At 48.3% G+C, this 59681-nt stretch overlaps 1 protein-coding gene across 3 annotated transcripts; it reads right to left on the minus strand.

Moving 5' to 3' along the window:
- Nucleotides 1-2287: 2287 nt before the first annotated feature.
- GPR55 (G protein-coupled receptor 55) lies at nt 2288-57739 on the minus strand. 3 transcript variants are annotated; one of them, XM_037849669.1, is made up of 2 exons: nt 57674-57739; nt 2288-4530 (listed from the first exon to the last, which is right to left on the minus strand). In XM_037849669.1, exon 2 carries the CDS (start codon nt 4520-4522, stop codon nt 3563-3565), a length of 960 nt encoding a protein of 319 aa, XP_037705597.1. In that variant the 5' UTR covers nt 4523-4530; nt 57674-57739; the 3' UTR covers nt 2288-3562. The 3 variants fall into 3 exon arrangements, with proteins under 3 accessions (XP_037705597.1, XP_037705595.1, XP_037705594.1); XM_037849667.1 differs by lacking the exon at nt 57674-57739 and adding an exon at nt 16733-16770; XM_037849666.1 differs by lacking the exon at nt 57674-57739 and adding an exon at nt 16384-16584.
- Nucleotides 57740-59681: the final 1942 nt, after the last annotated feature.

Here is a 59681-nt window from a genome sequence, read left to right on the forward strand (position 1 = left end):
TTCTTTCCTCACTGATCTATTAACAAAATGCTTTTTAAGTTCTGTTAGTCTTCATAATTGCCTACCAGGTCTCTGTCACTTCATGCTTCTTTGCAATTACTATTTGTGGCCACTTGCTCCAGAGGTGCTGTCTTACATTCCAGATCTCATCAGTACCCCATAGCACCACCCAGCATTGACGTAACGACACCGTCTCCCTAGGGTCTCTAGAGAGGTGATTAGAGAGGAATACAGTTGAATAAAGCGGCTCATTGGACGGCCTTTCCCAAGCCAAATCCTCCTCAAGGGCCAATACCCTGAGGGTGGGTCTGATCACGGCTCCAAGGTGACGTGGCTCCTGGTCAGTAGGAGATGGCCATCAGAGCACAAGGGTGTCCACGGTCAGCCTGTGGCATCCAGGGCAAGACTGGGCTGAGCTCAGGATTGTGGGGAACTCAGGAGAAAGGGGTGGCCCAGGCCCAACCTAGCAGTTCACGCACTCTGGGAGCTCTTGACTGGTTGGCAGGATTCACGGGTAAGGAACCGAGAAGAAGTCAGATCCAACCTGGGTGAGTTGGATTCGCTCTGCAGGTGGTCAGGGCAGGACTGGGTCACTAGGTGGTGACTTCTGGAGAACAGTGGTCAGCGGATCCCTTGTGCTGGGCCACAGCAGTGGACCCCGAGGCACCAGGGCCTTTGGAAGCAGCTCTGGTGGTCACAGTGGTGGAGGGACAAGATGGCGGGAGTGGGGAGGGGAGGATGAAGTTGGTGCTGGAGGGACCCTGGGGGGCATGTGGGCACATGTGGCCCAGTTTTTACCAGTTTCTACAAGGGGAAGTGGGGACCCTCCAGGGTTCTGGCTCTGGCTTTCTTGGGGCAGGCCCCAGCCAGGCTTCTAGACAAGCCCAGGGCTGGCTCCCTGGATTGGGTGTGGGGCTCTCAGAGGCCCAGCTCTTCCCTGGAACCAGGATGTGTAATTCAAGGTAAGATCACAACCATTGTATGAATCCATTTATTTGGTAAATCAGAGTAATCAAATTATTTATTGCAATTCACAAATGGACATGCAATAGGTTTTTCCAGACTGGAGGTACAAATAAGGTCAAGTTTCTGCCTAAATAATGTGTTCGAGCCCCCGCTAGCTTTAGTAGCAGAACTTCAGCCTGTTCTTCAAGTAAGTCCAGGGTTCCCTAACTCCCTGGCTGCCACCTGCTGGAGGAGCAGGTACCTGGGTGCATCGTCTCCCCACCTGCACGCCGGACGGCTCTTTGTCCCCTTCTGTACCTGCCGGGCCCAATTGCTGATCACAGCCGGGGTTCAGCGCTGCAGCTACTTGGGCCCAAGGAGGACCCTCGAGCTGAGCAGAACCCGGACCGGCAGCACCTGGCCTGCCCCTCGCTAGCTGCGGTCACACCCACTTCCACCGACTGACGAATCCTCTGTGATTCGCAGGCCAGAGCGGGTCCCCAAGGTGACAGAGGGGAAGACCCCCTTCTCCCCTCGTGTACGTTGGTAACAACGGCATGGTCCCAGGCCCCTCCCCTGACCCTGACTCTTGGGGATCTGGAGCCCTTGTCACCTGGCTGAGGAGGAGCCAAACTGACTTTATGTTTGAGCATCACTGAGGGGGCTGGGTAGCCAGCTCCCCGTTGTCCCCATTCTCTTGGGGAGCCCCTCCGGCCCTAAGAACAGTGATGGACACAAGTGAGACAGGAAGGACATCACTCATCTCCCCTAGGTGAGCTCCAGGTCCCAAATGCAAAGACAGAAGCTGGAGCAGGGGTGGTCCTGACTCCACCCAGCCCCAGACTCTGGGTCCTGCACCCCAGTCCCAGTCACATTCCAATCCCAGCCAAAATGTCCTGCTGTGTGTATGGGCCTGAGTGTCTGAGAGCAGCATTCGTGGCATTTCTGCCAGGACGGGTGGGACAGTGCAGCCCAAAGGGCTGGGGGCAGCCGGGCAGGACTCTGCCTTGTCCCTGGGTACCCAGAGTCCCTGCCCCTGTGGCTGCCCAGTCCCCGAGGCCCAGGCTGAGGGCTGGGACAGTTACACAGCTCTCCAGTTTCCCATCTCCCTGGGGGAAATGAGAGTCCCAGGCAGGAAGCAGGCCTGCCCTCAGTGCTTCCTGCCCCACCCACCGCCCCCTCCCCACACCGGCTTCCCAGAGCCCCAGGGCTTCAAGCCTCGGGCAAGCAATGGCTCAGCCTCCTCTGCCAAAGGTCCTGGGGCTAAATCACTCTCCTGCCATCCCCCACCTCCACCCCACCTCCCTCCCACCCCCCAGGCCTTAGCAGTCAAAGCCTCCTATCTTACAGGTAGAATGGGGTTGCTAGTCTTCCCGAAGACCTTCCCCCTGTTCCCATTAAGGGTCCTCTGTTACTTCTCTTCCCTCCACTCTGTCTTGCAGTGCATCCCCACCATGCTTCCCCATCTACATTGTACTCTCTGGGAGAGCTGAGTCATCTGAGGCCCTTGGCTGTCACAGCAGGCTGCTTCTTCCCGAACCTTAGAGAAGCCCAATCAGGCCAAGTTGATCGATTGTCTGCAGTTTCCAGCCAAGCCCTGCCAAGGACCCTGCTGCTATCTTTCTCTCTCCAGGCCAGGCCTCCACACTGGAGCAGGTGATCTCCAATTCCTGGCCGACTCATTTCTTCCCTTTGATTCTGGAGAAGGTCAGCTCCATGGGCATTGCCTCGGGCAGCCGTGGCTCAGGTGAGCAAGGCAAATAGTCCTTCTTTGCTCTTCTCGGGCTGAACCGAATCAGCCTGGTTCTTCCTAATCTTTTTCAAGGGAAACTAAGATGAATGACCAGTTTCTCAGTCTGTTCAACATAGAAAGCTGGTCACATTCAGGAATGTCCCCTCTCTCAGGGTCTTCTCCCTCTCCTCCTCCTTCCAACCTGGGCTAACACCAAAACTCCATGCAGGAAACATCCTGGTGGCACTGGGGAGGGGCTGTCCACTTCAAGCCCTTGGCCTGTCTCCATCCTCACCTGGCTTCCCTCCCCAGGTGTATCCTGTCCCCTCATGGCTCTCAGGTACCGCTAACGTTTCTCCTTTCTGTCCCCACGGTTTCCACAAAGTCTCCAGTTCGACCATGGCCTGGTCCACACCAACCCGCCTCAGTCCCTCTGCATCCTTCTCGTGGGCTGGGAAGGAGCGCCATGGCTGACTCTCTTGATTCTGTCTCCAAACTCCTCTCTCTCTTTTTTCTCCTCCTTCCCAGAATTTTCTAGTCTAATAGAAGAACAGGGGAGAGTTGGGAAACAGAGTTGTTCAGATGGTCTCGTTCTCTTTCTCAACTCCTCTGCCTCATACCTTTTGGACCTAGAAATCAAGAATTCACCCAGTACTCAGGTTCTTTGGAGACCCCCAGACACTGGGTGATTTGTGCTGAGCTGTCTGGATTTGGGAGCAAGGTCTTTGGGGTCCAATGAGCAAAGATGGCATTCAGTGAGCATCAGAAGGGAAATACACAATGACTGCTCCACATACCATCCCACGGCATCAAAACCCTTAGGACAGGACAGCTGCTCCTGACTGGGGATGGGTTTTCCTTCCTCTGAGAAGGGCATCGCTTCCCTTAGTCCCTGGTGGTCATGGTGTCCTGCAGGACCAGCTGGGCCCTGGAAGGCCGGTGTGCCATGATGTCCATGCGGAATTCTTTGATGACAAAGTAGTAGCAGAAAACATCCAGGCAGCAGTTGATGTTGGAGAAGCACAGGGACAATTGCAAGAACAAGCTGATGTTCTGCTTTGTTCTGCACTCCGTGATAAAGCCATTCCTCACCAAGAACTGCAGGAAAAAACCCAGGTGGACCGGGAGAAAGGAGACCACAAAGACAGCCAGACTGGCTGCAAGAGACCAGATGCAAGCCCTCTGCTGGCCCCAGTCCTGGATGTGGGCCCGCCGGGCAAGGAGGATGGAAATGCTCCTGGAAGAGCAGAAAGTGATGACGCCCATGGGAAGCAGGAATCCAAACACCTCGAAAGGAAAGAAGACCTGGGCACTCCAGGTGCCGTCAGACATGTTGTGGAAGCACTTGTACTCTTCCACTTTCCCATGGAAGCTGTAGATAGGGATGCTCCCAGCCCATACCAGGACCCAGATGGCGCAGCACATCATGAAGATCTTCCTGGGGGACCGCAGGTGGCTGACCAGGAGTGGGTACTGGATGGCCAAGAACCGGTCCAGGCTGATGAAGCAGATGGTGAAGATGCTACCGTACATGCTGATGAAGTAGAGGCACTCCACCAGGGTGCACAGAGAAGGCAAGGGGGTCCGCACATAGGACAGGACCAGCTTGAATGGGAGGGAGAGCACCAGCAGCAGGTCAAAGACCGCCAGGTTGATCATGTAGATGGAGGTGGCGGCATAATCCGACCACCTCTTCTTCAGGAAGGTGTGGAAGCCCCGAATGGCCAGCAGGTTGAGGAGGAGGCCCAGGAAGAAGGTGGGGCTGTGGACAGCCAGCTGCAGGGTCTTCACCAGCTCGTCCACATCATGGAAGGAACAGTCCACACTTGCATTCCGGGGGCTCATGTTCTCTCCTACAACATCAATGACAGATTAGAAGAGGTTCTCCTCATTCTTCTGAAATGAGGGATGCAAATGACTTTGTCAGGAAGAGTAAATATGTCTCCTTTATCACCCAGCAATGCATGCTCATGAAGTGATGATTAGAAAGTACACAAAGGAAAAAGAAAATTACAGCTTCCTCTGAGCCTGCTACCACTACCCAGATATAACCACTCATGCATTTTTGTGTGTAGTACTCCAGACATTACACACACACACACACACACACACACACACACGTCACATAACTGAAAACATGAAAACTAGTGTAGAGCTGACTTCAGGTGCAGCTTGATCAGAGATTCAAATGCTATTACCAGGACCCAGCTCTGCTTTATATATTGCCCGCCCTGCTCTCCCTCATTCCCCGACGTTGGACAGACTTGACCCTGCCCCTGACTCAGGTAGTCACATAGCCAAGGCCTTGGCAGTTAGCACACCACACTGCCCAGATCATGGTGATTGGCTCACTCATTGTTCAGGGAGGTACATTTGACCCACCCAGAGGCAGTGAAAAGCCATGAAACTCTGGCTTAGGGTTCTAGCAAGGAGTTAGGGAACCCCTTTCTGTAGATTTGAAGTTGGGAAGATGCATGGTTTGGACCTGCTGCACCCCCTTGCTACCCCAAGGCGAAAACCATATGGAGAATGGAGAAACATGGGAGGGAGGCCACCCCCAGAGAGGGGCCTGTGGTCTCTACAGGGCAGAGAAGGGCCCTTAGACAGAGAGAAACAACTTGGGACTGGCCTCAGGGACAACAGGAACAAGGCCATAGGTGTGGCTGTCCCAGGGCTGCCGTGATGGCAGACGCAGGCAAGGAGGAGGTCAAAACTCAGGGCTTCTGGTCAGGCCAAAGTCCAGGGCCAGAGACAGGCCTGGCCAGGTCTTGCTTTGCTTATGGCCTGGCCAACTGGTGGGGGTGGGGTGTGTTCATGGCATTGTGGGGGTTCTGTATCAAGGTAGGTAGCCCTGGAGCAGGTCAAAATCAGGGGCTGTTCAACCTGAACACCCGGAACCAGAAAAGCTGACGAGTGTTTGGTTAGAGGGTGGCCCTGCCCTGTCCTCACCCTCGTGTGAGCATCCACATCATCACAATTCTTCCCCCAAAATGTGACTCAGCACCCATCCTCTGCCCGCTCATCCACACCTGCCCACCTCCTCCTTTCCCACCCCCACTTCCCCAAGCCAGGGGAGGCTGCTGCCCTGATGGGTCCTCGTGGGCCCTGTGCACTCCTGGTCAAGGTCGCTGCAGCTGAGAGGTCACACTCAGTGCCTTCACACTCAGCCTCTTCCTTGACCACCTGCTCAGCACAGGCAGCCGGTGAGCATGTTCCACTACGGCCCACTCTGCAGGCCCAGCCTACCTGTGCCTCTCCCACCTGCCATCATTTCCTGGCCGGCCGGGACCAAGACCCCAAGGTTCAGACATGGCCGCGAGGAGACTCCAACATTGCCTTTTACCAATCTTGCACTGGTGACCAGTGCAGCTATTTTTTAAGCTAATGTTATCATACTGGTTTCTTTATTTTTAATTGAAAAGTGTGCCAGTTTAAATCTATTATGCTCCCCCACAAAAGCCATATTCCTTAATGCACTCTTGTGGGGGGGCAGATTGATTGTTGATTAGGGTGGAATCTTTGACTGAATTATTTCCATGGAGATGTGGACCCTGCCCATTCAAGGTGGGTCTTAATTAGATCACTGGAGTCATTTAAAGAGGGTTCACCCAGACAGCAGAGAGGACAAAACACCCCAGACGCTTGGGAGCAGACAGAGATGCTGAGAGATGCTTGGAGACGTTTAGAGATGCTAGCCCAGAGTTTGCTCCGGAGAAGCTGAGAGGACCCCAGATGCCTAGATGCACAAGAGGTGATAAGCTAAGAGAGAAAAGCCCAGAGACATTTTGGAGAAAGCCATTTTGAAACCAGAACCCAGGAGCAAAGGATCAGCAGACATCAGCCACGTGCCTTCCCAGCTGACAGAGGTGTCCCGGACGCCATCAGCCGTTCTTCAGTGAAGGTATCCTCTCGTTGATGCCTCAGTTTGGACACTTTTATGACCTTAGGACTGTAAATTTGTAGCCAAATAACCCCCCTTATAAAACCAATCCATTTCTGGTATTTTGCATAACAGCAGCATTAGCAAACTGGAACAAAAAGGTATTCCATGCACTCAGTAAGATATTCAAACAGTACAAAAGAACATACAAAGGAAAGTAAGCATATTGACATGCATATGCATTATGATGTGTGTCCGATGTGTGATGCCCGCCTCTACTATAAAATGTGTTAAATATACCTACAGCTCTGCCCCTTGCTCTTTCACTTAACAATGATTCTTGGGAATTATTCCTCATCAACATATAGAAATGTACTTTTCTTTTAAGGGCATCCTTGCATTCTGTTGTATGTATGTTCCATAATTCATTTAGTCAATAGCCTCTGATGGACACTGATGTTTCCTGGTGTTTCTCTGCTAAATAGCTCTCACTAAGGGAATTCCCATTCTGTTATTGTTTCTCATTAATGCAGCTCTCTTAGGGGGCTGTGGGAAGAAAGGATGGGCATTTTTATGACCCTATCTGGAATGCCATCCAATAGTACCCACACCCTCTCTAACCCCTAACAAAAAAAGAAATATAAATATATGTACATATTATATATATAAAAGCACCATGTCCTAAAATACTTGGCACACATTATCCGATTTGGCTTTCCCAAATAAAGATCCTGTGCCTTTCTATGTGTTAGCTTTTTGAATGGATTTATGTCTTAAGAGATCTGGGAAAACATGTTTCCTCGTGTTTAAAGCTTTAGACTCTTGTGTTCTGTGTGAATGGGACACCCTGGAGTTGTGCAACGCAGAACTTCTGCTGAGGCCAGGCCGGGACCTGGGTCCCCAGGTGTAATCGCTGCCACCCTGAGAGGCTTGAATAAACCCCTCTGGCAGACTGCCCCCTCCTGACTAGACATTCCAAAATAGCCACAGGCCTGTCTCAAAATAACTGAATACCTAGAATAACTGAAACCAACAATATAAATCTCAAAAATGATGAGAAAAGCAGTCAAAGACCCAATTTGGATCTTACTGGAAAGTGTTGCAACACCAAAGAGGAAGACTTAATTGGCTTAGAGAAGTTACCTTTAAGGGCAGAGACAACAGAAAACCAAGAACCACAGAGATAAGAGTAAATAGAAGTTTACGTTTAAAGAGATCCAGCAAGACTGCAAAAAAGGAACTTGAGGCATCCACTTGGGGCTGACTCACACTCGGGCAAACTCCACAGATGAACTCAACATGTAGCTGGTGCGTCAGTAGAACTAAATGGCCAAGAAAAAAAAAAAAAAAACAGTGACGCTGAAAGACCAAACCAAACTCAAAACCAACATATGGTTAAAAAATGCTCCCACCTAATCGTAGAGCATGTGGAGGCTGAAAAATTAATCTTCAGATTAAAGATAGTCCTAGGAAACTATCTTTAAAAAAGGTTTTGTTTCTTTCAAAGTGAGGAACTTCACTGGAATAAGATAAAAAGGTGTAAACACACTTGAGCTTGCATCAAGGATTAAATCAACCATCCTTCTGGAAGATGGGCAGCGGGTAGAAAGCAGTCGCCGGCAGAGTGCAGACATGGCTGTCAGCACGCTCGCCTGGGTGGGTGCATGGGAGGCCGAATCGGTCCGAGCCCTCTGAGAAGCAGGAGGCAGGGAGGGCCTCAGAGCGCACGGCAGCCGTGACACCTGCAGAAGGAGAGAGGGAAGGGAGAACCGGGGAGGCAGCGCTTCAGACCACAGCATGGCCCTGGGGGAGTCTTGGCCAGGTCAGGGGGGACTCTGAGCAAAGGCTGCTCTTGTGCTCTTGGAGGAGCCCCACGCTGGGCAGGAATCGCCCAGGATGGGTGATTGACTGGCAGCAGCACAAGGTCCCTGTGGATCTGAAGGGGCAGAGCTGGGCCACCAGCCAACAGTGCTCCGCAGCAACTATCTAGAAGGGAGGCCTTCCCAAAGCTGCCATTTATACCATGCTCTGGTTAGTGTCCCCGCAGCAGGGTGGCGTTCCCAATCACCATCCCCAGCAGGGCCATGTGTCCTGTGTGACCTTTGAATTCAACTGGGGGGTGGGTCCCTTTGCCTCCCTGAAGAATTTACAAGGGGCCTAGTCCCAGCAGCCTCATACCATGGGGGACAGGGAACTGAATGGGGAAAGGTCATGGGTCAAGCAAATAGGGTCTGTGCATAGGGCTGAAAGGCCCAAAGATGACATTTGTCAGTTGCCAGCAGCAGGTGTGCCTGGGAGGTGGGGCTGAATTCGACAGTGGAGAAAATGAGAAATACGATTAGAGGAGATGCCTGGTTTCATACAGCATTGATGGAAAGCCACACCCAGATGTACCACTGTCAGTCATAAATGTCATTAATATAGAGCCTTGCAAACATCCCTGAGTAAGCAAGCCAAGTGCCTTGGAAACTCTTCTGAAAAAAGTAAACACCCAACAAGGTTTCTGGGAGAGAACTTGGACGTGAGAGTTCTGTACCCAACCAGGCTGTTTTTCAGGTGTGAAGACATAGAGAGCCACACTCAGGTAGCTGTGGTCTCCTGGAAAAAAAAAATATTGCCTCAAAGTTTTAGGCGTCTAAGAGATAATAACAATGAAGAATGCAAGAATGAAGAAAAGGTAGAAAAGCTTGGGACTGAGCATTGCAGGCAGGAAACTATGGGAAAAGATTTAAAAGAGACTTAAATTATAATGAATAGAGTTATAAATTTAAAACTCAGAAAAAAAAAAAGGAAAAGAAATCATCTGTATGCTTAAAAGAACATAGGATTTAATACTCAGGTAAGTCAGAGAAGAAAGAATGTTCTTGAAGGGTGGGGGATAGACAGAGTGGAGAGTAACAGCATATGGGGAAAGCAAAGACTTCTGTTACAATACTCCACAAAGGGGAATCAAAAGTTATTGTTTTGTTTTTAAAATTTTGATAGAGAAATAGAAGTGTAAGAGATTTGGAAACCTTAAAGTAACCAGTAACTATTAAAAACAGGATGTCTAGTTTCAAAAGTACTGAAGAAGATAAAAAGAAACAAACAAAGTCAGACTACATAGAAAAGGAGTAAATAAAATGCAAAAAGCAACTAAGGATCGAAATTGGAACAAAGGTAAAAAATTCAAACTTCCCTTTACTAACTAGCAAAGATTCTCAGTTCAATTAAGAAATAAAAAACATCTGTTTGCTGCTTATAAAGGGAACACTTCAATGGCACAGAAATGTCAACAATAAAAGTCAGTCACACAATGATGGAGCAGACAAACATAAATGAGAAAAAAGCCAGAATGACAATATTCATAACTAGCATTATAGAAGTTAAAAATAAAGCCACTCATCAGGGTGAAGCAGATCACATTATATTAATAAAAGAAAAACACGGTTGTGAAGGCAAAGATAATAATCTTTTATGCACTGAAAAATATAGTATAAAAATACATAATATAAAATGGTTAAAATTCAAATAGATATTGGCAAAGACAAATCATAGTGACAAACTTTAACATACTATAGGGTAAGACAGATTGAGTAGGTAAAATACAAATGAGAACACAGAATTATATGAATAATATACTTAGTAGAGTTTAATTAATAGCACTTGGATTTGGTTTTAAACAAATAGGTGATCCACTTTTTTCTCAACTATCCCATAAACAGTCACCCAAATGAATTATCTACCTAGCAAGAACAGAACCTTCCATAAATTAAAAAAGCAAAAATTATATTGGCTGTATTCTCTAACCACAATACACAAAAACCCAGTAAATAAAAAATATAGTTGGTTACTTAAAAGTAAAGTGAGATCTACAAAACAAAATGCATGGGATGTAATCAAGAAAGATGAAGACTTTTTAGAATAATTGTCCAAAAAAAGCAAAAAATTCACAGGATGCAGCCAAAACTATTCTCAGAGATAAACACTCACCCAAACTGCTTTAATTTAATAAAAAGGGAAACTAAATAAATGAACTAAGCACTCAACTTGAGCATTTAAAAAAAAAAAGAACAAAGAAATCCTAGAGATATCAGGAAAAAGAAATTTATAAACATAAAAGCAGAAACCAATGAATTAGAAAAGAGGAAGATACCAGAACCAGTAAATTTGAAAGCCAGTTATTTGGGGGAGGTAAATAGTAAATTAAACAAGACATATGTCTCTGACAACTGTGACCAAGAAAAAAGACTCAGATGAGCATAATTAGAAAGAGGAAAGAAGATATTAAAGTTAGAGGAGAGCAAACAGGATGAAACTGCTGTATCACTTTTGTGTTAATCCATCTAAAAACTCTGATATAGTTGATGCTTTTTGGGCAAAACATAATTTACAACAATTGATACAAGAGTTGACACAAGAAGTAGAAGTGTTGATTAGCTCAGTTACCGTGGAAGAAACTAAGGATATTATCAAAGAATTACCCTTAAAACAGGCTCCAGCTTATTTCAAATTTACAAGGAACAGTTAATTCCTATTCTATAAACTATTTCAAAACATAAGAGAATATTAATTTCTTTTATTACTTTAACTTACCCAAATACCAAAACTCAGCAAACGTAGCACATGAGAGAAAAGTTATGGCTCAAGTGCATTCATGAATGTAAATACAAACATCCTATTTAAAACATTATCAGGTAGAATATGGAATATTAAAATTATAGTTCATTATGACAGATCAGATTTACACAGGACTTACAGAGTAATGCAAGACTGGTTCAATTTAGGAAATCCATTTAGACTGTACATCACTTTATTAAAGCAAAAAGGGAAAGCCATCTGTATTAATAGTTTTTCATAAAAGTCATTTAAATGAAGGACTAGAAAGGTACTTCTTAAAAGTAATAATGAGTAACCTGCTCACATCTATGGCCAATGCTGTATTTCATGGTAAAATAATAAAGACTTTCTTCTTGTTGAAACAGACACTTGCTAACACCCAGAATTCCCAGACGGTGCAATAAGACAGTTAACAGAAATAAGGAGGCAGTCCCCAAAATCAATAATGCAAAGGGAAGATTTTGCCACTAAATGATGTTGAAACTATCAGTTAGCAAGTTGGGGTTAAAATTCAACTTAGATCCTCATCTCATACTGTACAGCAAAGGAAATTCCAAATTCATTAAGAAATTAAAATTTTAAAATATCAAACCATAGAAAAACAAGGTGAACGTTCAATAGACATCCCTTCCCCTCCCCCCATAAAAGCCATGGGAGGGAAAAAGCTCCTTTTCAACTCAGAATGATTGAAAAGCAAAACAAACAGAAAATAAACAAGACAGGTTTGACTGCACAAAAATGGAAAGGAATTTTAACATCAAATGATGTATTGGAGCAAACAAAATGCAACCGATACGATAGACAAATGATTTTCTTTCTCTATGAGGAGCATATAAAAATGGGTAATACCCAGTCCCACAACAAAAACAGGCAAAGGACACTAACAGACAGTTCCTAGAAGAAGAATTACAGAAAGGTAAAAACTTTTGCTTATCAAAATGATCAAAGAAGCTGGCAAGGGCTCATCTTGACAATCGTCTGACATTCTGACGAGCATACAAGTTAATGCACAACCTTTGGGATTTGACAACTTAAATCACGAACTATAAAAATCTTATTAGTCTTTCCTCCAGTGATTCTGAGAATTTACCTTACGTAAATTATGCAAAGAAGGAAAAATTGTGTAGAGAAGTCTGTTCATCTTGGCATTTTTTTCTAATAGCAAAAAATATACACCGAGACACATTTAAATGAGGTTAACTTCACTATGTTAAAACTACTCAATGGAAAATTTTTCTGTCATTAGAGATTATGTTTACGCTATGTTAAATAAAAAAAAAAACCACAAACTCTTGAACTATACATACAGATGATTTCAAGTATGATTAAAAAAGCCCACACAGGGGAAGGAAAAAAAACCTAGAAAAAATTTCCATATGCCAAATAATAGTTGCATTCTAGCAGTTAGATGTTGGGTGATTTTAAAAAAATCTTTTATCTTTTTTCTTTCTTATTTTTAGAATTAATTAATAACAAGGTGAAAACAACTTAAAAAAATTTTTTAATTATATTTAATGCTGGGAAAAAAAGAGAAAAAGTAAGAATAGCTTTTGGCTTTCTCTTATATATCAGGTAAGAAAAATTTGGGGCATGGTGGGGTAGAGGAGTTTACACAAAATGAAAAGAAATGCTTTGAACTAACGAATTCTCAGCTGATGAGGCTTAAATCTTCAGACATCAAAGATGGACATTTGAAGATGTAGCATCTGAGGGACAAAGCATGAAGTGATGGAGAGACCTGGAAATGACAGGAGAGAAAGGAGATCTCACCTAAGAGATGAGAGAGCAGCAGCGAGAAACCAATCCATGATAAAAAGTCTTGCCTGTTCACAGGAGTAAATAACAATATAGAAGAGGCTCAAAATGCAGCGTAACAAAGAAGATTGGGTAAAATCAGGGAAGATATTGAAAACATAAAATTCCCCCAAAGCTTGGTGAACTATGAATAGAAACAACCGTGGAAGACAAAACTTAAATATTTTCTAAATTGTAAATGTAGGTTCATTGATCTTGTCTATTTCAAAGGAACAAAAGAAGAGAAAATTCACAAGAGAAAATGAAAATGAAAAAAAACTGCAGTGTCTCCATATAGAAAGCCTGGGCAACCCAGTGGACATTACATAGAAATACAACAGTTACAATATAAAAACCGCTATAAAAAGGCGTATGCATTAAAAAAAATCCAATAATCTTTTGCTGACGAGAAACACAGAGAAAACAAGAAAATACAGACAGCATAAAACGACAGGACAATCTACGGTTTTGTCAAGCACAGAGAATATTAGGAAAGAAGAGCATCTGACAAAGGAGTTTTTGTTTCTTTTTAATAAAAAGAATTGAGAGAGTAGCATGAAGACTCTATAATGCTAAAAGTTACAATAAATAATTGAAACATAAAATGCTCAATTTTATATTCTAAAGAGAAGAGCAAAAAATGGGAAGCTGCCAGAAATGCAAGAAGAAATAAATAGAAATGAAAATATAATTATAGTTGGAGACCTTAATGCACCTCTCTTAGACTATCATTGATCAAGTAGACAGGGAAATTAGAGCTCTCAACAGCCCAATTAATAAGGTAGAATTAGCAGATATGCGAGGGGAACTAGGTTGTAAATTAAGGGAATGTACTGTCTTTAGGAGGGAACAAGCATCTTTTCACAAAATTTATCCCCTGCCCAGGCTTTGGCATGTCCTTTAGAGGCCAATCTACACTCCTTGTTCTCAGACCACGGAGGAGACACAACTATTCGCCGATCCTAACCTCTACTGCAACTTCATGATATTAATAATATATAATAGACAGTTCAATCAAGGCTAAAATCAGAAGTGTGTTATTGAACTATTAGAAATATGTATACACAAAATAGCTTACACAAAAGTGGGAATTCCCAAGTGTCCTTGTGGGAAAAGAAGCAAGAAATGAGGTGAACCAAGACTACATTAGAAAATCCAGAAGAGGAACATGTTTGTGCACTGCCCTGATTTCCTAAGACCAAGAGGAAGGGGCCACGTAGAGGAGTAAAGGGGCCACAACACAGCAGAATGGGCAGAGAGGACTAGAATTGCACATAATCCAGGGGAGAGGTACTTAAAAGGCATCTCCCCATGGTCAAGATACGCCCCACTTTATGACTTCAAGGGGCAGGAGCAGGAATGGGCTACAGGCAACCCCTCAGACAGCCAATCTTACAACCAGAGTGTCCAAGAGACAGAGCAGCCTGGCGAGGCAGTGAGCTCTCTGTCACCAGAGGTATGTAAGCAAAGGCAGGAGAGCCGTTTAGCCAGAATGCTGTCAAAGGAATTCAGACATATGGCAGTGTCTTACTGGAGGGCTTTTTTTTTTTTAAATAACCCTGAAATGGAATTTTCTTTTAATGTGTTAGTGCTTTTTAATATTTAATGAAGATAGGAAAGAATATCCCGTGCATAAAAAGGGTCTGGAGCGGGAATCCAGAGGCCTCAGTTCTCCTCCTGGCTCTGTCTGATGGTGGGGCCTCCACTCTACCATCTGGGAACCCCCCTGTTCAGCGTGACCCTCGAGCCTTGGCCTCACCATGCTGCCTCTCTCCCTGCAGCTGTCTGTGCCCCTCTGGAACCCCAAGTCTGCCCACTCGGGACAGCCCTGAGGCGGTGTCTGCACAGCTCAGGCTTCCAAACCGGGTTACATGCCTCAACGCCAAACCCAGCCTTCCTTCCCTCAGCGGACTGGGCTTTCCAGGGAGCGCCATGAACAGGAAGAGAACAACCTTAAGACAATTGGCAGGCTAAGAAGGTGTCCCCCACCCCACCCCAGCCAAAGCGCCATCCACACAGAGCTGTAGTGTGAGCCACCTCAGAGACGCTAAGGCCAGCCCCTGGGTGGGCAGAGTGGGTGGCCGCCTGGAGGATGCAGCTTGAAGAGGCCCAGAAAGCTCCCCCAGGACCAGGTCAACCCACCCAGTTTCCTCGCCTGAAATCTGTTTCCTCTGGGTTGAGTTGCTGGTGCCACAATTGGGACACAAACATTCACCTGGATGCAGTTTCAGCCACCAGCGCCGCGGGGGGATTACAGCCATCGGTCTGCACCTGACCTGGGCGCCACGATACGAGGGGGACGGAGCACGTGGACAGAACCTCCCTGGCCCCAGAACTGTGCAGTCGCTGAACCCTGAGCTCGGTGGGGTTGGAGTGGGGCTGGGGGGTGGAGCAGGGGCAGCTCAGGGACTGCAGATGCGGCCGGCGCATGCCGAGATCCTGGGAGGGTCTGCCCACGGTCCAGCAGGTGGTGAGGGACTCAGCTGGGGCTCACCTCCGGAGTGTCCCTGTCACCTTCCCCCCATCCCAGAGGCCACCAGCACCCCCTGCCAGAGCGCCTAGGGTTCCCAGGAGCTTCCAGCCTCGCTCTTTGCCCACCTGGCTCCACCTGGCACCTGCCCTGGGTCCTTCAAGGTCCCCTTCCTTGGTGCTGCCTCCCTTGATCCACTTGCATCACCCAAGGTGACGGCCCCTGTGGGGGTCACCAATGGTCCTCTGTGTACCATAGGGACAAGTGTCCCCGTGGTCCCACGAGTCACCCCAGGCTGAGAACTAGGTTTCCTTGCCTCTATGTCACTGCCTCATGTGCAATTGGCCCTCAGGAGAGTCCTATTGAATGAGAGGGAATGAATGAATGAATGAATGAATGAATGAATGAATGAATGAATCTACTGCTTCGCCAGAGTGGCTCAAGGGGCTGGGCCAACAGGCAGGACCCATGGAGAACGGAGACTTCCACGGAGCTCCAGACAGCTTCCCCCCACATCCCATCACAAGGCCCCGGCCAGGCCAGTCCAGCGAGGGGGTCTCCTGTCCTGCCATCTGCACCCCTCACTCTCAGGAAGAATCTAGAATTCCCAGCGTTCTAAATGCCCAGCCTCTCTGGGAGACCCTGAGGACACTTAGCAACAACCCAGTTATGATATACACCAGCAGCCGAGGCTCACCGGGTGCACACCAGATGCCGAGCCCCGCACACCACTCCTGCTCTCGAGAGCCCCTGAGGAAGCAACCATCATTGACCCTATTTCCCTGCAAGGCAAACTGAGGCTGGGGAGCCATACAGCCGGCAGGCGGCTGGACCCAGGCTTCCAGCCCCACCTCTGGCCTGCCGTAAGCACCGTGCCCAGGGGTTGGGTGGCGATTCCCGAGGGTGCGTGATCTCGGGCGCTTGGTGGTTTCCCCAAAGATTCTGGGGGAGCCGGCAGCTGACCTGGGGAGGGCAGTGGCACGCAAGCCAAGCCAGTGCTGAGAAAGGCTCCCGGGCCACCCACGGGGAGTCTTCACCAGCCTGACTCAAATCAGGAGGAAGTCAGGTTCGCAGAGAAATGTCACCGACGTCCAGGGATGAACCTGCCCTCCGCCTGCTGCCACTGCTGTCACGGAAGCTGCCTCTGCGCCGCCACGGCCCCCAGGATGGCAAGTGTGGGCACAGGTGTGGACAGAGGGAGGCTGAGCCACGGAAGCCCTGGGACCTCAGGGAGGTGGCCTGCCGTCCTCCAGAGCAAGGCCGGGTCAGCAGCTGCGAGCCTCCGTCCTCCGAGGGCCCCGGGGACCGTTACCTGTCGGTGGTGCCGAGCGGCTCAGTGAGCCGGGAGAGGTCCTGTTCCCCTGCCGCTCGGCCCCGGCCCGCGCTGGGGAGAGTCACTTCCCCTCTCTGGGGCGCCGCTTCCTTGTCTGTGAAATGAGGGGGTGGGACCAGACACTCGTCAAGAGGCTCCAGCATCAGTCTTATCCGACGGAGGGGCTCTTCCTCCGGGGGCTAGAATCGGGCTGCAGACGGTCCACACCCCTCCATGGGCCTGGAAGTTCGGGCACAGGAGACAGGGGCTCCAGAAGTAGGGTTTACACCCTCTGCCCTTTCAGAGGACCCGCATGCTCCCTGAGCTTCCAAATAAAATAATAAAGCCAAGAACCCCTGTGGGTGTCAAGGCCTTGGGAAACCTTTGGCCCAGGCTCCCCAGCGATTTGAACCAGACTTGAGCAGCCCCAGAGGTCCCTGAGAGCAGAGGTTTTCCCCAGGTTTGGGAGAGCTGAGACTCACCCATGGCCCCCCAGGTGACTGTCAGCAGGGAATCCTCACAGACGGCCACAAATCAGAAAAGGCTGGGCCCAAATCCAGCCCAGCAGACCCAGCACCCCGATGCCAGGGGGTGTGGGGTGGTGGGATCAGAGCACGGAAGCCTGGGCTATTTTTGACAGACGTGCATGCTATGACTTTCAGGTATCTGCAGGAATAGAAACTCCCCTGGGTGGGTAGAGATGATTCACCCAGCACATGAGGTGCCCCTGTGTAAATAAGGAGCCTTGTGCAACTGCAGGGAAGGCACCTGCCCTCCAGAGCTGATCTCCTGTCATGTGGGACCGTGACCGTCCTCTGGGCTCTCACCGTCTGTCTCTGGCTCTGTGAGCAGATTGGTGCTTGTGGGGTTGGCTGGTGCCTGGGAGTGCCAACCTGGCCTGGGTGCCAACCACAGGCGCCGGAAAGGCCTTCCTCACGCCAGGCCGAATCTAAGCCTCCGCTGGTTACCGGGCAGGGGTGGGCGGCTGGGCCAGGGTGTCCCGGGTGCAGGAGAGAGCTGGGCCAGGAGGCGGGAGCCTGAAGTGAGGCAGGAAAGCAGCAGGGAGGAGACAGCAGGTGTGGGTGCCCACCTTGTTGCCAGCGGCCTGTGGGGTGGATGCCGGGAGGGGGCAGCGCTGAGGCCCCATTGAGAGGGGTGTCGCCACTCAGCCTCTCCTCAAAAGGTGCCTTGCCCACCCCCCATTCTGGCTACCCTCTTCTTTAAGGGGATACTTCTGTTTCTTGCTGTTGCTTTTTATTTAAATTCTTGAATGCATGCACACGATTCAAATGAGTATATAAAGGCATAGAGTAAAATGCCTGTGTCCCATCACAGACCCACAGACCCTTCTGGGTGCCACTGTTAACCGCCGGGAATCCTTCAGAGTCTCTGTACGAGCACAATGTGCATATATATTCTTATTCTCTCTCTCTTTTAACCAAAGATGGAGAACTATCTGTGCTGCTCAGCAGCATGCTGTTTTGATGTAGCAAGTCACCCTCCGCCCCTGGGTCTTGAGGGCTTTGCTCTCTGCTGTGGTTTGCTGTGACCCTCACAGGGGAGTAAGGGCGGAGCACTTGCAGGGGAGCATGGGGTCTACAGAGTCCCAAAGGGTCTAGCTGGTGAGGGGTAGGCAGGCCCACCCCGCGGCTCAGGCCTCCCCACCCAGCCTCTGTCCTCCCCGCTCCCCACATCCCCGCCACAGCTCCACAGAGTGTCACAAATATGAACTTTCTTTCTCAGAAGATTTCCCTTAAACCACCCAGAACCAGCCACCCTGGCCCTGTGCCACCCCCTCATCACCCAAAACAGATCAGAAGCTCCAGGAGCCTGGGTGGGGAGCCCAGGCTGAGGGGTCACCGGGGCATGTCCCTCGATTTCACCAAGTGGGGCAGCGACCGAGCCCCAGGCACCAGCACACCTGGGGACTCACCACATCCTTTTCTTCTGAAGCTGCGTCCCGCCTCGCTGCTTTAGCGAGTCAAGTCCGCCCCTTCCCTTGTGGGGCACGAAGACTTGCCCTCCAGGTCAGGCAGGGTGACAGCACCGGGCCAGAGCTGTGCACGGAGGCCCCAACCCTGCCCCAGAGCTGGTCAAGGAACAAGGCAGGGACCTGAGGTGAAACTCCAGGGACAGGATGAGGGGGGCAGACGCTGGGGGGCAGAGAACAGCCTAAGTGCTGGCAGGAGGGGAGAGGAGGTGATGTCTGGGGGGGCCTGGGGGAGCCAAAGGCCAGCATGGAGGAATGGCAAGAGCTGAGGCTGGGGGGCAGGATGGACAAGGAACAGGGGGCAAGAGGCACGAGGAGGTGAGGGGTCCCAGTGAACACATGGTCACTGCACAGGAACATTGCATGAGAAGCTATTCCCTGAAAGAGAAACCTCTGGCATTTGTGCATCGCGTCTCTGCTAACACTTATCCAATTCAGAGTCAGCTAAGGTGGGAAGGGGCAACTGAGGGACTGGACACTGGACAGGCCCCCAGGGTTGCAGGGGTTAATGTGAGGTAAGGGCAGGGGCGAGCTTCCTAGCAGCCATGGCAAGAAGGAATCAGGACAGGACAGGGGGGCGTCGAGGTATCTGAGAGAAGGGCTAGCCAAGGCAGCCCGATGCCAACCGAAAGCCTCAGGCGGTCTTGCCCCAGTTGAGTCAACCACCAGCACGCAGCAGCTCCTAAACTTAGACCTGGTACCTCGCTCCTCTGAGCCCACTTCCTCATCTGTAAACGGGGGCCCATCTGTTCATTCATTCGCTCAACAAATGTTTGCCCATCATCTGCAGAGACGGACAATGTCCAGCCTGCTCCAAAGTGAGCACATGTGCTGCTGACTTGCTTTCAGGCCAGCAGAACTGAATATCAAGGCAAGATGAAGGAAAACCTGCAAGGCAGCAGCAGGGTTCTAGAATTTACCCTTCCCCTGCATTCACACTCTGGCTCTCACTGGGAATGTAATAGTCCACTGAAGGCAGAAAGTTCTGGATGCTCAGACATTGGCCTGTGGATTTGCCTTCTTCCTTTCACAACTAATTGTTATAGAACCTCCCTGTCCTTCCCCTGGTCTCCTGCGTGGCTGTGTGTGGCCCCAGCCGGGCCTTGGGGCCCCTGAGGTGTGCAGAACTTGGACAAAGTCTTCATCTTGGCACAGATGGTGCAGATCACCCAGAGAGGGGCACGTTACCACAACTGTTAAGAAGCCCATGAGGTTCTGGAAAAGATGGGCGTCCGAAGCTTTCCTGCCCTGCTGAGCACGGGGAGGGGGGATTCTGTGATTGACATAATCAGGGCTCCCACTTTGCAGTAAGCAGACAGGGTCATTCCACTCCCACCTGCGTCTAAATAAGCGCGGCCTTCGCCTGTCCGGGCTGTCATGAGGCATTTGTGAGGTCTGACCCTCAGGGCCCTCACCCAGGCCACTCTGTCCTCTTCCTTTGGCCACGTCTCCCTCAGGGGCTTAAAATTCTTGCTTATACTTTATTAACTCTCTAGCCTTCAGGTGTGACATGAGTGTTTTCTCTCCATGCCATCCCTCCCCCAGATATGCACTTCTCAAATCTCTGTTTTCCTGGGGGAGTTTTAGATTTGGGGTAAGAGTGTTCCCTTTTCCCCGTGGAATGTCTTGTAGCCCTTTAATAATGAGCTTTTCTTCACCCCTCCTCTAGAGTTCGAATGGGGATGGTATTCGTCTCCTCCCTGGAAATCTTTGATTTAATTTTTCCTTTTTTATAAATCCTGGGGTGGAGGATGAAAATGCTCAGAGGTCCCCAGCCTGCCTGCCACCCACCCTGTTCTCACAGGAAACCCTTTCTCCAAGGGTCTCTGCTCCCCACATACACACTCCTGCACACCTGCTCGTCATCATCATCCAATTTCCCAGGTCACCCCGCAACCAACTCCTGCCCCAGGCTGCCTCTCACCCCTAGACCCCTAGCAGCTCAAGGAGACCTCATTCCCCACCGTTTATATTGGGGGCCCTAAGGGCAGGCCCTGTGCCATGCACTTTACAAATAAAATCAGCTGGTCCTCTCGCACCCCACGAGGCATACGCTAAAACCAGCCCCATTTACAGAGGAGGAAACTGAAGACGGAGACGTCGAGTCATGCGCCCAAATGCACACGGCCTGCAAGAAGCAGAGCTGGGATTTGAACGCTGGCAGTGTCCACACCGGGTTGGGGGTAAACGCGGCCCCTACCCCAGCCCCCTCTTCACCGACTCCTTGCAGAGCCCGGGGGACAGGGCCTGGGGTCGCGCCATGTTGTAGGTGTGAAGACTGAGCTGCAGACACCGTGACCCAGTTATTAAAGGCTGAGCAGCCGCCCAAACCACAGCCTCTGCCTGATCCAGAGCCCACAGCCCCAACTGCTGCCTGCCTTGGTTTCCTGGGGCACATGGTGAAGCCCCCCAAATGGGCCGGCTTCACACAACCGAAATTTATTTCCTCGCAGCTCTGCAGGCCAGAGATCCACGCTCGACGGTCCGGCAGGGCTGCACCCCCTCTGAAACCTGCTGGGGAGGGCCCTTCCTCGTCTCCCCTGGCGGCTGGTGCTTGTCCACGGCCTGTGGATGTACCTGCCCCCGTCTTCACGTGGCCTTCTCCCTGGGGTCCCCTGTTTATGTCCATTTCTCCCCTTCTTAGAAGGACACGAGTCATTTGGCAGTGAAGGCCATCCTGCTCCCGAATGACCTCATCTCCTCCAATTCCGTCTGCAGTGACCCAAATAAGCTCCTACTTGAATGAGGTCACATTCTGAAGTCCTGGAAGTTAGGACTTCTATGTTCTCTTTGGAGGACACAGTTCAACCCAGAACACTGGTAGAAGCCTTTGTACTTCCAGCAGGCTCCTCCCACCACATTCAGGCCCCTTGGTTTGGCCTCCCCTCCCCTTCCCATCTTTCCTGCAGCTCTCCTGCCAAGGTCCCATCTCCTCCCAGCTCACTCGCCACACTGTTGGTGGGGCCAGGACCCTCCATCCCTGCCTCTCCACTGCCTGCTTCACCCCCAGCCAGGAGCCAGGCCCCCCACGCCTTCTCCTCTCCATCACCCAGCTGCCAGGCAGTGGAAGTCACTTCAACCGGAGATGGAGACACTCAGCATGACGGCCGGCACCGACTGGCTCCTTGGGGCTCCAGCACCCCCTGTCCTGGTTCCAGGCCAGCCCTGGCCCACCTCAAGGGCCCTCCCCAGCTCCCCATCAACCACAGACAACTTTGTCTCCTACCGCAATGAGAAAATAAGGATTGTCAAGCACGAACTCCTGGCTGCTCGTCCTGCAAACAGGTCACTACCTGCACCCAACCCGACAAGCCCAGGTGTCACCCTCCCACCTCCAGCTCACCCCTCCTGTCCCCTCCGAGAACCTGCCCCCACAACAGCCCATCACTGCTGCTTATGGCTGTGTCCTTTGAGCAGAGAAAATGCTAAAGGATGTTACATTAAGAAAAATTCCTTCCCTGCCTTGCTGGTTTTGAATGAAGAAAATTACTTATGAATTTGATGGACACTTGTTCTATAATCTAAAGTGACCAGAAGCCCTAATTTATATATTATATAATTTTTAGATTACAGAGACTTCAATAAAGGTACACAAAATTCTGTTACATAATACACACAGTGTTATTTCAGGGGGAGCTGTTATGTAAAGGGAAGTCTTCAGTGTTCATTAAAATAATCGGATCTACACCTCTTCTAAGTGAAGACAGCATGGCGATGAATATTTATGAGAAGAAAGGCACAGATGCCTCTTGCCTAAACAAAACACCCGATGTTCTAAATTGATGATAGCGTTAAGTACAAGGACAGTCACATGAGGCTGCTGTGGCTCCGGCCACTGCTGTTTCTTCCAGCCGGCCAGTGGGATGTGCGTGAGGCCCCAGCTCTCTTGCTTAGTCCCCAACCTTCATCCTGAGCCAGGTCTCTTCATCCCATTGCCTGATCCCATTGCTTCCTGGCCTCTCACGACAACACACACCTGGTTCCAGGACAAACAAGCCCCTGATGGCCTCCTGATGGCCTTGGTTTTCTCGTTTCTGCAGTGGGCACAAACGTGCTGCACAAGGCACTAGGTGGGAAAGAAGGCAGATTCCAGACCCCAGGGTCCCAGCTCTCGCTCTGCTCGCGGGCAGCCATGAAGGAAGGGCAGCTCTGCTAGTCCCCTGGTGCCCTACGCCAGCTGCCCTCCCCTCCGCCTTCCCTCACCTCTTCCTCCTTCCCTGCCCCCTCCACCCTGCCTTCTGCAGGCCCCACTCTGGGCCCCCAGCCTGACCATCCCCCTGCTTGCTCACCGCCCCTTCTGAGGACGGCCTGGGCCCCATGTGCCCCGTCCCCTCCCTGTAGGAGCAGCCCCTGCTCCTTCCCTGCCCCTGAAAGAGTCCCTCCCAGCTGCCGTGGCCACACAGCCCAGAGCAGGGTGCAGGCACGGCGTCCCTGGGGGCTTGAGGGTGAGCTCTAGGGAGCAGGGCTGACGGGTCTTTCAGCCTCTGTCCTGCCCCGCTCTGCTCCTCCCACAGTCCTGAGATCTTCTGGCCCTGGAGAATGAGCAGGAGGGGGTGACCTCCGAGAGCCAGTTCCAGATATGTCCTGCCTGGGGCACGTGTCTGGCCACATCACTCCCACACACTCACATTAAACAAAAACCAGCTCTAGGCAACACGAGCCACAGTAGCAGGTAACCTTGAGTTCCCCCTTAGACCCCGCCAGTCTCCCCAGTTTTCCTCACGCCATGGGTGCTGATACAGGCAAAAGTGGGGGGTCTGCCCAGGGGCCTGCAGGTATACGGAGGCCCCTTGCCAGGGGGTAATTTGGGCTCCATGGACACCAGCCATTTGTGCAGCCTCCTTCCCTCTCCCCTGGCCTGTGGCCCTGTCCCCTCCGGGGTGTTAGGGCCCTCGTGCAGCCCCACTCTTGCTCCAGGGTCCTTTAGGGGAGGCAATACCAGGCCCCAGAAGCCCCCCACCTAGAAGTCCAAAGTCACACCTACAGCCAGCTCAGAGGTCACCGGGTCACCCCGTCTCGCCCCCGCCCACCTTGCTGCTTCCCGTCCGCCTCCTGAACTGTCGGAGCTAATGGATGCGGTGGCCGTGGTTCCCAAGCTGCTGTTTGCGGGGACCCCTTGGCCTGGCTACTGCTCCTCTTGCTCCCTTTAAATCAAAAGGCCGTCACCTCCCTCCCCAACCACTGAACCCGGTGGGCTAACCAAACCCACCTGCTCTCGGTCCCTTTGCACAGGCCACGGAAAACTCTGCAGCTCTCACCGAGATCAGAGCCCCGGCTCAGATGCCATGTATGTGGGTCCCCAGCAACCTGCTCGGTCCTCTGGTTCTGTCAGCGTTTCCTGCCCCAGGACCTCTGGGGGCAGGTCTGGAGACCAAACATGAGCTGACCAACAGCCGTGAACAACGTGAGTCCCCGATGGCTCCCAGGCCCAAGCTTGGTGCCAGGGGCAGGTGGGCCAAGGCAACCCACAGACCCCCTCCGTCGGCAGACGGGACCACGGCCCGGTCCCTCCCCCAACAAACACACAGCACACCAGGCCTGGGGTCACTTCCTGGCTAGTCAGCTTCCCTTCAGCAGGCTCAGAGGTGGGGCTCCCCTCAATGGACACCCCAGTTGCTTCCAGTGGGGTTAGAGTGACCAACTGTCCCAGTTTGCCCAGGACTGGGGGGACTCCTGGGACAGTGGACATTCAGTGCTAAAACCAAGCCCGTCCTGGACACACGGGGATGGACCCCTGGCAGGGGTGCAGGGCAGCCTTGGGGACTGTCCCTTCTCTTGGCCCTGACTCAACCCCCAGGGAAGGACACTGCCCTGTTGGGTGTTGCCCCCACACCCAGGGTCCCTGCCTCCAGCTGCCTGTGCTGCTCTCTCCTCTTCCCACGCACTGTCCCCACGGGCCCCAGACCTCTTCGTCTCCCGCTTTTGTCTCCGTGGCCCTCGGCCCCGGGATGCACACTGGCTCCTTCCCACCACCTGGACGAGTGGGCACACACAGCCCCCTTTGTGGCCAGAGACCTGGGGTTTCAGGGCAATGCCTAGGCATGGGGGTCCTACGTCTCCTCTCTCCCTCCCAGGAGGCTGGCAAGCACCCCATTTTCAGCACCATGGTGATGTTTCCAAGGAAACGTTCCCAGTGCCACAGTCGGACAAAGGGCTGTGTGTTTTTTGGGGCTGTGGTCGGCTGCCAGCGTGTAGGAATGTCTGGAATACATCTGAGAAAGGGCTTCGGATTACACGAAGGTGGACCGGCTCCTCTTGGGGACCTAGTGTGGGGTCCCAGGCCCCGGTGGCCTCCCCTGCCCCAGCCCAGACTCCGGCGGGGAAGGGGCCCAAGGAGCCAAAGATGTGGCTTGTTACTTTTTCCATCAGGAATTCCTTCTTCAAAGCCGGATCCTGGGGCCCCAAGAAGGAAATGGGCAACAGACCACCACGGCCATAAGGGGGCTTTGCCCAGTGGTTCAGGGCCCGGGGCCTGGAAGGCTCATGCTGCGTGGTGGGGTCTCCCCCGTGACCTTCGTGAGCCTGTGGGCAGAATCACCCCCCTCACCCAGAGATGACTCACACCCAGACATCACACACACACACACAGACACTCACACACAGGGGCAGGCACACACATGCACCCAGGGACCCACAGATACGTGCATGTGCACCCAGACACACACACGTACACACCCAAAGACATAATAACACACATTCAGAGCTACACATATGCACCCACTCACACACAAGCTCATGTATCCAGACACGCACACACGCACATGCACATCCAAATACACACAGAGGCCCATGTGCATGCACACACACTACGTGCACCCAGAGACACACAGATGCATGCATGTACCAAGGAGCGTGTACCCATCCAGGAACTATCCTAACCCAGAGACATACATTCAGAACCACACACATGCACCCAAAGACACACAACACAGCCACACACACACTAACCCAGAGACACATACTCGCCGACACACACAAGGACACCCACACATGCTTACATTCCCAAAGGCAGGCACCACACAAATGCACAAGGACATCTAAAGTCAAAAAATACAAATGCACTCAGAAACACACAGCGACTTCCTCTCAGAAGGGTGCAGCCCTGAAGCACCCACAGAGCCCACGTGGCTCCATTGCTTTATTCCTGGGCTTTATTCGGGTCATGATCACCTGACCCTCCCCACTGCCCAGGAGCTCCTCAGCCAGGGCTCTCGGCAGGGAGGCCGGCTGACCTGGGGAGGATGGAGTCGGGGTGCTGCACACGTGGCCTGAGCCTGTGACCGTGACCTGCCACGGAGGCACCTGTCTTCCTCCACGGGAACCTCGCACTCATGGCCGACCCCTTCAGGACGCAGTCTGAGAAGAGCTTGAAAATCTTCTTGCAGCCTGCACTTGCAGAGCCATTAACCCAAGAGGCTTTCCAAGGAGTCCAAGCCCAGCACAACAGTAAAACTCTTCTCAGAAAGTCCCAAACTCAATAAAAACAACTCTAAGGCTTTGTTCTAAGGAATGATGGAAGATTCTTTGTTCTATGGAAAATGATGTATGAGGAAGCAAAAGCTTACTGCTTACAAAAGTGAAGCATTTGGTTAATTATGGTGCATCCTATCTGAAAGAATTTTATTGTATTGTTAGCAATGTGGAATAATATATAAGCTGTAATATAATTTTAAGAAAATAAATTGGGATTACAACTATGAAAATAAACAAGCATTTAACAAATAAATGGGGAAATATACAAGAAAGAAAATGCTGGTGGTGATAGGAAGATGAGATTGTGGGAAATTCATTTTCTTTTCCGATAATTGTATAAAACAGACAAATAAAGTTTAAATATAACCACATAAGTGTATTGTAATGGAAATCCATCTAGCCTCAGAGCATAAAGTTACCACCTCAAGTGTTTAATGATATTTTCTTCGTAGAAGCAGAATGGAGTTTTGCAGCAGCAGAATGAGTCAGGTTTATTAAAATTTGACATTGAGGACATGATCTTGCTAATTTGCCATTTTAGAAAAGTCAACTTTAAGAATTAGGTTTCAGTTCACAAATAAAAGACATTTATTGAAGACCTACTATGTGCATAGCATTTGGGATGCAAAGATGAATCAAACATTCTTTAGACTCTAAGGTTTCTTGGCGGAAACGCTGCCTGAGCCGCGGGTGGAGAAGTACAGAAGGAAGCAAGGGCTCCAGGAGAGACTGGGAGGGGGAATGACAGGCCAGGGGACAACTGCAGCCGGCATTGACAATGACTCCTAGGTTTCCGACACTGGGACGAGATAGATCACAGGGCATTCAAAGGTAGATGCAGCAAGGGGCTCCCAGCTTTTGCTAAGAGGAAAGTGACTTGATCTTGGACCAGAGGGTTTGGAGTTACCCAAAGAAGATGCCCCACAGCGGTTAGACACAGGGGGCTAGAGAGAGAGATTTGGGACTCATCAGCGTGAGGGTTGTAGAGGAAGCTTGAGCATTTGTGGGAAATTATGTGTCGTGTGAGAAAATGAAAAGCAAGGACCTATATCTGGGTGAGGACAATATTAAAAGGGTTGGCACAGAGATAGGAACCCGTGAGGATGGAAAGGGGTTGCTCAGAGGTGGAAGGAGTACAAGTCACAAAAGCCAAGGGAGAGTGATGTCAGCAGAATGGCGGGACAGTAACTCAAAGCTGAATGAAGAAATAAAGATCTCCGGTAAAGGTGATTATACTAGTAAATACAAAGCCAATGTTATCGAATTTTTGACTTGTAACTCCACTTTTTGCTTCCTACATGATTTAAAAGTCAAATGCATAAAAAATAATTGTAAATCTATGCTACTGGGCATGCATGTATACAGACGTAATTTGCGAAAACAATATGAAGGGAGGGTGGTGGAGCTGTACAGGTGCAGAGTTTTTGTATGCTATTGAAGCTAACTTGGTATCACATCAAACCAGATTGTCGTAAATTTAGGATGTTGATTGTAATCCCTGTGGTAACCACTATAAAATATCTAAAAATACATACATGCAGCTAAGGGAGGAGGAAGGCCCAAGACAAAGAGTTGGCCAATAAGTAAAGTATCCTTGAAGGTGAGTCAGTGGTCAGTACTGAATTTTGGGAGGGGAGATTAAGATCATCTTTTTGGCCTACAGGTGAACTCACTGCCCTCCACCCTACGTGGGACCTGACTCCCAGGGGTGTAAATCTCCTGGCAACGCAGGATATGACTCCCAGGGATTAATCTGGACCTGGCATTATGGGATTGAGAACATCTTCTTGACCAAAAGAGGGATGCGAAATGAAACAAAATTAAGTTTCAGTGGCTGAGAGATTCCAAATGGAGTCGAGAGGTCACTCTGGTGGACATTCTTACGCATTATATAGATAACCCTTTTTAGGTTTTAATGTATTGGAATAGCTAGAAGGAAATTCCTGAAACTATCAAACTGCAACCCAGTAGCCTTAACTGTTGAAGACGATTGTATAACAATGTAGCTTACAAGGGGAGACAGTGTGACTGTAAAAACCTTATGGATCGCACTCCCTTTATCCAGTATATGGATGGATGAGTAGAAAAATGGGGACAAAAATTGAAAAATATGGTGGGAGGGGGAAGATTTGGGTGTTCATTTTTACTTTTATTTTTTGTTCTTATTTTTACTTTTTTGTAAGGAAAATGTTCAAAAAATAGATTGGGGTGATGAATGCACAACTATATGATGGTAACATGAACAGTTGATTGTACACCATGGACGATTGCATGATATGTGAATATATCTCAATAAAACTGAGTCTTAAAAAAAAAGATCTTGTTTGGACCCAGCAAGGCCTGCCGAGTTACTACTGTCAGGAGTGATTTGACAAGGACGACGCAGAGCCGCAAATACTTAGATTTCAGCTCACAGAGATCAGTTATATATCAAAGATCCTTGAGTCCAGGATCACCCCAAAGAGAAGTTTGTTAAAGATTGTCATAATACAAAACTGAATTACTAGAATTCCACATTTGAGTCATCACTCAAATTATCATAGGTTTGTTAAAGTTGTTTGGCCTGAGGTTAAGTAGAAAGTTCTCTTTCTGATGATCCCTCGTATGCCTATATATAAAGGAATGTAAGTAGTGACTCTTTAGGTCTAAATTGCTACGCCAAAAATGGTTTCTAGTCTTGCCTCTTTAGTCTCCCAAATTCATTAATAAATTTTAAAACACAATCGGTTTCATCAAATAAGATGGTCCTGATTTTAAGTTGGGCCTTGTTATACACTGGAAACATTAAATTAAAATGAGCTATAAAATAATCTGTGATTTTTGTGTGTGGATTCTTAGAAAAAACATAAGTCATTGAAAAAAAATTTTTGGTGTGGTTCATCCAAAAAAGACATCAGGTGGCAATGGTCTCATCTACAAGGATATTCATGCTAACTTTTCATATACTGTAAATATGAGATCACAGATGCTGTTGGTATCTCCAAATACAATAGGAAAAAATTACCAAGTAGAACAAGATGTTAGAATCCTTTCAAATTTGGCTTAGGTGTGTTCTCGTAGTAATAATTGGGGGGGTCTGTAAAATGCTACATAAAAAGAAGTGGACCTGGCAAGGACCCTTTAACTGCCATGCTCTCAGGATGGATTTCACATGAAACAGTGATCTTTATAAAAACCACGTAATGCTTTTTACTCCTATGATATATATATATAGAGAGAGAGATGAAGTACAGTCAAAGTTCTCTTTCTATAACAAAATCCAGGGCAGTCTTGGGACCTTGCCTTTTACTTCTTTTTCATTCCCCTCGGGCCTTTGGGGTGGGAGCAAAGAAAACTGCTAACTCCAACAACTTGTTCCTGAGAGGCTTGGCTTCAGCGCCTTCTCTTCCGGGTCTCAAAAAACTCCCAGTTGGCTTAGGAGGGCTGGGCCTTTCTCAGAGGTCCTTAAAAATTGCCCCCAAGTTGTTCCCGGGAGGTGGTGGCATCCAGCACTGCAGGCAAGTTTGCAAGATGGAGAGCACTGGGCACTGGCCAAGAGAGATCAAGCCGGTGACTGGCCTGGACCTTTCTCTCACCCCTGCAGCCTGGGGGCCGGGGCTGAGCCTCGGAGAACTCAGTGCTTATATTTGCCCCCCAGGGAACCCTGGGGGAGGAGGGCTCCTCTCCAAAGGCTCAAGGAGCTGGGGCATTGGTTTCCTTACTAGGGTGGACACTGCTCAGCTCCGCCCTCGGTCAGCCCTTTCCGAGATGCTGGTGCCCGGAAGGCTGGAAGGTGACGGGGTCATAGAGAAAAGATAGGGTCCTCGATGACCTGAGCCTGGGAATGGCCAGCCCTAAAGGTTCCCCAGAGAGGTTTCCAAACCAAAAGGAAACTGGGGTGTTGATGCAAGTGGTCCACTTCCCTTGCCCCAGAAGACTGTCCCCAGGCTGTCCAGCTCCCCAGTTGCAGAAGTCCAGACCTCAGGCCACTAGCTCCAGAGACCTTCACAGGGGCTACCTTCTAGGGCAGCTGAACAGGGGGCTGGAGGGCTCGTGACCCCAAAGGGAAGTGGTCTGTGGGCTTCTGTAGTGGGAGGGGCCCAAATGTGCCCATTTGCCCCATGGAGAGTGGGGAGAGACCAGAGAGCCCCCCTCTTTGATTTGGAGAAGCTTCTGTGAAGTCAGAGAATGGACAAGGGTCTTAAGGGCTCTAGGGTCAGCTGAGCAGTGAGTATGAAGACCCAGCTCGACCCACATGGAGGGTCTCCTGGGCACAGTGGGCAGGGGAGGTCCTTGTTCTGAAGGAGAGCTGGCTCCCCACCCCCACCCCCCACCCAGACAGCACACAGGCCTCAGCCCAGAGGCCCCTGGAGGGTGGGGGGTGTCTGGGGAGGGTCTGCCCCCTCCACCCCAACCAGACATCTCCCTGCCACCCTCCCCTGCCCTACCCCAGCAGCTCTGGGAGCAACAGCCAGCAGGCCCAGGACCACAGCGTCCTTCCCAGCTCCACAAAGAGCCAGCCAGACGCCCTGACTTGAAGGATGCCCCCTAGACTCTGGTGAGCTGGCCTGGGAGAGACCCAGTCAACCCAGGGTAGGTTCTACCCAGTTCTTTGGCCTGTGCCTGGAGCAGGGCCCAGTCACAAGCACCCTGCGTAGGCCTGCCTCTAGGCAGATGGAGGGAGAGAGAAAGGGGGCTAACTGCTCGGTAGGGGTCGTGGGGGGAGTTCCCCACACCCTCCCACCTGGCACCAGCCTCGGCATTAGAATTCAGGGCTCAAGGTCAGGGTTCCCTGGCAGGCTGCATTCATTTCATAACCCTCTGCAAACCCGGTGCCTTCAGTGGGAGGGATCCAGGGCCCCTTGCCTGCAAATGCTGGGGATTTGGGCAAGAAGGCAGCAGGAGTCCAGAGGGTAGTTGTCAGAGCATGAAATCATCCCACGGGAAGGCGGTTTCCAGGACTGAGAAGCATTTCGGGGCTGAAGAAAGCAGAATTCTGGGCCCTGACATGCATCAGGCTGCTAGTGTCCAGGAAGAAGCCAGGCCAGGGTGTCCCCCCTTGGAGGGGACAGGGAGCCACACCCTGTGAGTGAACTCTCAGGGGAACCCCAGCCCAGAAGCCTCCAGACTCAGAGGGGCCCCTCCAGACAGCCTCATCCCACCTGGAAGTCTCCCCGGCACCCCCAGGGGCCTGAAGCTGGCTCCAGGGAGGCCACAGCACTTCCGTCCTGACTCGGCTGGATGCTGATGGCCACAGCTGCAGAGCTCAGCACTGCCCTCTGAGTGCCCAGGACACACCACCCCACCCCGGAGTACCAGGAGCCCCCAGCCGGGGTCAGTGAGACAGCACTGAGGCCATGAGCCCAGGGTGGGCATCAGGAGGATCTGCTCAAGCCCCCAGACCCTGGATGCCCTCAGCCCACGTCCACACACGCTTCCGGCCGCTTGTGCCATCGTGAGCGCCGACTGCGTGCCACCACTCCCTGCTCTCTCAGCATTCCCTCACTGGCACCAGGAATTGTGTACCTGGTGACGCTCCCTGTCTGTGACTGTCTCACTGAACAGAGCTGGGGCCTGGCTGGGGGCGGCTCGGGGACAAATGTGGTCCCAGCCCGGGTCACTGCCGAGCCCCTCGGGATGCCCATGGGCTCCAGGTCACCTGCCTAGGGCCTCCTTGCCCTTCAGGCCCCATGATGAGTATCCCAGAGAGGGTTTCCCCCATCTCCCATCTTCGCTTTCCTACGAAAGTCACAATTTCTAAATATTTTAAACATTGGTATATTTGTTTGGTACCTGAATCTCGATAGAAGCTCTAAGAACGCAGGGATCTCATCAGCTCCATTCACCAATCTCTCATCACCAAAGAAAGACAATAGTAGATGTTCAATAAACACTTAGAAGAGTTACTGATTGATTGGCAGGGGACAGCCTGTTGGCCTCCAGTCCAGGGATCCTGGACTTTCTGGGGTCCAGAGGGCAGGGAGTCAGAGGCCCAGTGGTAGGGCCCCCTTCTGAGCAGCCCTTGCAGCAAGGGGGTCCCTGGGGCCTCTCCTTTTCTGGGCAGTTCCAGATGGGCCCCTGAGATCAAAGCAAATGTCCCATGACACAGAGCAGAAGGGGCTGGAAGGAGCCCGTCAGGGGCTCAGAAGGGCCGGGCTCTGCTCTGAGGGTCACCCCACCAGCCCACACTCCAGGGCCAGGCAGTTCCCGAGGGTGCTGGAGAGTCAGAGAAAGGGAGTGCAAGACAGAGGGGCTGGTCTGCACCCTTCTCCGGTCTCACTCTGGCCTCCCGGCCCTGCCTTCAGGGCTTCCAGTCCAGCTGGGCCCAGAGGATGGTCGGTGAGAAGGCCTAGCCTCCCAGTGACACCATCTGAGCTTTGCTCTGTGCTCTGGGGATACAGCAGCGGAGAGCAAATCCCTGAATCCTCCGGAGCCCCCAGAGGGCACCCAGAGCTCCCCAAACCTCCACCCACCATACCTGACAGCAGGACATCTGCCCTCCAGGGCCCTCTGCCCCACCTCCTCACTCTGCTGCCACAGAGCCCCCATCCACACAGCCTTTGCTCTCTCCTGGGGAGGCTGGTTTGGGGAGGGGGCATACACCAGGGACACCGCACCATCCTGCCTTCCAAATGAGGGGGTGGTGCTTGGCCATGGGGAGGGGAGACTGCAGAGAAAGACACACTGAGTCCACGCGGCCCAGCCTCCCCCATTCAGTGGGGGCTCCGAGGATCCTGGAGGGGCCCGACTAAGGACAAACTGTCCAGGGAAAGCAGTTTGTTCCATTTTCTTTGGCCTCCAGAACAATCCTGAGGAGGGGACACCCACCCAATGATGCAGGTCAGGCACCCAGTTGGCTGAGAACACACTATGGAGGGTGGGATGGCTCCTGGAGCCCTGGAGGGCCCTCCAGGCTCGTGGCACCCCCTGCTGCACCCTGCACCCACCAGGGTCCCGATTCCCGAAGCACCGAGAGGTCCAGGTACACATTGGCAGGAGCGCCAGGCCCCTGGTCGGTTTGCAGGAGGCCCGAGGGTGCAAAGATGGGGGAGCGGATGGCTGGGTGGAGGGGTGGGGGCCCAGGAGCCATCTGCCTGGGTGACTGGAGGGCAGAGAAGGGCCAGAGGAGGGCAAGAGCCAAGGAAGAGAGAGAAGCAGAGAGGGGCACCAGGTAAGGGACAGGGGTGAGGAGGGGAAGGGGGTGAGCAGGGCCAGGGTGGGGAGCCAGGGCCGGGGGAACTGCTGAGGCTGCAGGCCTTCCAGGCTCAAAATGTAAGATGGGAGAGGGGAGCTTGGCTGGGCAGGGAGCAAGCAGGAGGGTCAGGTTGGGGGCCCAGAGTGGGGGCCTGCAGAAGGCAGGGTGGAGGGGGGTAGGGAAGGGGGAGGAGGTAAGGGAAGGCGGAGGGGAGGGCAGCTGGTGGGGGCGCCAGGGGACTAGCAGAGCTGCCCTTCCTTCATGGCTGCCCGCAAGCAGAGGGAGAGCCGGGACCCTGGGGTCTGGAATCTGCTTTCTTTCCCACCTAGTGCCTTGTGATTTGTCTGATACTGGGTGCCTGGTGCAGCACAGCTGTGCCCACTGCAGAGATGAGAAAACCGAGGCCCAGACGGCAGCCATTGGGGCAGAGCTTGTCCCAGGGTCCCTCTCCAACCTGAGTCGGGGAAGCCCCCTGGCCGGCTCCCTGCCCAGTGACGGTCGGAGAGAACCTGGCTGGCTGGGCCCTCCGGAGTGGCTCACCCTCCCCTCTCCCAGGATCCGCTCCATGCAGTTACTTTCCAGGAATGCACTGGGGTGTCATGTCAGGCTTTGGGAATGTGGGATGTAGGTCAAAAAGCTTGAGCCCAGAGAGCTAAGCTGAAGGTGTCTAGGCTAGGAAGGGACGGGCCAGGCCTGGGGTCCCCGGGCCACCCGTGTCCCCCCACACTCCCTCTCTCCTGGCTGAGGAGTCAGGACCAGGTGGAGCAGTCAGGTAAGGAATCTCTCCACAAAGTCACCTTCATCCTCATTACTTGGTCTGGATCCAGGAAGGGCCTCAAGGAGATGTCACAGGATCCTTACAGAAGTGACTTAAGGCTGGACACCAGACTGGGGCGAACCTCGGCTGTGGAGAGGGGCATCCGCCCCGGGGCCCTCCACGTCCCTCCCATGTGGGATGCAACCATTTTTCCCGGGGCTTCCATCAGCTTAACCACCAGGGCTGGGGGCTCGGGTCTCTGGGGACCTGGTGGACACCCCTTGCAAGTCCAGCAAGGACTCACATCTTCCCTGGATGCTTTCATTGCCTCCAAGCAAATCCCAAAGAAACCCTGAACCTCAGCGACGACTCACCCACCCGCCATATCCAATCACACCCTCCCAGCTCCACCCTCCCACTGTTGCCTCCGGTGCCCTGATCCCAACAGCTCTCCCAGCCCCAAGACCACCATCCATCTGCTCCACTGGCCTTTCCCCTCCTGTACTCCCCTCAGGCCCTCACTTGCCCCCTTCCCAGCTTGGATTCCCCTGTAATCACTCCTTTGCAAAAGCCCCCAGTGCGGGACACTGATTACGTGCTTCAACTTGGCGGGCCTGGGCTGGGGGACCTGATCAGCCCCTGGGGAGGGTGGTGGGCACGGGCGACAGCGCCCTCCGCAGCCCCCCGGGCCTGGGAAAGTGAGGCCGGAGGCAGGCCCCATTTCCTCACCCAAAATAACACTGTTAGGGGAGGCTTGCCGGAGGGAACCGCCTTTTCCCCACCCCCTTATCTTGCCCGGACACTCCCCGTTGCCAGTGCAACTCCCATCACCACCAGTGCGCATACATTGTTGCCAGACACCGTTACCGGAGCAACTCTCGCCCCTTTTCAATCAACCTCCGCGCCCTCTCAGAACCAATCCAAGCCTTTAACCTCTACAGCTACCCCGCCCTCTAAACGCCCGATATAAGCTTGTACTCTCCCCTAATAAAGCTCTCTCTCTCTCTTGGTTTCTTCACCCTAAAAGAACCGTGTCCCGCCTGTTCCTTTCTCGCCGCCCTCCATACTTTGCACGCCACCCCGCCGGGGACCTGGCCAAGTCCCCCGCCTCGCCCTCGCCTCCGGGAAAGAGCCCCCGCCGCCGGTACCCTCCGAGCAATCCTGGGAGCCTGGGATTTAGCAACCGGCCGCCACCCCCCCCCCCAGACGAATCAACTGCAACCGCACCCCAGCTCCCCTACCCCTGTATCTTTTTCACCTGGATAAATGCAACTCTCTGCCCACTCCATGCCTGCAGCTGCCCAGATGAACATGGTTGGAGAACAGGACACAGCCTTAGGGACTGGTCTTGCTTTTAAAATAATGACCCCAGACCTCCGGGGCCCTGCGGTGGCCTGTCATTTCTACTCAACTCCTCCTCCGGTTCATTGATCCCCCGACCTTCCTCTCCTCTCCAACACCCCGCCCTGCGCACTCACTCACCTTGCCTCTTTCCCCTGAGAAGCCAGAAGTTCTTCTACGTGTGTTTACCACCACAGGCACCTGCATCTCTGCCTGCCCACCCTGCTCCTTCCACGGGTGCACTAGGTCCTCTCCCTGCTGCCTAATCCAGGACAACACCCCAGCAATTGCCCCGATTCCCCATGCATCACCATTGCTCCTCTATTCTGCACACACACATCATAAGACATCCTTTAAAAAAAGAAAAAAACTCTGGACCCCATATCCCTCTCCATCTGCCAGCTGGTGAACCTGCTCGCCTCGACATCAAAATTCCTGAAGAAATTGTCTATACTTGCTGCCCCCAATTCCTCACCTCTCCTTTTTTTTTTTTTTTTTCAAATTTTAGAATATTTTAAATATATTTTAATTAGTTGTAAAAGATATAAACTTTTAGGGAATAATCATGTAATATGTATTCCTCTTCTGCGCAGAAATATTTGAAAACGTAAATATGGATACAAGCTGAATCTTAAGTAGAAAAGTTCTTATAAGAAATAACTTTATCATAAATTTTCCATTCAATTTTGGGATTCTACTTTGATTAGTGAATTATGTTAAAAATATTTTTATAACTGCATGTGTAATAACATTGTTTTAAACACCAGATGCAAAAATAAATAACAAATATGAGCAAGCACACATTCGTGTCTGTGTATTATCATCAATCTCCTTTCTTGAACCAGTATCAGTTAGGATTTCACTCCCAATTCTCCACCAAAGCAGCCCCATCCCCAGCACCCAATCTAAGCATTAGGAGCTCATCATATTCTACCTGTGCACAGGATTGGACATGGAGGTTTTCTCTCTCTCCCTCTAACTTAATAGGTTGTGAAGAGGTACAATTGACGCACCCTTTTTAGATACACAATTCATGAATTTTGGCAAAGGTACGCCCCGCCACAATCAAGACGTGGAACATTTCCATCACTTCGAAAAGTTACTCTGTTCACTTAATTGCAGTCAGTCCCCACCCCCAGCTGGCCCAGACAGCTATCCACTTTCTGTCACTCTAGATTAATCCTGCCTTTCTAGCGTTTCACATAAACGGAATCCTGTGGTATATACTCTTGTGTAATCAGCATAATGTTTTTGAGATGCATCATGTTGTTGCATGTGTCAGTGGTTTGCTCCTTTTTATATCCATTTTTTGCATGAATAAACCATATTTTGTTCATACAATTGATCTATTGAGGAACATTTGGGTTGCTACCAGTTTTCTGCTACTATGAATAAAGCTGCTATAAACATTCATGTACAAGCCTTTGTGTGGACAAATGTTTTGATTTCTCTTGGATGAGCATTTAGGAGTGAAATTGCTAAGCTGTTTGGTAAGTACATGTTTAACTTTAAAAGAAACTGTCAAACTGTTCTCCAAAGTGGCTGAACCATTTTACATTCCCACTAGCAATGTTTGAGACTTCCATTTGCTCCAGATCCTAAGCCACTGGGTGTGCAGTGGTATCTCGTTGTAGTTTTAATTTGTACTTCCTTGATGATTAATGATGTTAAGCAGCTTTTCATAAGCTTATTGGCTATTCTTATATCCTCTTTTGTGAAGTGACTGTTAAAGTCTTTAACCCATTTTCTTTTATTGGGTTCCTTATCTTCTTTTTATTACGTTGGAAGAGTTTTTAATTTATACATTTAAGATACAAGCTCTTTGTCAGATATACGTAATATAAATATTTTATCCCAGTCTGTAGCTTGCCTTTTCATTTTCTTAATAGAAGAACAGAAGTTATAAATTTTGAAGTCCAATATATGGATTTGTGCTTTTAGGGCCCTGAATAAGGTATCTTTGTTTATCTGACAATCCCAACAATTTCCTCCTTCTAGAAGTCTTATTGTTTTAGCTTTGAATCTGTGGCCCATTTCAAGTTAATTTTTACATAGTGAGTAAAGTTCAAGTTGAGGATTATTTTCTTTCGTATGGCTATCCAAATGTTCCAGCACTATTTACCAAAAAGAGTGTTATTTCCCTATCGAATTACCTTGGCATCTTTGCAGCAATTCAACTGATGATATATGTATGGGTCTATTTCTGAGCTCTCTGTTCTTTTCCATTGATCTATTTTTCTGTTCTTATGCCAATACCTCACTGTTGGGATAATGTGATTTTTATAGTAAATCTTGGAATCAGGTAGCCTTCAACTTTGTCCTTCATTTTCAAAATTATTTTAGATAGACCAGAACCTTTGCCTCTTCATATCAATTTAGGATCAACTTGTCCATTTCTACAAAGAAGAAAAATTTGCTGGGATTATGATTATTATTTTTAGACCAATTTGAGGCAAACTGACATTTTAAAAATCAGTTTTATCATGAATAGATGTTGACTTATTGTCAAGAGCGCCTCTGCATTTTATTGAAATTATCATATGGTTGTTTTGCTCCTCTATTGTTAGTATGGTGAATTATATTGATTTTCAAATGTTAAATCAAACTGATATTCTGAGATAAATTCCACTTTATCATAATGTATTATCCTTTCAGTTGTTGGCGGATTTGATTTGCTATTATTTTGATAAGGATTTTAGGATTTTTGTTTCTATTTTTAGAAGGTACGTTGGTCAGTGGTTTTCTATCTTTCTCCTCCACCTTCTCCTCCTTCTTCGGTAATGACTTTGTCTAGTTTTGGTCTCACAAAAGTAGTTGAAAAGTGTTGCCTTCTCTTCGATTTTCTGGAAGTATTTGTGTAGAAATAATAATTTCTTAAATATTTGATAAAACTTATCAGTGAAACTATGAGAAAGTTTTAAAATTACTATTTCAACTTCTTTCATGGATCCATCGTTATTCCAATTTTTTATTTCTTAGTGTGTCGGTTTGGTGAATTTGCTTATTAGGGAAGTTGTCCATTGCATCTAAGTTGTCTATTTTATTCACATAAAGTTGTATATCATATTCCCTTATTATCTGCTTAATGTCTGTAAGATCTGTAGCGATGTCTCCTCTTTCATTACTGATATTGGTAATTTCTTTCTTTCTTTCTTTCTTTCTTTCTTTCTTTCTTTCTTTCTTTCTTTCTTTTTCTTTCTCTCCCTCCCCTTTCTTCCCTTCCTCTCTCACATCTTGATCAGTCTAGCTAGAACTTTACCAATCTTATTTATTTTTTCCAAAAAAAAATCAGCTTTTGGTTTCATTCATTGTCCTCTATTGTTTGTGTTCTGTTACAGATTTTTTTTTCTGTTCCATTTGCCCTCTCTTTCTGATACTCCAGTTATATGTATGCTCAACAACTGAATATTGCCCAACAGATCATTGGGGCTTTGATGTTGTTTCTTACCCACAGTCTGTTTTTTCCTCTCTGTGTCTCAGTTTGACTAGTTTCTATTGCTATGTCTTTAAATCCACAAATTTTTCTTTCTGCAGTATGTAATACACCATTGTGAATATTTTCATTTCAGATATTGTTTTTCATTTCTAGAAATTTCATCATTTCTGTTATTTCTAAGTCTGTGACTGATTTTTCTCCTGTTCATTATTCACATTTACCTGCTTCCTCACATATCTGGTAATTTTTATTACATGCTGAACACTATGAATGTTACATTGCTGAGTGTCTGTATTTTGTAGCTTTCCTTTAAATAGTATTGGACTTTGGCAGGAAGCTGAGATACTTGTGGCTCAGCTTGATCTTTTTAAGGTTGCTTAAATGTGAGTCTTGAGCAGCTTGTTCTTTAGGACTAGTTTAGCATTATTACTAAGCTATTACACTCCTAGGGTCTCCATTGATTGCCTTGCATTTTCTACAAGGTCCTCTACTATGGTTGATCAGAATCCAAATACTTCCCAGCCCTGCATGAACTCTGGGAATTGTCCAGCTTACAGGTCCCCAGTAGTTCTTTGGCCAATCTCATGGAGTTTCACCAGTGCATATATGTGCTTTAGACTTCAGCAACAGAGTCAAGCAGACCCCATGCAGATTTCTGGAGCTCCTTTTCTGTGTGACTCTCTCCCCTCTGGAATTCTGCCCCACAAATTGCAGCCACTTAGCTTCTCTGACCTTCGATCTCATTCTCCTCGACTCACTGAGACCTCTATGCTTTACATAGGTTCCCCTTTCTGAGATGAAGTCTAAAAATTGTCACCAGTTAGAGAGTGAGGGCAATCATAGGGCTCACCTCATTTGTTTCCCTTTTCTTGGGGATAACAGTCCTGTGCTTCTTGTTTCCCAATATCTGAAAACCATTGTTTTCCATCTGATATGTCAGAGTCTGGTTCAGCAAAAAGCAAGAAGGGAGTAGGGCCATTACAAGAGTCATAGTCTTCATGAGAACACAGCAAACAAGTCTCTCAGAGACAGAATATAGTGTGAATCTGGTGTAAGCCACATGTCTCCAGACCCCTCCAGCTCAGGTTTAACATGGAGTCATGTTAACAAAATCACCCAAGTTGCTATGACTTTTTTTCTGTGTTAGTTGAGGTTCTTTTGGCTGCAAGTAAGAGAAAATGTAACTGATGATGCTTTAACCCAAAAGGGAAACATTATCTCATGTAACCAGTAGAGCCACCAGGGTTGGTAGATTCTGCAGCTCAGCCATGTCCCAAGGGCCAGGTTCCTCTCTCCCCTCAGCCATCCTTGTTGTGTTGGCTTTGCCCTCAGCCATCCTTATTGTGTTGGCTTTGCCCTCAGCCAGCCTTGTTGTGTTGGTTTTGCCCTCAGCCATCCTTGTTGTGTTGGCTTTGCCCTCAGACCTGCCCCTCATGGTGCAAGATGACTGTCATGGCTCTAAGCATCACATCTTCAAATAACAGCAGGGTTGGGGTGGGAAATAGAGGTAGAGAAGATGCACCCTTTCTGCATGTTCTAAGAGAGAAGAAACCTTTTCCAGAAACCACCCACCCACCTCAGCAAGCTTCCTCTCACATTTCATTGTCCAGACCACATCATGTGCCCTTCCTTAAACCAATCCTTTGCAAAGAGAGTGGAATTACCTTGATCAGCTTAGATATGTTCACTCTCCTGGGGATGGGGATGGGGATGGGGATGGGCCCTGACGCCCGTGAAGCACATGTCTTCTCACTCGTGAACAAAAACCAGGGTTCAGTTAGGGGGGTATGCCTGCTGAGTGGAAAATCAATGGGGATTGCTACCACCCCTCATGTGCTTAGGCAGGGCCTCCAGTTCCCTGGAAAGAGTCCCCTAGGAAGGGTTCTGTGGTCTTAAACACATCATTCCCTTTTCAGTTGATATCATCCAGAATCCTCAACTCCATTTCTGTCCTTCCTAGCATTACAGCTGAGATGGCTTGTCTGCTGATGATGCTGCAATAGGGAACATCACCTCTACACCTGAAAATTGCTACCACCACCTCCCCAGCATCTGCTTGTGTGCTGTAGCTGCTGAGTTCTCTGGGGTCCTCAGGATGTCACAGCCACACTGGCTTCCAGGCAGTGGAGTGGAAAGTGCCCCCACTGTCTCTCAGTTGTGTCACTTTGTCTTCTGCACTCTCAAACGGTGTTTCTGAGGAAATAGCTCCTTTGGCTTCTACCTCCAGCCCTTCACTCCCTAGGGTTCTGTTCTAGTTTGCTAATGCTGCTGGAATGCAAAACACCAGAAATGGATTAGCTTTTATAAAAGGGGGTTTATTTGGTTACACAGTTACAGTCTTAAGGCCATAAAGTGTCCAAGGTAAGTCATCAACAAATGGGTACCTTCACTGGAGTATGGCCAATGGTGTCCAGAAAACCTCTGTTAGCTTGGCTGGCGTCTGCTCCAAAGTTCTGGTTTCAAAATGGCTTTCTCCCAGGACATTCCTCCCTAGGCTGCAGTTCCTCAAAAATGTCACTCTTAGTTGCACTTGGGGTATTTGCCCTCTCTCAGCTTCTCTGGAGCAAGAGTCTGCTTTCAACTGCTGTCTTCAAACTATCTCTCATCTGCAGCTCCTGTGCTATCTTCAAAGTGTCCCTCTTGGCTGTAGCTCCTCTTCAAAGTGTGACTCACAGCTGCACTGAGTTCTTTCTGTTTGTCAGCTCATTTATATGGTTCCACTGATCAAGGCCCACCCTGAATGGGTGGGGCCATGCTTCCATGGAAATATCTCATCAGAGTTATCACCCACAGTTGGGTGGGGTGCATTTCCATGCAAACAACCTAATCCAAACGTTCCAACTTAATCCCCACTAATATGTCTACCCCACAAGATTACATCAAAGATAATGGCGTCTGGGGGACATAATACATTCAAGCTGGCACAGGCTCATACACAAGGCCTCAGTGCCTAGCTTCTAATCTGCTTCACACTCCTTTACATTCCTTTACATTCTTCCAAACTCTTCCTTTACATTTTTTTCAATCCCTGATGCACTCCCACCACCACCCCAAAGGTGCTCAAGCACCTCCACATCCGTGGTGCAGAGAGCTTGGGTTAGAGTTGCATCCCCACCCCAACCACCACATAGATATTATCTACATTTTCCTTTGACTTTATACCTCAAGAAGCTCAGAGTTAAATCTTTATCACCACATAGCAATGGGGTAGGGCTCTCCGGAGAGTTTACCTAGAGCTCATTTTCCTTCCTTCCTTTATTCATTTACTCACCCATTCAACAAACATATCTTGAGCACCTACTCTGCTGGGCATGCTAGGAACACATAATAACTAAAGAGACACAAAAACCATCCTTGTGGAGCTTGCATTCTAGTGGTGGGGTGGGAGAGGCAGACAACACAAAATATAGAAGCAAAATACTAGCAAGTTAGATGATGGTAAGTTCCATGAAGAAAATAAAGCAGGGTAGAGGAACAGAGAGTGGTGAGAACTTTAGATCAGGAGGCCAGAGAAACCCCAGTGGTTAAGCGACATTTAAACCAAGACCTGAGGATGCAAGAACACAAGCATGTCAAACCATGAGCACATCTTGGGACATGTTCCAGGCAGAGGAAAGAAAAAGTATAGGAACCCCAAGAGCTGGCTAACCAGTCTAAGTCTTACTAAACCCAGTCCAATGTTGTTTTTATTTCTATATTGCTATGCAGCTATATGTGTTTCTGCGAACTGTCCCGTCAGTGGTGGAACAGACAGGGCATAAATAGAACCCCAAGTTTTGAGGGCAGGCTCAGCTATGTCTCAGCCCTTCTTGAAGGACTCTGTTGAACCCACCTCTTCTTTATGGTTTTCCCTGTGCTGTCCTCCAAGCCCCTGCTCCTTGTCTGATTTCTGGACCTTTTTCCTGAGAGTCTTGATTATGGGACATGGAAGGTGTGCACTTTTCTCTCTCCATCAAGAGTGGCTACTCCTAAGAACAGCAAATACATCCTGGCTTTTCTTTTGTCTCCGAAGGGCCTGCCACGGGATGCTCCGGGCTCCAAATTTGGGGGTGGCTCCAGGGAAGTCCCAGGTGGGGGCTCCCACAAGTGGGAGGCAGAAGAGCGAAGAAGGAAGGAAAGGGCACAGAGTCCACACAAACTAAACCAGGGAGCAACTTCACGTAAGATTCTCTGGAGTCAACTATGGTAGAAATTCAGAGGACCATAATCACCATGAAATTGCATGCAAAGTGTGTGTGCTTCTGCTTTTGTGCCTTTTTCTGTGGAAAGGGTCTGTTGCTTTTAATCAGATTTGCAGAGGAGCCCGTGACCCAGAAAACAGCAACACGGTTCTGAAATTTTAGACTTGTCAGGCCAAGGATCAGTAACCCAAGCCCCAAACAGTCTGAAAATCATTCAGAACATCTGGGCAGGGGTGGGGTGGGGTCTCTGTCACAAGCCAGGGAGGCCATGTGTGCATGTGGGCATGTGGGTGAGGTTCAGCATAGACGTGGTTGCCAATGGGGTAGGGGCCATGCAGCAGCAAGCCTGGGGTCCAAGGGTAGTCACCCACTCACTGAAGCACATTCCCCACAACGACTGGGGAGCTTCCCGAGGGTGGTGGGCTCCCAAAAGCCTGGCCAAGCAGAGCAGCAGGGAACCAAGGGTGCATTGAGCATGAGTGAACGTAGGGTGAGGGATTCTGGAAGGTGTAGCCTGGGGTTCCCACAACTGGACACTTGACCTTTGATGACCCAGCCCCTAGCCCTCATCTGAGGCTCAGGAGCTGAGCTGAAAATCCTAGGTTAGGAGCATAAAGCAGTACCCATTCCTAGGAAGGAACTAGGAATCCGAAACAAGAAGCGAGACCCAAGCCGCGTTCCACACCGGCTCCCACACAGGAAGTGGGACCGGTCCTAATGATGCCCAGCCGTGCGTGAGAAAGGCCAGCAGTTGCCTCGTCCCATTTTGGGTTTGGCTGGCACTGAGCACGGACAGCCATTCTAAACCAGGCCAGGGGCCCCGTGGAGAGAGGTCGCGGGGCCTTCTCTACCAGCCCAAATTAGGCCTTGAGTGGAAATACATGAGGCAGATAATGTTCCAATACTCTGAATATTCTGATAATATTCTGAAATACTCACTGAAGCCTTACTCCCATATTTCACCATTGACCTTTTCCCACTGGGGAAGCTGAGCCTCCTGGCAAACAGAGCCTAAGAAATGTCAGAAAAACGGCCTTCTAGAGTCAGTAGCCCAGGCCCTGAGGGCCCCAAAAATTCCTGGTGAGGGAGAACTCCAATACTAGGGGAAAAGGGAGCTAGAGCAGGGGATGGGGGAAGACTGGCAGTGGAGAGAGGAGACCTGAGAGGGGGTGGGTCATGGAGAAGGGGCTGTGGCCACCTCTCGCCAACCTTCTCAGGGAGAGAGCTGAGCCCCCCAGGGGAGAGTACAACTGAATCCGAGACAGGGTCAGGGGCTCAGAAAGCAAGGGGGGGTGGGGCAGGGCTGGCGACCCCTGCCCCGGTGGAGACTCCCAGAGATCCCCAGTGTGGGAACAGGAATCTCACCTCTCTGCACCTGGGTAACCCTGAGGCATCTTGTCCAGTCAACCCTGGGGCTTTCCTGCAGCGCAGGCTCTGCGGAACAATTCCAGGAGCCTGTGAGGAAGTAGGTAGGCACCAAAGCAGGGACAAACGTCACTGCGGCGGCTGCAGCCTGTAGGAGCTGATGGCCCGGGCCAGGTCATGGGTCAGAGAGGGGACTGGATGCTCCCCCCCTGCCTACCTAGCTCCCACCCCCTAAATTCCTACGCCTTCCTGGGGAAAAGTGAAAAATCTTGAGTTAACCAAAACCAGGGGGTCCTCAAAACAGAAATTAAGTCCTAGAAAAATGGAAGATGTGATGCTCCTTGCACACCTGAGTTTATGTGCAAGGACTCCAATTTGTACCTGCCCCACCAGCGTGAAGACTTGGATCCCTGACCAAACCCCAGAAGTTTGGAGGTGAAGGGCAGAACACCCAGGGACGGGAATCGGAGGGGAGCTGGATTCCAGGAACCATGGCCTGTTAACTCACGTGTCAGCGGGAAATGGGCCCACACTAGAGATGCCTGTGACATGGCACGGGAGCTCATTCTCAGAGTGAAAACGAAAATGCCCCACGAGCCCCTGGAGAACGACTCGACAAGGATATACCAATGAAGTTTGCTCTGGGTTAAGACAATCTTTTAGGAGTGGAGAGAATATGACGTCCCAGGCCACTGTCCCAAGGACGCGGAAGAAGGCGGTCTGCCCAGCCCCGGCCCGGCACTCAGCATCCACAAGCCATTCCTGCTGCACCGCGGGGGGCAGGCGCCGAGGGAGGCCCCCCGAGGCCAGGATGCAGGAAGATGCATCCAACCTCAAGCTGCTGCTGCCTGGCCAAGACGACAGATAACGCGACCCAATAACGACTAACGACACCCCCAGGGCCCCCCGAGAGAGAGGAGCAAGCCCCACGCGCGTTACTGGAAGCGGTGTCCTCTCCACCAGCCTCCAGGGGGAAGAACTGTGCCTGCTGCCCCCGCCTCTGGCTGCCTTTTAAGGAGCAGATTCGCCTGTGGACAAAGCACGGAGGGTTCTAAAGAGAGAGTAAGGTGATGGGGCAAAAACTATGGGAGTTCAGGGGTGGGAAGACTGGGGGGCAGGTAAACCCTACAAACCAAAGAGGAGGGAGACGGGATTGGGGGGTCGGGATTTTAGAAAGAGGGAGAGGAAGAGAAGACAGACAGAAAGTGTTTGAGTGAGTTTGGGAAGCAGCTTCCTTCTGGTCCGGGTTTATTTAGAGTGAGCACCGGGAGGGGAGGATTTGGGTTAATTGTGGGGTGGCAGGATGCACTCCCAGACAAATGACACGGTTTCTCCAACAGCTGGATGGCATAAAAAGAATAAAACGGGGCGAGACCATGTAGAATGCAACGTGTGCCCTTGTTTGGGTCCTGATTTCAATAAACCAGCGGATTTGAATAAATCCTCATATGGGACAACTGCGGAAATGGGAATCCGGATTGAGTGGTAGATGATGCTAAAGACTACCTTTTTTTTACTAGAGAAGTTGTGGGTTTTGCGAACAATCATGCATAAAATACAGGATTGCCTTACATCGCCCCACCACCAACACCTTGCATTGGTGTGAAACGTTTGCTACAATTAACAATAGCACTTTTTTATAATTGTGCTATTTTTTTTAAGAGTAGTTACTTTTGTTACGCTTGATGAAAGATTATTAAAATAGTACTATCAGCTAGTGTCCATAGTTTACATTAGGTGTGTTTTCCCCGTGTACCACCCCATTATTAACACCTTGTATTAGTGTTGTACATTTGTTATAGATCATGAAAGAACATTCTTATACTTGTACTATTAGTTATGATCCATCACCTACAATAGGGTTCATTGTGTCATAAAGTCCTATGCTTTAACTTTTAATTTTTATTCTATTAATATATGCAGCCTGAAGTTTCCCCTTTTAACAGCATTCACCTATGTCATTCAGGGGTGTGAATTATAAAAACTGACTTCTAATTCTCTCAGCTAAGATGGGGGCCTGTTGGTTGCATTCGAAACTGCCTTTGTCAGCTGCACGCTGGCTGAAGGATGTGGATGTCTGGGGACCTCCTGTGCCTACTGGGGACCGGAGAACTGGAGCCAGACAGCCATGGCAGGTGGGACCCCAAATGTTGTCCTTTAGGGCTCTACCTGGGTGCTTGAAGATACTACCCCAAACTGGAGAGGACATCCCAGTCATATCATATTTTAGTGAACCCCAAGAAGTATCTAAGAATTTTCATAGGTTTGTCCTCCACTTTGGTCAACCTGAAGCTATTTTCAACTTTCTTAGGTTTGGCTTTAGCGTATTTGGCTTTCAAACAGCCCGCCACACTTTGACACATTATAGGCTGACCCCCTTCCCCCCTTTTCCCACCCCTAGTCCAGCGTAGTCCATTGGCTGCCAAATCACATTCTGAGCCCAGTGGCCCTGCCAGACGCCCAACAGCTCGTGCCTCTCCCTCTGTAGTTTTCCTGGTTATGGGACCGTTTTACTGAGGTTAGCCCTTTTTGTTTTATGAACAGGAGTGGCAAATGGAAATATGAAAGGAAGAATGAATACCAGCAATAGAAAATGAACTTTATCTGGTTGAGGCTAAGATGGAAATCACTGGGTGTGCTGAAGCAGCAAGCCTCGAGCCTCAACCGGCTGCACCTTGGACTGCAGCCAACCCACTGTGTGTTCAAACGTGAAGGGAAAGAACATAATTAAAGGGCACGAATGCAATTGTAGAAGATTGCGGCTAAGTCACACGGTGTCATTAGGGACTTGAATGTATTTTTAGTTCAGGGGAATGCCCATTGCATATTCCCTTCCCCCTTCCCAATAAAACTGAGTCGGTTGCTTGACTTGGTGACTCTAGTGCTGTTTTCAGTACTGTTATGTTCAACCTCAACCAAGCTCCCCAACTCTAACCCAGTTTGCTCGCAACTACCAGTGAAGGTTTCATAAAATAGCAACCCGACCCTGGCCCTGTCCAAGCAGGAAGTTTCTGAATCTCACTTCACTAGGTCCAGGCAGCTTTGGCATCTGCTCAACTCCCCATTGGGCCCCACAGTGGTGGCTGCCTCCAGCCACCCCCACCCAGCTCCTTTGTCATGTGGGTTTAGCCCCCTGGACCTCTGTCCTCTCCAGGAGATCTTGGGCTCTGCAGTTACCCTCACCAGCTTCCTCCTTTCCTTCGTGAAGCGAAACACAGCTCCACCCACATCTGGTCCTCTGTCATCTCCTGTGAGCTCTGATGGCTGCTGCTCAGCCAAAGGTTTCTCCTGTCATCACTGAAAGGGGACCAAACAAATAGCTGAAACGCCACCCCTCCATCCCTGACTGGCTCCCTCCACTCCCTTCTTCCCCAGCTCTGGGCCTCTAGGTGGGGTCTCTTCTCTTTTCCCCCAACCCACCCCCTGACCCCACTGACCCAGGTGAGGAAGACAGATCGGGGAGCACTAGTTTTTGTTTTTAGTTCTTGCAAAAAACATTAGCAAACATCAAAATAGACATTAACAAAGAAAAGAGAAGGAAATGAAAAAGGAAGAAGAGAAAAGAAAAAATTTTTCCCACAATTCGGTGCTCTATTACTTTTCTTTGTGAAGAGTCAGTTTTACAATCTGCTTTTTTCACTAAAGGCTATGTATATTCTTTCCACAACAGGAAATGGTCTTCTTAGTATAATGTTCAAACCACACAATATTCTATTAAGAGGATGATTTATTTAAGCATTTCCCAATTGTAGAGCATTTAGGCCATTTTTCCTTGCTTTGGGATTATTGCTTTAAGATATATTCCCCAAAGGGGAATCATTGTGTCGGGGACATTAATGTTTTCAGTGCCCTTGAGGCATACTGTTATATTCCTTTGGCAGTGGAGAGGGGATTGTATCAATTTCTGCAGACCAGTGGTTCTCAAAGACTGGAACAGGCACCCCTGGGGGGTACCTGAGACCTTTTTAGGGGGTCCACAAGGTCAAAACTACTTTCACAATAAGTCTAAGATGTTATTTGGCACTTCCACTCCCATCCTTTCCCAAGCATACAGTGGAGTTTTCCAGCGGCTATATATTGTGTGCTGTGGCACGGATCGAATGCAGAGGTAGATATGGATGGGAAAGTCCATCTGTCTTCTAGTAAGCCAGCCATCAAAGAGATTTGCAAAAAATCTAAACATAATGCCTCTCTGCTCACTAAATTTTTTTAAATATAGTGATTTTTCATAAAAATATATGTAAGTATATATTTTCAATTTTCTATTTATATTTCTAATTATAATCTACATAAATAAAATCCCTTTTGAGTCCTTATTAATTTTTAATTGTGTAAAGGAGTCCAGAGGCCAGCAGGTTTGAGAACTGCTGGCCTGGGTGTGAAGAGGTGGAGAGAAGTGCACCCAGAGGGTGGGGTTAGCTGAGGGGGAGGTTTGCTTTGGCCATTTCCTCTAGCCTGTCTCTCAGACATGGCACTAACCAAAGATGCAAAGTGATTCTATATTTTCCTTATTCTCTCTTCTTCCATGCCTTTATTTTCTTCCCCTCTCTCTTTTTCTTCTTCTTAGCTTTTCCCTTGTTTTTCTTTTCTTGCCCCTCCCAAAGTCTCAATCCTCATAATAAAAGCTGCACAAATAATGAAACCTTCCCTTCTGAATACTAATTAAATTTTTTTCTCACATCAAAATAGAGACTTAATGACATTTGGAATAGGTTTTTCATTATTACTAATACCATCAAAAAGAGGTAACATGCATATTTTTAAAATGTACCTTCACAAGTAATCAAAAAACTGAAAATGAAAATGAGTTTTTTTTCATATCAAATTGGCAAAGATTTAGTCAACAGCAGTTCTTAGTGTTGGCAGGAATCTAGGGAGATGGATGTCTTCATGCACTTACTTTCTAGAAGGCAATTTGGCAATATGCATCAAGAGCCTTAGAAATAGCCGACCCATCAACCCAGAGGAAAGCAGGAGGCTGTGAGCTTCACTTTGTGCTGAGTTGCAATTTGGAGATTTATTAGTATGCTATGTGGGAGGAGATCCTGAAAATTGAAAATGAGAAGGAATTTTCTCCCCTTTTACCAGGTCCAGAGAATGTTACACTGGTGGCTGTGGTGGGGGTAGAGGGTGCAGATGCCAGACTTCAGGTAGAAATGACATGGTCAAAGGAACGTCTGTGGGGGGATGTGGGAAAATCCTCCAGCAGGCAAGAGGCCAGGGACTCCAGGGATGGTTCAGGGAAGCCTGGGAGGAGCTGGAGCTTGGGTGTCCCTGTATCTCCTGTTATTCCCAAGCCTTTAGTAAGATTTGGCTAAAAGGTAGAGCCTGGTTTTAGCTACAAGATCAGGAGTCAGCTGGAGTCTCGCCACTTCCCCTTTAAGTCGAGATGAGACCTTAGAGGGTCGGGGTCGGCCAAAGCCATCCCTGGGATCTCGTTCCGGGGCCTACATTGTCTTAGTTTCCTGGCTGCTATGACAAACATCACCGGGTAAGATTGACTTAAACAGTGAGAATTTATTGGTTCCTGGTTTCAGAGGCCAGAAGCCCAAATCAGGGCATCGGCAAGACCATGCTTTCTCCCGAAGACTGCAGGGTTAGCGTGTTCCGATGCTGGCTGGGGCAGTCCCTGAGGTCCCTTGGCTTCTATCTCTGCCTCCCGACACGTGCATTCCACAGGACGTCCTCTCCTTTTTCTTCCAAGTCTCCGGCTTCTGTGACTTCCCAGGTCTCTTTGTAAAGCCTCCAGTAAATTAGATTAAGACCCACCCTCATTCAGTAAAAACATCTTCAAGAGCGCCTGTTTACACTGGGTTCGCACCCACAGGAATGCAGGTTAAGATTAAAAGCCCATCTAAATTGGGTACATAATTCAATCTACTTCACCTGGGGATGGCCAAAGACCTCCCATGTATTTTGTGAGATCTGGGAGCAGGAGGTCTGACATCTTCACAGCTCTTCCCATGGTGCCTCTGGCCACCGAGCTTGTCAGCCTCTTCCCAGTTCTCCACAAGGACCCCCTGCCCCCAAGCACTCATGAGCATCCCTATGGGCCTTTCTGGGGTTTGGGCCATGGGACACGGGAGGAGTCACATCACGGAAACACAAACTTCCGATTGTCAGTCAGGCGCCTCCACAGCTGCAGTGGTTGCCCGCTGCCCTGTCCCCAGACAACCCCAGCCTGCACCTGCAGGCCCCTCTCAGCGGCCACTCTTGCAGCCCTTCCTTCTCTCCTCTCGCCTCACGTGTAGCCTTGGGAGCCGCTGAGTCAGTGGTCCACACTTGCTGAGTCATGGTCCACACACACACACCTGCGAGTCTCACCTTCTGCGCTAACAGTTGTGGTGGGGTCCCCAGTTGTTAAAATGACTTTTCATCTTCTTTTGCCTGGGCCTTGGGGAATTAGGAAATGTCTGTGCCCACACCTGGGGCACAGTGGCTCAGGGAAAATGTGCAATTATGAGATGGTCACAGGTGACGAGGGAAAGACAACTGGCTGGCTAAGATGACCTTCAGCAACCAGGGAGGATTTGTGGATCCTGAACTGTTCCTCAGGGCTTCTGTAGCTGGCAGAATAGTGCCCACCCCCACCCCCCAAAATGTCCTCATCCTCCTCCCCAGAACCTGTCACTATGTTGGGTTACATGGGGAAAGGGAATTAAGTCACGGGTGGAATTAAGGCTGCTAATCAGCTGATTATCCTGGATTACCTGGTGTGCCTGTTTGTATATAGTACATCCCCCAGAAAAAGCCATATTCTTTAATGCAATCTTGTGGGAGCAGTGTTGGTTAGATTGTAATTCTTTGATTGAGTGTTTCCATGGAGATGCGACCCACTCAACTGTAGGTGATAACTCTGTCTGGATAATTTCCATGGAGGCGTGGCCCCACCCATTAAGCATGGGCCTTGATTAGTTTACCAGAGCACTATATAAGCTCAGACAGAAGAAGCTTACTGTGTAGCTGGGACAGACATTTTGCAAATGACCGTTGGAAGCTGCTGCAGACATTTTGGAGAACGCCATTTTTAAACACAACCTGGGAGCAAGCAGACGCCAGCCACGTGCCTTCCCAGCTAACAGAGGTTTTCCAGATGCCAATGGCCTTTCTCCAGTGAAGGTACCCTTTGTTGATGGACACTTTATGGCCTCAAGACTGTAACTGTGTAACCAAATAAACCCCCTTTTGTAAAAGCCAATCCATTTCTGGTGTTTTGCATTCCGGCAGCATTAGGAAACCAGAACACCTGGGAAAGGCCAATGTAATCCCAAGAGTTCCTAAAAATGAAAGAAGGAAGCAGAAGAGAATGTCAGAGTGATGTATATGAGAAGGACTCGGCCTGCTGTTGCTGTTTTGAAGATTAAAAAAGGGTCCATGCACTCTCTCTCTAGCTAACCCAACTCGGCGGGTAAACTCACTGCCCTCCCCCCTATGTGGGACCTGACTCCCAGGGGTGTAAATCTCCCTGGCAATGCAGGATATGACTCCTGGGGATTAATCTGGACCCAGCACATGGGACTGAGAACATCTTGACCAAAAGGTGGATGCGAAATGAAATAAAATAAAATTTCAGTGGCTGACAGATTTCAAATGGAGTCGAGAGGTCACTCTGGTGGACATTCTTATGCATTATATAGATAACCCTTTTTAGGTTTTAATGCACTGGAATAGCTAGAAGTAAATACCTGAAACTATCCAACTCCAACCCAGTAGCCTTGACTCTTGAAGACAATTGTATAACAATGTAGCTTACAAGGGGTGACAGTGTGATTGTGAAAACCTTATGGATTGCACTCCCTTTATCCAGTGTATGGATAGATGAGTAGAAAAATGGGGACAAAAACTAAATGAAAAACAGGGTGGTATGGGGGGTATGATTTGGGTGTTCTTTTTTACTTTTATTTTTTATTCTTATTTTCACTTTTTCTGGTATAAGGAAAATGTTCAAAAAATAGATTGGGGTGATGAATGCACAACTATATGAAGGTACTGAGAATGATTTTACACTTTGGATGATTGTATGATATGTAAATATATCTCAATAAAACTGAATTTAAAATTTAAAAGGGGGGGGGATGAACCAAGGAATGTGGATGGCCTAAAGAACCTGGAAAAGGCAAGGGAACGGTCTCCCCTGGGGCCTCCAGAGGGAACTCAGCTGGCCAGCACCTTGATTTTAGCAGAGTGAGAGCTGTGTCAAACTTCTGACCCCCAGACTGTAATAAATTTGTGTTGTTTGAGTCTCTGAATCTGTAATCATTTCTTACAGCAGCACTAAGAAACTAATACAGCTTTCCAGACATTACCAGCAGAAGAGAACGTGGTAAAAGTCTACATGTTCTGGGTCCCTAGGAGGGGTCCTCAGATGACTGTAATGAGGGAATTAAGGGCAAGACCACCCAGGAAGATGCAGAAGCTGGAAACATCCAGATTACATATCTGCCCAGCGTAGGGCTTGTTAAAGATCATGACCGTGAGTCAGTGTGAGTCAGGGTGAGGGCTGCACATGACCAGAAAGAGAGGGCTGGCAGTCCCCCGGGTCTCCTGGAACCACCTTCTGTCAGGGGAGGCCCTCAGCCCCGGAGGCCCAGAGACCAGGTGGTGTGTTTCCCGGAGCAAGCTCACGCTGGCCAAGCTCATTCTGAGAACCACGGTTTCCAAGCTGCCCATCTTCTGGCTTCTGATCAACAGGCAAGATACCCAGGAAACCAAATCACAGCCAGAAGGCTCAGGGTGAGTTTTGTGACTCACGTGTTTCACAGTCCCTGATTCACGGCCCCACGATCGTGCCCCACAGAAGCTGCCCCTGGCTGCCGGGTAGCCGCATGCGTCGGGGAACCTGGTTCTCTACCCACTCCCATGACAGAATGTCCAGGCCACGACAGACCCTTCTGCAGTGTTTCCACAACGACAATCAACCCCCGGGTCTGGCCTGGGAGCCATTCCGTCTCTGAAGGCAACTTGGTGTAACCCTCTCGTGGTCCATTAACTGTTGAATTTTAAATGTAGCTCTGAGAGAACAGTCTTATTTCCCTGGTTTCCGAGTCACTGGCAGAAAACTCCAGTAGTTTCTGTGTGCTGGCAATAACCCCCAACTTATTTTTCTTGGACAAAAAGTCCTTAGGGATGGGGGTGTGGCAGTGGCCAGTCTGGCCTCTGAAATAACTCGGTACCTCTCTGCTCTGCGAGATAGGCTTTGTTTTTTGTTTTTTGTGGTGGAGGGGATGGGTTTTTTTTTTTTTTTTTTTTGTCTCCATCCCAGCAAGCTGCCATTATCCTCCTCATCTCTTATCAATGGAAGCCCCCAGTATTGAATGGACAGACTTACGCCTCACACCCACCTGTCATCTACTTGATCTGTTTGGAAGACTCTTTATTGAAGACCAACTGCTCCTTTCCATTTTTTTCTCAAAATCTGTAAACTCAAAGCAGATTCTCTGTAGTTTCTAGGGTTCATTTTCATCTTACGTGGCATCCTTCTCAACTTACAGAGAGAAAACCATGAGATACCACCCTCCATTCTCCTTGAACCACTGAGAAGCTGTGGGAACTTAGGTAAATTATTTAATCCCCTAAGCCTCAAGCTTTCATTTCACAAGGATTTATTGAGCACCAACTATATGCCAAACACTGACCTAGGAAAGTTGCTAGAGATATAGCAGTAAACTAAACAAACAAAAATTTTCTGCCCTTGAAGATACTACATTCTAATGGGAGGAAACAGAAAATAAACAAATAACATACATAGGAGAGCAGATGGTGGTGAGTGCCAAGGAGAAATTAAAGCAGGAAAGGGGAATTGAGATTGACAGCAGCAGGGTGGAAATTTGAAACACGAAAGCCAGGGGCGGCCTTACTGAAAAGAGGGCATATGAGCAAAGACCCAAAGGAGGTGACTTTGGTTCCTTGTTTGTAAACTGGAAACGGATGATAATAATGGTACTTGCCTAATCAAATTGTTGTGAGGATTAAATGAAGCACTTAGAACACTTCCTGGCCCATATTAAGTGCTTAATAGATATTAGTTAATGTTATAATCACTACTTTAATGATGTCTTCAGTGTTTTTCAAGCAACCAGTTTAGTTTGTGTTGAGAATCGACATGGCTGATCCGGCTTGCATGCCACTACACCTCGTGAGGAAATCTTGGCAGATCACTAACTGCTGCATTCTCTCTCCTTGAACCCAGAGTGACCCAGGAATCCTTCTTAACACAATCCTCCATGCAGTCCCCATCAAGCAATTGGAACTGGCAAGTGAAAAGAAACTTATGTGCTATCCCTTGATGCAAATGCAGTTGGGGACAGATGATCGTTTAAATTCCCTCTACCATTTTTTTGTCTTTAATATGTGACAGTAGTTTCCTCTGTCACCATGAGTTGGCATCCCACCTCATTCATCCTCTCTGTAAAATGATCATCTCTGTCTGTTTTGAGCGGCAATGAAAATAATATTTTGTAGCTCACTATTGAGATTATGTATGACAGTACAAACCACCCTACATTGTTGGTTGTCTAGTGGTTACGTGCTATTTCCTTAGGGGATGCCCAGTAGAAAGGTCTTGACTTTTTATTTTCTATGCTTCCTTGATATGACAATGGTTCTAGTGATGGACATGTGTCAAAATGGGTCAGATGTTCTCAGGAAAGAAAGTGGCTTTCACACAGACTCCTTGTTCTCCTTATATAATTGAGAAATTCCCACAATCTGAACATGGACTCTCTCTCACTACACATTCTTTTGAGACTGTCAAGACAGTTCTAAGGTCTAAATTTAATAACATATTGTAGTATCACTACTCAAGGATCTATTCAATATGAGCTCAATGAAAATCTTCTTAGAACTGTAAAGCAAGAACATGTACAATTCAAGTGTAGAGAACCTTAAGAATTACATGTAACCCATGGTAAACCAGATGTCCATAAAGGAGACTCACATGGGAAAAAGTAGCCAAAAAAGATTATGTGTATATATAGATAGACGATATACAGCTATAGATATATGAATTTTTTGCTGAACCATTTGAAAGTAAGTTGCTGATATAAGATGACTTTCCCCCCAAATACTTCAGTTTATACCTCCCAAGAGAAGGACATTCTCTTACATAACCATAATACCATCATCACACCCAAGAAATTTAACATGGACACAATAATATTATCTAATAGACACTCCTTATTCAAATTTCCTCAATTGTCTCCAAAATATCCTTTGTATATATTTTTAGTTATTTTCCTGGATCCAATCATGCTTTGTACATTATATTTGACTGTTTAATATTAGTCTTCATCTAGAGTTGTTCCTTCACCTTTATTGTCTTTCATGACATTGACATTTTTTAAGAGTCTTGCAGACTGTTCCCAATCTCTGTTTGTCTAATTGCTGCCTCATGATGTAATTCAGATTAGTCAATTTTGGCAACAAAATTACATGGGTTATATTGTGTCCTTCCTAATATATCACCCTAGGAGACAAATGATGTTAGTTTGATCCATTACTTTGATGCTAATTTTGATAATTTATTAAAGTGATGTCCAATGGATCTCTCCATTGTAAGTATTAAGTAATCTGCAAGTTGATACTTTGTGAATATCCTGGACCCAACAACCTTCAACCTGATGGCTTTAACACCTGTTGATGATATTGCCTGAATAGGTTATTATGGGAGTCATTTCACAATGGCAATTATCTAATTCTCTCATTCCCTCTTTATCTATTAGTTGGCATTCTTCTGTGAAGATTTGCTGAAATATGAAATATGAAATATGAAATACAAAATATGAAGCTAAAGCTGTCATAAACCACACTGAAATCTTCCACTGGAAATACAGTGGTAAGCGCAATGTACTATGAAAGTATCGTAGGAGTTCCCCCAAACGGTAATTGCAGTATTTGTAGTCTCTGTTTCTCTTCCCAGCTGCTCCATTCACTGAGCACTTTGTTCCCAGCACTGTGTTAAGTGCTTTATGCACACGGAATCCTTCAATTACTCACAACCACCCTGGGAGATGGGTGGTACTAGCCCCATTTTGCAGATGAGGAAACCAAAATAGAGAAGAAACTTGCCCAAGGTCATCCAATAAGTGACAGACCTGGGATTTGAACCCAGACCCGTGTGACTTTGAAGGCCATGTTCCTTCCCAGCCACATTCTTAATTACAGTCTTATCCTCTTTGTGTGCAAATATAACAATCACAGCAATAATGATCCTTAATTTTTGTAGATTCTTAAAGAACTTTTCATCCTTGCTCCCGAGTATTGACAGTGCAGGATAAAAAGGCCAGACACATTGCACCAAAACAGTAGCTGTGGAATTATATATTATTTTCTTCTTTATATGCATCTATATTCCCCAAGTTTTCTAAAAGGAACATGTATTTCTTTTGTGGTTTTTTAAAAAAAAATCTTGTTCTTTTTAAAGAGAAAAAAATTGGGGCAAATTTCAGAAATGCTCTTCCTAAGGGTTGTCTGAGCCAGGATCACACAGTGGATCCACGGGCACCTGCTTGGGTTTACGTGTTAGCAAGTGATCCAGTTTGATCCATAGCAAAGAAATCCTACTCAACAAACAGTTCACTTTCCCAGTGCCCTAATCATGGATGCTGGCTCCGTGCAAGGTGTTGGTGTAATGGAGGACAGGGAAGACTGAGCCTTGGAACTTGGAGTTTACAAAGTAACAGCAAGACAAGGAAACCCACAAGAAATAATTTTTGAGCAGTGCAAGATTAGAAATGCTTAGTGGCAGAATAAGAGTAATGATCATCAGCTGGGAACTTCAGATACAGAAGAGATTACTGGGGCAGAGGCTTCAAGAAATTTCTAGAAGGGAAGTCAGAATCACAGACCAGGAAGTCATTACTCTGAGTGTTTTAGAAGATTCTGAGCCTTTGTAACTTTCTCATGTTTCTTATTTTTGCTACTCCATGTCTGTTTCTCTACAGTCTCCAGCAGAAACAAACAAAAAAATTCCTTTAAAAAGGAAGGAGAAGAGTTACTAGGAGATTGAGTCGCAATTTAAAACCATGCATAATTCTGAATTACAAAAAGCCACCAAAGTCAGTTCAGACAGACCAGGGTCTTGAAAGTTGTCACTCCCAACCTCATAACAAGAAAAAGCTTGAAAATCAGAAACTTTTCTTAGATCCATCAGAGAATTGAGGTCACAGGGCAAACCACCACCCCGAGAACTTGAGGGACGGACAAATACAAAGAATCACAGCTTACCGGGAACAGCCACTGGTAGGAACTCTCAAATAGTAATTGATGCACTGCTGGAGGGTTGAGATTTAAAAACTCCAGGGGGTCCCCTCCAAGGGAGGTTCTCACACTTTTGTAGCTTTTACTTCCAGGAGCCCCACCAGGTTCTCACTGTGAAGATCGGAGGACAAGCCCTGGGCTTTGGCCAGGAGGATGAGAAAAGTAACCATTTTGAAATATACGCAAGCAAAAGTAACCATTTTGGAAGCCCAGTGTGTTCCGTTCCCTGTGACCAACGCCTGCCATCAAGGGGAACTATGATATCAGAGCCTTATCTGACCAGGGGCAGGGCCATTAGAAAACTCCAGCCCTCTCTAGCCTTCCTGTCTCACATAAGGGAAGAAAAAAAGGCTAAGAAAAGCTTCTGAAGGTTACAGACCAGGGATTTAGGCCCCTACTAAAAAAGACTGAGATTTAATCATAAGAACCTTCCTCTCTCCAATACTTTACTACCACATCAACAGGGCTTCAGTATAATGCCAGCGAACTTCACCTCAGAGAGCTGTAGACAGTGAGTATTAAAGAAGGAATTCTTAGGGAAACCAAACCACAACAAGGGATAAAAAATAAATTAAAAAATAAAATAAGGAAACTACTGAAAAACGGCTACAGCAAACATTGAACTCAGTACAGCTTCTAGTCAGAGCAACATAAAACCACACACTAAAAGCCCAATTACCTCAGATCCTATTATCAGATACATCATGTCCAGCTTTCAACAACAAAAAAAACTGCAAGGCAAGCTAAAATGCAACAAAAACACAGTCTGAAGAGACAGAGCAAGCACCAGACCAGATTCAGATATGACACAGATTTGAAAGACATTTTAAATAACTATGATTAATATGTTAAGGACTCTAATAAAAGGTCAACAACACGCAATAGCAGATGGCTAATATAAGCAGAAAGAGGGGAACTCTAAGAAAGAATCCAAAAATAAATAAACAAATAAATGCTAGAAATCAAAAACATTGTAACAAATGAAAATGCTTTAGGTGGGTTCATCAGTAGACAGAACATGGTCAAAGAAAGAATCAATGAACTTGACAACGTATCGATAGAAACTTAACAATCTGAAATGCAAAGAGAAAAGAAAATGCAAAATGGAATAATATTCAAGAACTGTGGGACAATGACAAAAGATGTAACATCTGTGCAATGAAATGCCAAAAGTAGAAGAAGAAAGGAGGAGAAGCAATATTTGAACAATAATTGAAAGTTTTCCAAAATTAATGAAAGACACCAACAACAGATCCAGGAAGCTCAGACACCAACAACAGATCCAGGAAGCTCAGACACCAACAAGCAGGATAAACCCAAAAAATCTCCACCTAGGCATATCATATTCAAAGTACAGAAAACCAAAGATGAAGAGAAAGTGTCAAAAGAAGCCAGAGGAAAAATCACCTCCCCTATGGAGGAACAAGAACAAGAATTATTTCAGACTTCTTATCAGAAACCGTACAAGAAAAGAGTGGAATGATATATTTAAATATTCAAAGGAAAAAAAAAAAAAAAACCCCACCAACATAGAATTCTGTATTCAGCAAAATTCTCCTTCAAAAGTAAAGGTAAATACTTTCACAGACAAACAAAAACTGAGGGACTTTGTCATCAGCATATCTGCCTTGCAAGAAACATTAAAATAAGTTCTTCTGAGAGAAGAAAATGATGAGGTCAGAAACTCAAATTTACATAAAGATAGGAAGAGTGTTTGAGACGGCACAAATTAAGGCAAAATAGTATCTTTCATTTTTTTTTATCCTTAATTGTTCTAATAGATAACTGTTCAAAGTAATAGTAGCAAGAATGTATTGGGTGATTACAGCTTACAGATAAGTGAAAGGAATGACAACTATGATCTAAGGAAGAGGAGGGAGAAATTGGGAATACTCTGCAATAAGTTACCTGCACTACATGAGAAAAGTATAGGGTTATTTGAAAGTAGACTTAGATTAATTGTAAATGTCTATTG

Source organism: Choloepus didactylus, chromosome 9 (assembly GCF_015220235.1).
Source record: "Choloepus didactylus isolate mChoDid1 chromosome 9, mChoDid1.pri, whole genome shotgun sequence".
In the NCBI taxonomy this organism is placed as follows: Eukaryota; Metazoa; Chordata; class Mammalia; order Pilosa; family Megalonychidae; genus Choloepus; species Choloepus didactylus.

What these genes read in the sequence shown, in the direction of transcription:
- GPR55 (XM_037849669.1), bottom strand. Translation starts at nt 4,522, where the DNA reads ATGAGCCCCCGGAATGCAAGTGTGGACTGTTCCTTCCATGATGTGGAC.